A 72,089-nucleotide genomic window follows, 5' to 3' on the forward strand; every position below is an offset into this window, starting at 1 on the left:
TTACATCGAATGTCTCAGAAGAGAACTTATTACAATAAATATGGCTTAAGGCCATCTAATACGATAACAGCGGAAGGCTTGGAAGATAAAGTGAGTCCATCAACTCCAACAGCATAGCTGAGCTGCACGGCAACGACCTAACGAAACTTACTCCTCATCTGAAAAGTCTGCAACATAATACGTTGCAGCCCAAAAACGGGCCAGCACATGGAATATGCTGGCAATATAACACAGTAGAGCAAGAATAGAATAATGCTATCACTACATGCATATTTTGCTGGTGGAAAGCTCTATGGTTATGGTTTTGCGAAAGGCCAATTTTTCCCTACAACAAAGGAATAAGTTTTATTTTAACTATCATGGTAGTTGAAACATCATTGAGAAGGTTCCTCCAACTCAATCCCGATTAAAGTAATTATCAACCCAACAATATTAAATTAAAGTGATGAGATACTTAGGATAATCCAAGTACTAGATACTCAAGATGTCCATAACCGGGGACACGGCTAACCATGATTAGATTGTACACTCTGTAGAGGTTTGTGCACTTTTCCCCACAAGACTCGATCTCCTTCGTTGGATTTCTCGCACTACATGGTGTTTGAGAAACGGATGACCGAGACACAGTCTTTCAGAAACATGAACTCTTTACTCCGGGTAGACTATACCAACCTACATCCCTCTACATCTGCTAGTCCACCTCTTCAAGAGCTCACGCAACTTACTCAACTATGCTAGAGCCCATAATAGCTTGTGGCTGCACACGGAAGTTTCTAGCATGAAATATCTCAGTTCCCTTTGAGCCTGGGTGGCGGACCTTAGGATGATCACACGGGTACTCCGGGATATCCTAGGACAACACTGGATTCTCCAGGTGCCCGACAAGCAATCCACCCAGATGTGTATTTAAGTAGCCACCTTAAGTTGAACCATTAATTAACAATCTCACATCTGTCATGGATTCACTCACCCAAACCACATCTACGAGCATAGCATATCAATATAAGAAATACGTAGATGTAACTCCCAAGGGTTTGATTATAACAGGATAATATGTTCTACTTCAACAACTACTTCCCAATACCCACAAGTTAATCACATCCTAATCATGCGGTGTTTGAGGATTGGAGCTAATGCATAAAAACTAGGTATGAAAAGAGTATGATCAATGTGTTACTTGCCTTGCTGACGATCCGCAAAACCTAGGGACTCGTAGTAGCATGCTCCGCACTCTGGGAATTCTATCGCAAGCAAACAATAGCATACATAAGCAATCAATCACAGATGCACGGGCAAAACTCAAATAATAAGAATTGACCAGAAAGTTCAACTTAAGAACTCCGTTTTGCAAAAAGAATCAAATCAAACGGAGCAACGGATATTCAAACTGCGAAAGAAACAAGACCCGTTTACTAATCTGAACTGAAGTCAAATTTTATAGTACCAAAATCTTGTTCAAGTTGATTAAACAGAAAGAGGGTTTCAAGACAAAGATCTAGGCGCTTGAATCGCCTGATTCTGATAAACGAGCGAAAAGATAAACTAAAACGAAAATCGGATCAGAAATCGCGATCGAAAATAATCGCGAAAAACACGAGAAAAAGAAAAACTGACGAACAGGCTAACGAACGAAAGTTTGTTGTCTGTAACTAATGAGCGAAAACCGTTCGTTAAAACGAACGTACGGATGAACGCCCGCTAAATAAACTAAACAGAGAAAACCGGCGAACCGATCTAAAAAAAGAAACAAGGGTTTTATAAAAAATAAACCGACGGTTTTTACCTAAACCAAAAAAACGAATGGCGAGATCGGATCGGCGGCGGCTCCGGCAGCGGCGCGGCAGCAGCGGCGAGCGGCGGCGGCGGCAGCAACGGCGCAAGGTGGCGGGGCGGGCGGCTTGCGACGGCGGCGGCTCCGGCTTGGGGCTCCAGGGGGCCCGGGTCGGCTTTTAAAGGGGGGTGGTGGCTTGCGAGAGGGGCAGGGGGCGTGGACGACTCGGCCACGGCGAGCGGCGGCATGGCGGTCGCGGTGTCCGCGAGGGAGACGGCTGCGCGGGGTGGCTGGGCCAGCTAGGCCTCGGCCCAGTTCGGTCCGGCGGCCTCTATTTTTTAAACAGATTCCGCCGAAAATAAATCCTAGAAAAATACATAAAAATCTAAAAATGCCAAAACAAATTTTCATCGTCTAAATAAAATATTTAGAACAAGATGAACATTTTCTTGGCCCTAAAATGCAATTTTGAAAACATGCAATTTTTCTAATGCAAATAAAATAAAAAACCGAATAAAATCAAAAATTTGATTTTAATATTTTCCCTCCAATATTTCATTTTTTTGGAGAAGTCATATGATCTCCTCTCATTTATTTTAATATGAAATGTTCGGAGGGAAAAATAATTAAAAGAAATAATCCTCGTTTCAATATTTGATAAAATTCAAATATGAAAACAGTGAAATCCCCAACTCTCTCCGAGGGTCCTTGAGTTGCTTAGCATTTCGAGGACCGCGAAACGAAATGCAACAGAAATATGATATGGATGGAGACTCAATTAATTTGCCATGATATTATGTAGCAATTTAGTAGCTTCACCAAAAGTAATCTCCATAAAAGTACCACCCGCGGCGGAATCTAAAAGATCTCTAGAAACAAAATTCAATCCCACATAAATTTTTTGTATGATCATCCAAAGATTTAAACGATGAGTAGGACAATTTCGTAGCATCAATTTCATTCATTCACAAGATTGTGCAACATGTTCATGCTCAAGTTGATTAAAATTCATGATTTGATTTCTAAGGGAAATAATTTTCGTGGGTGGAAATACTTAGTAATAAAATCATCCTTGCACTTATCCCAAAAATCGATACTATGGCGAGGCAAAGAAGAAAACACAAATTTTGCACGATCCTGCAAAGAGAAAGGAAATAATTTCAACTTCACGATATCATTGCCCACATCTTTTTCCTTTTGCATATCACACAATTCTATGAATGTGTTTAGATGGGACGTTAGATCCTCATTAGGAGTACCGAAAATTGATCTTTCATAACAAGATTCAACAAAGCGCCATTAATATCACAAGATTCCGCACTAGTGGCGGGAGGAGCAATCAGAGTGCTAATAAAACCATTATTATTGGTATTCGTAAAATCACACAATTTGGTATTTTCTTGAGACATCGCAATTGCGCAAATAAGATTGCAAGCAAACAAGTGATCTGATGAGAAAAAGGTGAATAAAACGGCAAATTTTTGTGAAGTGGGGGAGATGAAAATGAGAGGCAAATGGCAAATAATGTAAATTGCAAGAGATGAGATTTGTGATTAGGAACCTGATAGATGTTGATAGTGTCCCCCAGCAACGGTGCCAGAAATTCCTTTGACATGGCTTAGACTGCATCGGTATTTCCCCAAAGAGGAAGGGACGACGCAACACACCTACGGTAAGTATTCCCCTCATTTATGAAACCAAGGTTATCAATCTAGTAGGAGAACCAAGCAACAATATGTAAACGGTGCCTCCACACAAAGAACAAATACTTACAACCCGACGCGTAAGAGGGGTTGTTAATCCCTCCTCGGTAAAAGGATAGATTAAAATGTATGCGATTGGATAAATAGATTTGAATAAAACATGAAATAAAATAAATAAATAAATAAATAAAAGTGCAGCAAGGTATTTTTAGTTTTTTGGAATAATAGACCTGAAAACAAATATGATGAAAGATAGATCCGAAAGCAATATGATAAAAGATAGACCCGGGGGCCGTAGATTTCACTAGTGGCTTCGCTCGAGAAAATAGCATACGGTGGGTAAACAAATTATTGTTGGGCAATTGATAGAAGAACAAATAATTATGATGATATCCAAGGCAATGATCATGAATATAGGCATCATGTCCAAGATTAGTAGATTGACTCCTGTCTGCATCTACTACTATTACTCCACACATCGACCGCTATGCAACATGCATCTAGTGTATTAAGTTCACGGGGAAACGGAGTAATGCAATAAAAACGATGACATGATGTAGAAAAGATCTATTCATATAGGAATAGACCCCATCTTTTTATCCTTAATAGCAACGGTACATGCGTGTCATGTCTCCTTCTATTACTGAGATTGAGCACCGCAAGATCGAACCCATCACAAAGCACCTCTTCCCATTGCAAGAAAAATCAATCTAGTTGGCCAAACCAAAGCAAAGTTTCGGAGAACAAATACGAGGCTATAAATAATCATGCATATAAGAGATCAAAGAAGACTCTAATAATATTCATGGATATAGATATGATAATAAACTCATCGGATCCCAACAAACACACCGCAAAAAGTTAAAACATCGAATAGATCTCCAAGAGACCATTGTATTGAGAATCAAAAAGAGAGAGGAAGCCATCTATCTACTGCCTATAGACTCGTAGGTATATGGTGAACTACTCACGCATCATCGGAGGAGCACCAATGAGGATGATGAACCCTCCGTGATCGTGTTCCCCTCCAGCAGAGTGCCGGAATAGGGCTCTAGATTGGATCTCGTGGTTCTGGAACTTGCGGCGGCTGGAATTGTGTTTCGTCGACTCCCTAGGGTTTCTGGAATATTTGGGTATTTATAGAGCTAAGAGGCGGTGGAGGATGCCCCCGTTGGCCCTACAACCCATCAGGGCGCGCCTGGGCCTCCTGGCGCACCCTAGTGTCTTGTGGGCCCCACGGGCCTTCCCTCTAGTGCTTCCTTGGCTCCCAAGTTGTCTTCTGGTCAAAAAAATGTCCAAAAAGTTTTGCTGCATTTGGACTTCGTTTGGTACTGAAATTTTGCGAAGTAAAAAACAAGCAAGAGACAACAACTGGCACTGGGCACTACGTCAATAGGTTAGTCGCAAAAATGATATAAAATATCTTTAAAATGATTGTAAAACATCCAAGAATTATAACATAACAACATGGAACAATAAAAAATTATAGATATGTTGGAGACGTATCAGACGACCATTGATAAGATTAATAATATATGACATTCATGTTATACAAAGTATATCATTAAATTTGTATATGAAAGGGGTTTCTAATAATGTAATTTTTATATCATACATCTCATATATTAATGATCTAAGCTCAAAAGCAATCTAACAAAAATATTAAGCCCTATATATTTGAGTGAAGGGTAGTTTTGGTCAAAGTTCAAGACATACACCCTCTTATGTATTTATATGTTGGTGTTGCCTATCTGCTAGAAAAATTGTCTTAGATTATAGAACTTTGAAGTTCCAAACTAGCTTGAGATCGACTCGAGATCATTACAAGCTTAGTATGGGGCATTTTGCAGCTTGATCTTGAGCTCCACTCACATTCAGCTTGCTTGAATTTTAGTACAAGCCGAGTCTAGGTCAACTCGCACGAACTTGACACATTTGCAACCCTAATTCCAGGCCTCAATCTATTTAACTATAACTTAAAGTGGCTTGGTTAATTAAAGAAAAACCCTCCGAAAACCTTCATGACACATTCAGATTCTTTTGGTAACACCAGTTGTCCTGGCCAACCCATACGGTCCACACACCATCGAGAGAAAACCATGGTCAATCTTGTTGAAAGCGTGAATTATCGACAAGAGGGGGTTGAACTTAAAGTTCTTTGAACTGAAAGAACATGCGGTGCCCCCATGTTTGGTTTTGGTAATTGATGTCAATCTCTATGGACTAATGGTTGCCTTGAGTTATATTTGAAGGATTTGTCCATAGGTATTTCTTGAAGCCATGTGTTGGTCTCAAGGAGTTTATGTGATGACCAAAGTGCTATTCAAGGAATTATCCAAAGATTGGTCATGTAGAAGACATGATACAAGGTTGATCAAGACCAAGTCAAAGAGTGAATCAAGTTGATTAACACACAAAGTGTACAAGATGTAACGAGAAGGATCAAGTGATCCCATGGTATGGTAAGCATTGTCCATTACGCTTTGTGTACTAACCCATGGTCTACGTGAGATTTCTATGTTGGGTTAGGTATGTTTCCATGGGCTTGAGTCAAGAGGAAGATCTCATACAACCCATGGAGGATGACATCAAGCGGTGATCATCATCAAGATTGCGGTGTGCAAGTTCAAGTAGAGCATCACAAAGAGATCTTGCTTGAAGCTTGTTGTCCATTTTGGTGACAATGGACTTGTGAAGATATGCCGAATAGTGGCTCACCCATAGTGGAGTATGAGGGAGCAATCTACTATCCTTCACCGAACCAGCGCAATCAAGAAAGGTGGTCCAACTTGAGGAAGTCAAGATCATCATCATCTAGCTCAAGTGGACTATGTGCAAGGCAAAGGTTTGCCCTTGATAGGTTTTCTGTTTTACCGATCTCATGATGAGTTGGGAGACCAGGTTATAGGATCGATTGTCATACTATCAAGTGGGGCTCTCCAGTGAGTAGCTTGATCGTATCATTTGTAGAGAGCTCAAACCATTGCATGACGAGGATATGTACCTAGGGTAGGGTCCTAGACTATACCTACATACCCAACCCAAGGACACTACATACAAGGACTTAAGGCCACAAGGTTAAGGGCAAACACCGACTAGAACGTCCACCACACGCAAGTCACTCGGATACAGATTCCATTCGGAAGGTCATTCACCACTCGACCGCTTCTATTCACTCGAATCATCAAATGTCACTCGACAAAAAAAGACATAGAGACACCATGGGAGGGTAACAGTCAGGCGACTAGTTCGCTACCATCAAGAGCATCTAATACTGGCATTACCTGTAACCCTCGCTATCTTTAAACTCGGCATCGAACCCTTGGGTAACAGGGCATTCATGAGGGGCTAGCGGACTCTATCTAAGCTGCCCCTCTACTCCTGTACAAGGGTTCGCACCCCCTATAACTCATCACACCAGATAACAAGCTCCCACAACACCAAGATGTAGGGTCGTTACCTCTTCCGAGAGGGGCCTGAACTCGTAAATCCGAGTGTACAACCTCGCTGTAGCTAGGCTCTACCCTCTCCTTCGTACCCCTAACCTCTACTGTAAGATCCGTTCCCTCGACAGTTGGCGCCCACCTTGGGGCAGGCGTCTGAGCGACTTCCGGCGTGGTTGCATTTTTTCATCATCTTCATCATGGTTTCCGGCGGCGGACTATTTCTGGGTCGCGAGATCCAGCTTAGCTCTCTCAGTTTCGTCGCCGATGATTCAGCGTGGCTCCAAGAAGCCCCATTGGACGTTGAGGCGCTCCCAATTCACGGGGCAGCGCACTTCCTGTGAGCTCCTGCGGCGTTCTCCTTCGGCAGCCATCAACTCCGTATCAGTCGGCTCTGGCGGCTTTCTCCCTCCCACTGTTTGCCTTCGCAAGTGATCTGGTCGCTCATGGCTCTAGTGGTGGGTGAGGCATGCGGTGACGCGCCAGTCGTCCACTCAGCAGATCGCAGCTATCGAGCCCGACGAATCCTTCAACGACCTATTCGACCCGTTGTCGGACCACTCGGATGTTCCTTCCGAGTGTGAGAGCAGGGACCCAACAGCAGAAGTGCTCATGGCCGGCTCTCAGTATAGCCTGCCAGGATACGATCATGGTGGGGAGGGGCAACGGTCCATCGCGCTCCAACGACGAGTATTATCCGCAACCCCTCACCGCTCAACAGAGAGAAGGACTGCAGCGCAGGAACAAGCAAGTCCTGCAGACTCCCGTTGTTGGCACGACCACCGAGGCCCAGGCTTTGGAAGCTGTACGCGTAGCCACCTTGGCAGAGCGCACACATCTCGAGGAGATCCAGAAGCCACTCCACAACCGTGCTCGCAGGCAGCACTCAATCTCCTGCCGACAGCAGCGGCAATTGTTCCCGACTGAATCCCAAGACGAGTACCAGGTATTCCGCACCCCGATCCAGAATGTAGCAGCAGCCGCGAGGATTGCAGATTTGATCCAGCCGTCCCAGTCCGAAGCCAGAAGGGGTCTTGAACAGATTCGAGCGCTACTCAGGGCGGTGGGAGAGCAGAATTCGGCCGTTTCGCAATCGCGCAATGATACGTTTCCAACGTTGAGGGAGTCCTGGATTACGGGTCCTCGGGCGTCTAGGCTATGCGATGTGGGCTGGATTGATGAGCCGTGAAGATACAAGACGGAAGACTTTCCCCGTGTCCGGATGGGACTCTCCTTGGCGTGGAAGGTGATAACCCACAAGTATAGGGGATCGCAACAGTTTTCGAGGGCAGAGTATTCAACCCAAATTTATTGATTCGACACAAGGGGAGCCAAAGAATATTATCAAGTATTAGCAGTTGAGTTGTCAATTCAACGACACCTGGATAACTTAATATCTACAGCAAAGTATTTAGTAGCAAAGTAGTATGGAAGTAACGGTAACGGTGGCAAAGGTAACAGTAGCAACTTTGTAGTAATTGTAACAGTGGCAACGATAAAGTAACTAAGAAAAGATCAATATGTGAAAAGCTCATAGGCATTGGATCGGTGATGGAGAATTATGTCGGATGCGATTCCTCATGCAAAAGTTATAACATAGGGTGACACAGAACTAGCTCCAGTTCATCAATGTAATGTAGGCATGTATTCCGAATATAGTCATACGTGCTTATGGTAAAGAACTTGCATGACATCTTTTGTCCTACCCTCCCATGGCAGTGGGGTCCTATTGGAAACTAAGGGATATTAAGGCCTCCTTTTAATAGAGTACCGGACCAAAGCATTAATACTTAGTGAATACATGAACTCCTCAAACTATGGTCATCACCGGTAAGTATCCCGATTATTGTCACTTCGGGGTTAATGGATCATAACACATAGTAGGTGACTATAGACTTGCAAGATAGGATCAAGAACTTACATATATTCATGAAAACATAATAGGTTCAGATCTGAAATCATGGCACTCAGGCCCTAGTGACAAGCATTAAGCATAGCAAAGTCATAGCAACATCAATCTCAGAACATAGTGGATACTAGGGATCAAACCCTAACAAAACTAACTCGATTACATGGTAAATCTCATCCAACCCATCACCGTCCAGCAAGCCTACGATGGAATTACTCACGCACGGCGGTGAGCATCATGAAATTGGTGATGGAGGAAGGTTGATGATGACGACGGCGACTGATTCCCCTCTCCGGAGCCCCGAACAGACTCCAGATCAGCCCTCCCGAGAGTGTTTAGGGCTTGGCGACGGCTCCGTATCGTAAAACGCGATGAATCCTTCTCTCTGATTTTTTCTCCCCGAACGTGAATATATAGAGTTGGAGTTGAGGTCGGTGGAGCACTAGGGGGCCCACGAGGCAGGGGGCGCGCCCAGGGGGGTAGGCGCGCCCCCACCCTCGTGGACAGGGTGTGGGCCCCCTGGCCTTGATTCTTTCACCAGTATTTTTTATTAATTCCAAAAATATTCTCCGTGAAGTTTCAGGTCATTCCGAGAACTTTTATTTCTGCACAAAAATAACACCATGGCAATTCTGCTAAAAACAGCGTCAGTCCGGGTTAGTTCCATTCAAATCATGCAAGTTAGAGTCCAAAACAAGGGCGAAAGTGTTTGGAAAAGTAGATACGATGGAACCGTATCAACTCCGCCAAGCTTAAACCTTTGCTTGTCCTCAAGCAATTCAGTTGACAAACTGAAAGTGATAAAGAAAAACTTTTAGAAACTCTGTTTGCTCTTATTATTGTAAATATGTAAAGTCAGCATTCAAGTTTTCAACAAAGATTATGAACTAACCATATTCACAATAACATTTAGGTCTCATATTTACTCATATCAATGACATAATCAACTAGCGAGCAATAATAATAAATCTCGGATGACAACACTTTCTCAAAACAATCATAATATGATATAACAAGATGGTATCTCGCTAGCCCTTTCTGAGACTGCAAAACATAAATGCAGAGCACCTCTGAAGATCAAGGACTGACTAAACATTGTAATTCATGGTAAAAGAGATCCAGTCATGGTCATACTCAATATAAATTAATAGTAATGGATGCAAATGACAGCGGTGCTCTCCAACTGGTGCTTTTTGATAAGAGGGTGATGACTCAACATAAAAGTAAATAGATAGGCCCTTCACAGAGGGAAGCATGGATTTGTAGAGGTGCCAGAGCTCGATTTTTGAAATAGAGATGAATAATATTTTGGGTGGCATACTTTCATTGTCAACATAACAACCGAGAGATCTCGATATCTTCCATGCTACACACATTATAGGCGGTTCCCAAACAGAATGGTAAAGTTTATACTCCCCCACCACCAACAAGCATCAATCCATGGCTGGCCCGAAACAACGGGTGCCTCCAACTAACAATAGTCCTGGGGGAGTTTTGTTTGCAATTATTTTGATTTGGTTTGAGCATGGGACTGGGCATCCTGGTGACCAGCCATTTTCTCGTGAGTGAGGAGCGGAGTCCACTCCTCTTGAGAATAACCCGCCTAGCATGGAAGATACAGACAACCCTAGTTGATACATGAGCTATTCGAGCATACAAAACAGAATTTCATTTGAAGGTTTAGAGTTTGGCACATATAAATTTACTTAGAACGGCAGGTAGATACCGCATATAGGAAGGTATGCTGGACTCATATGGAGTAACTTTGGGCTTTATGGAAGTGGATGCACAAGCAGTGTTCCCGCTTAGTACAAGTGAAGGCTAGAAAAAGACTGGGAAGCGACCAACTAGAGAGCGACAACAGTCATGAACATGCATTAAAATTAATAAACATTGAGTGCAAGCATGAGTAGGATATAATCCACCATGAACATAAATATCGTGGAGGCTTATGTTGATTTTGTTTCAACTACATGCGTGAACATGTGCCAAGTCAAGCCACTTGAATCATTCAAAGGAGGATACCACCCTATCATACCACATCACAACCATTTTAATGGCATGTTGGCACGCAAGGTAAACCATTATAAACTCCTAGCTAATTAAGCATGGCATAGGCAACTATAATCTCTAATTGTCATTGCAAACATGTTTCATTCATAATAGGTTGAATCAGGAACGATGAAACAATCATATTTACAAAAACAAGAGAGGTTGAGTTCATACCAGCTTCTCTCATCTCAACCAGTCCATCATATATCGTCATTATTGCCTTTCACTTGCACGACCGAACGGTGTGAATAATAATAATAGTGCACGTGCATTGGACTAAGCTGGAATCTGCAGGCATCTTAATACACAGGAGAAGACAAGGTAATATGGGCTCTTTGTTAAATCAACAATAATGCATATAAGAGCCACTTGAACATTTTCATTATGGTCTTCTCCTCTCGACCCCCAAAGAAAAGAAAAGAAATAAAACTATTTACAAGGGAAAGCTCCCAACAAGCAAAAGAAGAAAGAGAAATCACTTGGGTTCTCTTTTAATTATTAATACTACAAGCATGGAAAGTAAACTAGCTAGAAGCTACAACGAATTTTTTTGGTTTTTCTTAAGGTTTTTTCAAACACACAAGAAGAAGGCTAGAAAAGAAAATAAACTAGCATGGATAGTACAAGAAAAAGTATAAGCACCGACAACTGGAATGAGTGTGTGAACATGAATGTAATGTCGGTGAGAAATACGTACTCCCCCAAGCTTAGGATTTTGGCCTAAGTTGGTCTATGCCCAAGGATCAAAGTTGTAGCTGGGGTCGTACTGAGAAGCAGCAGCTATTGCCTCATGAGCTGCAGCTTGGAAGCGAGCTGCCTCTGTACTCCTCTCATACTCGTTCGCCTCCTCCCTGGTTATAACATATCTCCCTTTTGCCTGAAAGTCAAAGAAAGTAGGAGTAGGGAGAGCAACATGGACAGTTGATACGTCCATTTTGCATCATGCTTTTATATTGATATTTATTGCATTATGGGCTGTTATTACACATTATGTCACAATACTTATGCCTATTCTCTCTTATTTTACAAGGTTTACATAAGGAGGGAGAATGCCGGCAGCTGGAATTCTGGGCTGGAAAAGGAGCAAATATTAGAGACGTATTCTACACAACTCCAAAAGTCCTGAAACTCCACGGAAGTTATTTTTGGAAATAATAAAAAATACTGAGCGAAGAAAATACCAGAGGGGACCCACACCCTGGGCACGAGGGTGGGGGGCGCACCCCCTGCTTCGTGGGGCCCCTGGTGGCCCTCCGGTGGCCATCTTCTGCTATATGAAGTCTTTCGTCCGAAGAAAAATCATAATCAAGCTTTCGGGACGAGACTCCGCCGCCACGAGGCGGAACCTTGGCGGAACCAATATAGGGCTCTGGCGGAGCTGTTCTGCCGGGGACACTTCCCTCCGGGAGGGGGAAATCATCCCCATCGTCATCACCAACGCTCCTCTCATCGGGAGGGGGCCAATCTCCATCAACATCTTCACCAGCACCATCTCCTCTAAAACCCTAGTTCCTTTCTTGTATCCAATTCTTGTCTCTAAGTCTGGGATTGGTACCTGTAGGTTGCTAGTAGTGTTGATTACTCCTTGTAGTTGATGCTAGTTGGTTTATTTGGTGGAAGATCATATGTTCATATCCAATATGCATATTAATACTCCTCTGATTATGAACATGAATATGCTTTGTGAGTAGTTACGTTTGTTCCTGAGGACATGGGAGAAGTCTTGCTATTAGTAGTCATGTGAATTTGGTATTCGTTCGATATTTTGATGAGATGTATGTTGTCTCTCCTCTAGTGGTGTTATGTGAACGTCGAATACATGACACTTCACCATTATTTGGGCCTAGAGGAAGGAATTGGGAAGTAATAAGTAGATGATGGGTTGCTAGAGTGACAGAAGCTTAAACCCTAGTTTATGCGTTGCTTCGTAAGGGGCTGATTTGGATCCATATGTTTCATGCTATGGTTATGTTTACGTTAATACTTCTTTTGTAGTTGCGGATGCTTGCAATAGGGGTTAATCATAAGTGGGATGCTTGTCCAAGTAAGGACAGCACCCAAGCACCGGTCCACCCACATATCAAATTATCAAAGTACCGAACGCGAATCATATAAACGTGATGAAAACTAGCTTGACGATAATTCCCATGTGTCCTCGGGAGCGCTTTTCTCTATATAAGAAATTGTCCAGGCTTGTCCTTTTCTACAAAAAGGATTGGGCCACCTTGCTGCACTTTATTTACTTTTGTTACTTGTTGCTCGTTACAAATTATCTTATCACAAAACTATCTGTTACCTATAATTTCAGTGCTTGCAGAGAATACCTTGCTGAAAACCGCTTATCATTTCCTTCTGCTCCTAGTTGGGTTCGACACTCTTACTTATCGAAAGGACTATGGTAGATCCCCTATACTTGTGGGTCATCAAGACTCTTTTCTGGCACCGTTTCCGGGGAGTGAAGCGCCTTTGGTAGGTGGAATTTGGTAAGGAATTTTTTTTATAGTGTGCTGAAATTTACTGTCACTTGTTACTATGGAAAGTAATCCTCTGAGGGGCTTGTTCGGGGTATCTTCACCCCGACCAGTAGAGCAAAGAGTTACTCCTCAACCTACTGAACCTACTGAAAATGAAAATGTCTACTTTGAAATTCCTTCGGGTATGATAGAAAAACTGCTAGCTAATCCTTTTGCAGGAGATGGAACATTACATCCTGATGAGCACCTAATCTATGTGATGAAGTTTCTGGATTATTTAAGCTTGCAGGTATGCCCGATGATGTTATCAAGAAGAAGGTCTTCCCTTTATCTTTGAAGGAGATGCATTGACATGGTATAGGCTATGTGATGATATGGGATCATGGAACTACAAACGATTGAAATTGGAATTTCATCAGAAGTTTTATCCTATGCATCTTGTTCATCGTGATCGTAATTATATATATATAATTTTTGGCCTCGCGAAGGAGAAAGCATCGCTCAAGCTTGGGGGAGGCTTAAGTCAATGTTATATTCATGCCCCAATCATGAGCTCTCAAGAGAAATGATTATTCAAAATTTTTATGCTCGGCTTTCTGACAACAATCGCACCATGCTCGATACTTATTGTACTGGTTCTTTTATGATGAAGACTATTGAATTCAAATGGGATTTATTGGAAAGAATTAAACGCAACTCTGAAGATTGGGACCTCGACGAAGGTAAGGAGTCGGGTATAACACCTAAGTTTGATTGTGTTAAATCTTTTATGGATACCGATGTTTTCCATAAATTTAGCACTAAATATGGACTTGACTCTGAGATAGTAGCTTCTTACTGTGAATCTTTTGCTGCTCATGTTGATCTCCCTAAGGAGAAGTAGTTTAAATATCACCCTCCCATATAAGTAAAAGTAGTTGCACCTATTAAAGTTGAATAAAATACTATCACTTATAATGATCCTATTGTTCCTACTGCTTATGTTGAGAAACCACCTTTCCCAGTTAGAATAAAGGATCATGCTAAAGCTTCAACTGTGGTTCGTAAAAGCAATATTAGAACTTATACACCTCCTGAGCATGTTAAAGTTGAACCTAATATTGCTATTGTTAAAGATCTCTTGGCTGATAATATTGATGGGCATGTTATTTATTTCTGTAATGAGACTGCTAGAATTGCTAAACCTTGTGCTAAAGATAAACATAGACATGTGGTAGGCATGCCTGTTATTTCTGTTAAAATAGGAGATCATTGTTATCATGGCTTATGTGACATGGGTGCTAGTGCTAGTGCAATACCTATTGGCTTATACAAAGAAATTATGCATGATATTGCACCCGCTGAGTTAGAAGAAATTGATGTTACAATTAAGCTTGCCAATAGAGATACTATTTCACCAATGGGAATTGTTAGAGATGTTGAAGTCTTGTGTGGGAAAACTAAATATCCTGCTGATTTTCTTGTTCTTGGTTCCCCACAAGATAGCTTTTGTCCCATTATATTTGGTAGACCCTTCTTAAACACTGTTAATGCTAAGATAGACTGCGAAAAGGATGTTGTTACTATTGGTTTAGGTGATATGTCTCGTGAGTTTAACTTTTCTAAATTTCATAGAAAACACCGTGAAGAGGAATTGCCTAGTAAAGATGAAATTATTGGTCTTGCTTCTATTGTCGTACCTCCTAGTGATCCTTTAGAACAATATTTGCTAGACCATGAAAATGATATGTTTATGAATGAAAGAAGGGAAATAGATGAAGTATTCTTTAAACAGGGACCTATTCTGAAACACAACTTGCCTGTTGAAATCCTAGGGGATCCTCCTCCACCCAAGGGTGATCCCGTGTTTGAGCTTAAACTATTGCCTGATACTCTTAAATATGCTTATCTTGATGAAAAGAAGATATATCCTTTTATTATTAGTGCTAACCTTTCAGAGAAGGAGGAAGAAAAATTATTGAAAAATCTGAAGAAGCACCGTGCTGCTATTGGATATACTCTTGATGATCTTAAGGGCATTAGTCCCACTCTATGTCAACACAAAATAAATTTGGAGAAAGATGCCAAACCAATTATTGATCATCAACGACGGCTGAATCCTAAAATGAAAGAAGTGGTAAGAAAGGAAATACTAAAGCTCCTTGAGGCAGGTATAATTTATCCCGTTGTTGATAGTCAGTGGGTAAGTCCTGTCCATTGTGTTCCTAAGAAGGGAGGTATTACTATCGTTCCTAATGATAAAGATGAATTGATTCCGCAAAGAATTATTACAGGTTATAGGATGGTAATTGATTTCCGCAAATTAAATAAGGCTACTAAAAAAGATCATTACCCCTTACCTTTTATTGATCAAACGCTAGAAAGATTATCCAAACATACACATTTTTGCTTTCTAGATGGTTATTCTGGTTTCTCTCAAATACCTGTGTCAGCTGATGATCAAGCTAAGACCACTTTTACTTGCCCTTTCGGTACTTTTGCTTATAGACGTATGACTTTTGGTTTATGTAATGCACCTGCTACCTTTCAAAGATGCATGATGGCTATATTCTCTGACTTTTGTGAAAAGATTTGTGAGGTTTTCATGGACGATTTCTCCGTTTATGGATCCTCTTTTGATGATTGCTTGAGCAACCTTGATCGAGTTTTGCAGAGATGTGAAGAAACTAACCTTGTCTTGAATTGGGAGAAGTGCCACTTTATGGTTAATGAAGGTATTGTCTTGGGGCATAAAATGTCTGAAAGAGGTATCGAAGTTGATAAAGCTAAAGTTGATGCTATTGAAAAGATGCCATGTCCCAAGGACATCAAAGGTATAAGAAGTTTCCTTGGTCATGCCGGGTTTTATAGGAGGTTCATTAAGGACTTCTCAAAAATTTCTCGGCCTCTGACTAATTTATTACAAAAAGATATACCATTTGTCTTTGATGATGACTGTGTAGAAGCATTTGAAATACTTAAGAAAGCATTGATTTCTGCACCTATTGTTCAGCCACCTGATTGGAATTTACCCTTTGAAATTATGTGTGATGCTAGTGATTATGTTGTAGGTGCTGTCCTAGGGCAAAGAGTTGATAAGAAATTAAATGTTATTCAATATGCTAGTAAAACTCTAGACAATGCCCAGAGAAATTATGCCACTACTGAAAAATAATTTTTAGCAGTTGTATTTGCTTGTGATAAGTTCAGACCATATATTGTTGATTCTAAAGTAACTATTCACACTGATCATGCTGCTATTAAATATCTTATGGAAAAGAAAGATGCTAAACCTAGACTTATTAGATGGGTTCTCTTGCTACAAGAATTTACCTACATATTATGGATAGAAAAGGAGCTGAGAACCCTGTTGCAGACAACTTGTCTAGGTTAGAGAATGTTCTTGATGACCCACTACCTATTGACGATAGCTTTCCTGATGAACAATTAAATGTCATAAATGCTTCTCGTACTGCTCCATGGTATGTTGATTATGCTAATTACATTGTTGCTAAATTTATACCACCTAGTTTCACATACCAGCAAAAGAAAAAGTTTTTCTATGATTTGAGACATTACTTTTGGGATGTTCCACATCTTTATAAAGAAGGAGTAGATGGTGTTATTAGGCATTGTGTACCTGAGCATGAACAGGAACAGATCCTACGCAAGTGTCACTCTGAGGCTTATGGAGGACACCACGCTGGAGATAGAACTGCACATAAGGTATTGCAATCCGATTTTTATTGGCCTACTCTCTTCAAGGATGCCCGTAAGTTTGTCTTATCTTGTGATGAATGTCAAAGAATTGGTAATATTAGTAGACGTCAAGAAATGCCTATGAATTATTCACTTGTTATTGAACCATTTGATGTTTGGGGCTTTGATTATATGGGACCGTTTCCTGCCTCTAATGGGTATACTCATGTTTTAGTTGCTGTTGATTACGTTACTAAGTGGGTAGAAGCTATTCCAACTAGTAGTGCTGATCATAACACCTCTATTAAGATGCTTAAAGAAGTTATTTTTCCAAGGTTTGGAGTCCCTAGACATTTAATGACTGATGGTGGTTCACATTTTATTCATGGTGCTTTCCGTAAAATGCTTGCTAAGTATGATGTTAATCATAGAATTGCATCTCCATATCACCCACAGTCTAGTGGTCAAGTAGAATTGAGTAACAAAGAACTCAAATTAATTTTGCAAAAGACTGTTAATAGATCTAGAAAGAATTGGTCCAAGAAACTTTATGATGCATTATGGTCCTATAGAACTGCATATAAAAATCCTATGGGTATGTCTCCGTATAAAATGGTTTATGGAAAAGCATGTCACTTACCTCTCGAACTAGAACATAAGGCATATTGGGCCATTAAAGAGCTCAATTATGATTTCAAACTTGCTGGTGAGAAGAGGTTATTTGACATTATCTCACTTGATGAATGGAGAACCCAAGCCTATGAGAATGCCAAGTTGTTTAAAGAAAAAGTTAAAAGATGGCATGACAAAAGGATACAAAAGCGTGAGTTTAATGTAGGTGATTATGTATTGCTATACAACTCTCATTTAAGATTTTTTGCAGGAAAACTTCTCTCTAAATGGGAAGGTCCTTACGTAATCGAGGAGGTTTATTGTTCCAGTGCCATAAAAATCAACAACTTCGAAGGCACAAATCCGAAGGTGGTGAACGGTCAAAGAATCAAACATTATATCTCAGGTAATCCCATAAATGTTGAAACTAATGTTATTGAAACCGTAACACCGGAGGAATACATAAGAGACACTTTCCAGAACGTTCAGACTCCGAAAAGGAATAGGTATGTGGTACGGTAAGTAAACCGACTCCAAAACAGTTCCAATGGCAATTTTTCTCCGTTTTGGAATATTTAGAAAAATAGAAAAATAAGAAGCTGTCCGGGAAGGACACGAGGCCTCCACGAGGGTGGAGGGCGCGCCCTACCCCCTGGGCGCGCCCCCTGCCTCGTGGGCACCTCGTGCGCTCTCCAGACTTCGTTTTCTTGCACGATACGTATTTTGGTCGGTAAAAATCCATTATATAATCTCCCGAAGGTTTTGACTCCTGTATCACGCAATTGTCCTCTGTTATTGTTTCAAGCGGTTTTTCTGACAGATCTAGATCATCATGACGTCTCCAAGTGCCCCCAAGGACAAGTTCTTCGAGAAGGTCATCAACCCCTACCTCGCGGAGGTGTTGCAACACCCTCAAACCAGTGAGATGCATGAGGGGGTGTTGCACATGCGCGATGTTGAGGGACCAAGGAGGACCGGAAGCGTGGAGACAAGGCTCGAGGCAATGGAGCAACAAGTTTTCAAGTGCCAGGAGATGGTGGAGCGTGGACTTGACTCCAATCACATAATGATCACGGAGTTCACCAACAACCACAAGCTGGATGCCAAGGACATTGGGGAGGCCATCTTCAAGCTCCACGAGAAAATCGAGCACCTCCAAGCCCAAATCTATGACCCGCAAAACCAAAACTGTGAGTATAAATATAGATTCAAGAGGATGAGTTTGGCTGCAGATTTAAGGATCCCGGAGACTCGATCATACTTCTACGATGGTGAGCCTATGCCTTGGAAGATGAATGACAAGCCTACATCATCAACAACCCCTTCACCAGCAAAGGAGATATAATCACATGGGTATTGGCACTCCCCTTGGCACCTGCCAAGCTTGGGGGAGGTGCCCCAGTATCGTATCACCATCACATCTCTATCTTTATTGTTTTTCTTAGTTCGATCCTTTTAGTAATATCTTGATATAGTAGAATAAAGTTTTCTTGGTGTGATCTAGTTTTGAGTTTTGCTTTATAATCCCTTTATGTAATCGAGTCCGTGAGCTATATAATAAAGATTAGTGTTGAGTCAAGGGCTTGATTATTTTTCCATGATCTTGAGGGAATAAAAGAAAAGAGAAAAGAATAAAAAGAAATAAAGAGATCATATTGATCTTATGGAGAGTAATCACTTCACATAGAAAGAGTATGATGATTAAAAGTTGTTGAGAGTTGACAAACATAGCTTTGGTCATCGTTGCAATTAATAGGAAGTAATAAAGAAAGAGAGGTTTCACATATAGATATACTATCTTGGAAAGTAAACTTGCTAGAAGCTACAACTAATTTTTTTGGTTTTTCTTAAGGTTTTTTCAAACACACAAGAAGAAGGCTAGAAAAGAAAATAAACTAGCATGGATAGTACAAGAAAAAGTATGAGCACCGACAACTGGAATGAGTGTGTGAACATGAATGTAATGTCGGTGAGAAATACGTACTCCCCCAAGCTTAGGATTTTGGCCTAAGTTGGTCTATGCCCAAGGATCAAAGTTGTAGTTGGGGTCGTACTGAGAAGCAGCAGCTATTGCCTCATGCTGCAGCTTGGAGGCGAGCTGCCTCTGTACTCCTCTCATACTCGTTCGCCTCCTCCCTGGTTATAACATATCTCCCTTTTGCCTGAAAGTCAAAGAAAGTAGGAGCGGGGAGAGCAACATGGACAGTTGATACGTCCATTTTGCATCATGCTTTTATATTGATATTTATTGCATTATGGGCTATTATTACACATTATGTCACAATACTTATGCCTATTCTCTCTTATTTTACAAGGTTTACATAAGGAGGGAGAATGCCGTCAGATGGAATTCTGGGCTGGAAAAGGAGCAAATATTAGAGACCTATTCTGCACAACTCCAAGAGTCCTAAAACTCCACGGAAGTTATTTTTGGAAATAATAAAAAATATTGAGCGAAGAAAATACCAGAGGGGACCCACGCCCTGGGCACGAGGGTGGGGGGGCGCACCCTACCCCCATGGGCATGCCCTCCTGCCTCGTGGGCCCCCTGGTGGCCCTCCGGTGGCCATCTTCTGCTATATGAAGTCTTTCGTCCGAAGAAAAATCATAAGCAAGCTTTCGGGACAAGACTCCGCCGCCAGGAGGCAGAACCTTGGCGGAACCAATCTAGGGCTCTGGCGGAGCTGTTTTGCCGGGGACACTTCCCTCCGGGAGGGAGAAATCATCGCCATCGTCATCACCAACGCTCCTCTCATCAGGAGGGGCCCAATCTCCATCAACATCTTCACCAGCACCATCTCCTCTAAAACCCTAGTTCCTCTCTTGTATCCAATTCTTGTCTCTAAGTCTGGGATTGGTACCTGTAGGTTGCTAGTAGTGTTGATTACTCCTTGTAGTTGATGCTAGTTGGTTTATTTGGTGGAAGATCATATGTTCATATCCAATATGCATATTAATACTCCTCTGATTATGAACATGAATATGCTTTGTGAGTAGTTACGTTTGTTCCTGAGGACATGGGAGAAGTCTTGCTATTAGTATTCATGTGAATTTGGTATTCGTTCGATATTTTGATGAGATGTATGTTGTCTCTCCTCTAGTGGTGTTATGTGAACGTCGACTACATGACACTTCACCATTATTTGGGCCTAGAGTGACAGAAGCTTAAACCCTAGTTTATGCGTTGCTTCGTAAGGGGCTGATTTGGATCCATATGTTTCATGCTATGGTTAGGTTTACCTTAATACTTCTTTTGTAGTTGCGGATGCTTGCAATAGGGGTTAATCATAAGTGGGATGCTTGTCCAAGTAAGGACAGCACCCAAGCACCGGTCCACCCACATATCAAATTATCAAAGTACCGAACGCGAATCATATAAACGTGATGAAAACTAGCTTGACGATAATTCCCATGTGTCCTTGGGAGCGCTTTTCTCTATATAAGAAATTGTCCAGGCTTGTCCTTTGCTACAAAAAGGATTGGGCCACCTTGCTGCACTTTATTTACTTTTGTTACTTGTTGCTCGTTACAAATTATCTTATCACAAAACTATCTGTTACCTATAATTTCAGTGCTTGCAGAGAATACCTTGCTGAAAACTGCTTATCATTTCCTTCTGCTCCTAGTTGGGTTCGACACTCTTACTTATCGAAAGGACTACGATAGATCCCCTATACTTGTGGGTCATCAACAGTGCGCTGCCTGTCAAAGATTAGTCGGTACTGGAGAGGCTGTTCATTCCTCTCAATAAAATGATGACGAACCATAGCATTAAAATTTAAATAAGCAGGAGGCAGTTCCATATTATTTTCATGTATGGGTATCTCAAGAAAATTAGCTACACGGGTTTCATAAATCCCACCAAACAAGTCTCCACTTAAACCATTATTATGCAACATTCGTGCAACAATGGCCCCCCAAGTTATATTGTTTATCTCCTAATACGACACCCTTGAGAACACTAAGATCTGGAACACACATGTGACATGCCTCATCCTTACCGTTTATGCATCTACCTATAAAGAGAGCAAAATAATGTATAGTGGGAAAATGAATGCTCCCTATGGTAGCTTGTGTTATTTCTATAGATCCCCCCCACAGTGATACTAGCAAGAAAATATTTAAACTCAGATTTGCGAGGTTCATTAGCACTACCCCATCGCGGGAGTTTACAAGCAGTATTAAAATCTTCTAAGTTCATGGTATAAGATTTACCATAGAGATCAAATAGGACAGTGTGAGAATTGTGTGAAGATGTAAATTTGAACCGTCTCACAAAGGAATCAGTTAGGTGATAATACTGAGGGCACTTACCTAGCATGAAGCCCTCGAGTTCAGCATTACGCACATATGCGTCAAATTCCTCCTTAATTCCTGCTTGGACCATGAAATCTTCTGACGGCCATTCACACGGCCGCACTTGAGCTTCTCTTGGTAGTTCATGGTCCGGCTCACGTATTGCGGGCCTGGGTCCTTGCTTCCTTGAAGAACCACCTTGGTACATTTCCTAAACATATTTCTTCCTCTGAAAAATTTCTGAAAATCTTAGTAACTCAAAATAAAAGTGAGCCAAACTCAACAAAATTGATAGCCACTACTCCCACAAGTGCCTAGAGACTATATCATGCATTAGAACTACTTGGGACCAAATAAATTTGACATGCAAGCTCAAGAACAGGGTCACCTCAGCAGCAAAAAATTGCAATAAATAAAGCACTAGAACAAAAACTAATTGGACCATTGGAGGAGTCACATATCGAAGAACAATCTCCCAAAGCAGTTTTGTGAGTGGAGCTTTGAGCAAGGAGATCAAAAATGGCAGCAAGATGAGCTAGAACTCGTGCTTGAGCTGGTTGGTAATTTTTTTGGGAGGAAGAAGAAGTGTGTGGGTGCAGGAATAAGTGGACAGGGGCCACCAGGGGCCCACGAGGCAGGGGGCGCGCCCTGGACCCTCGTGGCCAGGTGTTGGCTCCCCCTGATGTGTTCTCAGTGCCAGATATTCTCAAATATTCTAGAAAAAAATCATATTTCATTTTTGGGACATTTGGAGAATCTTTTATTTTTGGGGTATTTTTATTGCAAGGATAATTCAGAAAACAGACATAAAATACTATTTTTTCTTTATTTAATCTAAATAATAGAAGGTAAAAGGAGGGTACAGAGAGTTGTGCTTTCTAACTTCATCCATCTCATGCTCATCAAAAGGAATCCACTAACAAGGTTGATCAAGTCTTGTAAACAAACTCATTCCGAATAACATGGAACCGGAGAAATTTCGAATAACACTATGTTACCTCAACGGGGATATGCACATCCCCAACAATAAGAATATCATATTTCTTCTTGACAGTAGGAAGAGGAAATTCAAAACCTCCAATAGTAATAGTTGAAAATTTTCCAATAGAATTGATACTGTGGACTTGAGGTTGTTTCCTCGGAAAGTGTACTGTATGCTCATTACCATTAACATGAAAAGTGACATTGCCTTTGTTGCAATCAATAACAGCCCCTGCAGTATTCAAAAAGGGTCTACCAAGGATAATCGACATACTATCATCCTCGGGAATATCAAGAATAACAAAGTCCGTTAAAATAGTAACATTTGCAACCACAACAGGCACATCCTCACAAATACCGACAGACATAGCTGTTGATTTATCGGCCATTTGTAGAGATCTTTCAGTAGGTGTCAACTTATTCAAATCAAGTCTACGATATAAAGAGAGAGGCATAACACTAACACCGGCTCCAAGATCACATAAAGCAGTTCTAACATAGTTTCTTTTAATGGGGCATGGTATAGTTGGTACTCCTGGATCTCCAAGTTTCTTTGGCATTCCACCCTTAAAAGTATAATTAGCAAGCATGGTGGAAATCTCAGCTTCCGGTATCTTTCTTTTATTTGTAACAATTTCTTTCATGTAACTTAGCATAAGGATTCATTTTAAGCATATCAGTCAAGCGCATACGCAAAAAGATAGGTCTATTCATTTCAGCAAAGCGCTCAAAATCCTCATCATCCTTTTTCTTGGATGGTTTGGGAGGAAAGGGCATGGGTTTCTGAACCCATGGCTCTCTTTCTTTACCGTGCTTCCTAGCAATGAAGTCTCTCTTATCATAACGTTGATTCTTTGATTGTGGGTTATCAAGATCAACAGCAGGTTCAATCTCTACATCATTATTATTGCTAGGTTGAGCATCAACATGAACATCATCATTAACATTATCAGTAGGTTCATGTTCATTACCAGATTGTGTTTCAGCATCAGAAATAGAAATATCATTGCGATTCTCAGGTGTGTCTACAACAGGTTCACTAGAAGCATGCAAAGTCCTATCAATTTTTCTTTTTCTTCTTCTTAGAAGGACTAGGTGCATCAACATTAATTCTCTGAGAATCTTGCTCAATTCTCTTGGGGTGGCCCTCAGGATACAAGGGTTCCCGAGTCATTTTACCCCCTCTAGTCACAACTCTAATAGCATTACCATTCTTCTTATTATTTAATTCATTGAGCAAATCATTTTGAGCTTTAAGCACTTGTTCTACTTGAGTGGTAATCATAGAAGCATGTTTACTAATGAGTTTAAGTTCACCTTTAACTCTAGACATATAATCACTCACGTGTTCAATCATATAAGCATTTCATTTCAATTGTCTATCAACATAAGCATTGAAGTTTTCTTGTTTAACAATAAAATTATCAAACTCATCTAAGTATTGGCTAGCAGACTTATAACGAGGAATATCACCTTCATCAAATCTAAAGAGAGAATTTACCTTTACTACCTATGTCGGGTTATCAAGACATTGTATTTCTTCAATAGGTGGTAACTGCTTAACATCTTCAGCTCTAATACCCTTTTCTTTCATAGATTTCTTTGCCTCTTGCATATCTTCAGGACTGAGAAATAGAATACCCCTTTTCTTCGGAGTTGGCTTAGGAGTTGGTTCAGGAAGTGTCCAATTATTTTCATTAGTCAACATATTATTCAATAGCAATTCAGCTTGATCAACTGTTCTTTCCCTAAAAACACAACCAGCACAACTATCCAGGTGGTCTCTGGAAGCATCGGTTAGTCCATTATAAAACATATCAAGTATTTCATTTTTCTTGAGAGGACGATCAGTCAAAGCATTAAGTAATTGGAGAAGCCTCCCCCAAGCTTGTGGGAGACTCTCTTCTTCAATTTGCACAAAATTATATATTTCCCTTAAAGCAGCTTGTTTCTTATGAGCGGGGAAATATTTAGCAGAGAAGTAATAAATCATATCCTGGGGACTACGCACACAACCAGGATCAAGAGAATTAAACCATGTTTAAGCATCACCCTTTAGTGAGAACGGAAATAATTTAAGGATATAGTAGTAACGAGTTTTCTCATCATTAGTGAATAGGGTGGCTATATCATTTAATTTAGTAAGATGTGCCACAACAGTTTCAGATTCATAGCCATAAAAAGGATCAGATTCAACCAAAGTAATTATATCACGATCAACAGAGAAATCATAATCCTTATCAGTAACACAGATAGGTGAAGTAGCAAAAGCAAGGTCATATTTCATTCTAGCATTCAAAGATTTTTCCTTCAGCTTAGCTAATAATTTCTTAAGATCATATCTATCATTGCAAGCAAGAAAGTCTCTAGCAATTTCTTCATCCACAACGTAAACCTCAGGCACAACAGGCAATTCATATCTAGGGGGAGAATCTTCATCATCACTTTCATCAATATTGTCAGTTTCAATAATTTCATTCTCTCTAGCCCTAGCAAGTTGTTCATCAAGAAATTCACCTAATGGCACAGTAGTATCAAGCATAGAACACTACAAAAAAATACACTTCCGTGATGATACGTGTTTGTCACAGTAGGTCGTGTTTTTTGTCATGCATGTACATCCATGACAATTTTATGACAGAATCAAGATAGGCATACCTGTGCTGTCGTAGAAGTGTTCCACGACATTACCAAAATTATCATCACGGAAGTGTCCACTTCCATGACGATAAATCGCGCGTCACAGAAGTGCTTTCGTCAAGGGTGACTGACACGTGGCATCCACCGTAACGGAACGTCGTTAAGCTATCGGGTCCGGTTTTGGATCCGATAACCCGTTAACAGCCGGGACCAATGGGAAATTTCCACGTGTAAAATTCTGATTTGCCGGAGGGAACACCTGTCAGCTCGTCAGTGGGCCAGATGTCGCCCGTCCATTGGAGGAAACATGCCTATGATACGTCGACACGTGGCTGGGCCCAACAGAGGCCCATATAGGTTAAAAAGGCCGGCCCAGTCAAAGGCCCATAGTACTTACTCAAGTACTAGTGGGCCAGCCCAATAACGCCCTGCTTAATAAAGGCCCATTTACGTCCCGAAGCCAGATCTGGCTCGTTAATTGTTCGCCGAATATTTGGGCCCAATTACAGCCCAGTGACTTTCGGCCTGTTAGAGGCCCAATGTAGACCTGGGCCCATTCAGCCCGGTGTGACTTTTGGCCTGGGAATGGCCCGTGCTGCCCAGGGGCCATATATGGTCCGACGGGACATCGGGCCCACTAACGACCCGTGATAAAGGTGGCAACAGTTAAGCGCAACGTGACTTTGGGCCTGTTAAAGGCTTGTCGCATAATTCGGCCCGTTGATGTCTGTACTAAGCCTTCGGCCTCTTAAAGGCCCATGATATCACTGGGCCAACTAAGGCCCGAGATATGTTTCGGCCTGGTAACTGCCCGTGATATAACTGGGCCCAAAAAGGCCCGGTCTACATTTCATCCTGCTGAAGGCCCGTCGACGACTAGTGAAAATTGAGGCCCAACATGCATTTCGGCCTGCTAAAGGCCCATGGATTCATCTGGGCCGTAATAGGCTAGTACAATATTTAGCCTGTTAATGGCCCAACGCTATCTGGGCCAAACTAAGCGCTGGGTCCACAAAAGGCCCAACTAAAATATAGGCCGGTGTAAGTTGTGGGCCTCGCGCAAAGTGTGAAGGCCCCAATCATTCGGGCCCAAGAAAGATGCAGGCCGGCCCAATTGTGGCCCGCTAAACACCAGGCCCGTTAGAGGCGAATGTTTCGGCCCGGTCGACTACATCTGATTTTTTCAGATAGCGAATGATGGCAGTAACTAGTAGGAATTAAGAACAAACCTACTCTATACAATAAAGAAATTATGGCATAGTAACTAAGAATAAACCTACACTATACAATAAAGGATTTATGGTATATTACATCCACTGGGCATCGAAGTTCGCCATCAGTGATCATAAAGCACAACGAAGAAGCAGATTACATAAACTGGGCACCATTGCAGCGTAACAAAATAATATTGAACCGAGACCACTTTGGGGTTGTCTCGCTATCTTCAAGATGTTTTGCCTTCTTTGCTGCAATATATGTTGGGTTTGTCTCACAACCTTCATCAGAGTTGTGCATGCCATCAGACATATCACCCTGAAACAAAGCAGAGAGATTACAGGTTTTGCACGTGTATAAACAAAGATGATAACTGTGCTGTCAATTCCATCCAATTTCAAATTAGAAAATAAAGAGTAAGTTCAAAATATCAATAGCATAATTTGGCATTGTTCATAATGCGGGGAGCTTCACCACACTACTAGATTACCATGTCAACATAACAAGCATAGATGAAGGGCAAAGAAAATCATTGTATCTATTTTGGTTAATGTGCATGGCATGTTGTTCATATCATCAGCCACATCAGTAAGATAAAGCAGGAGATGACAAGGTGCAAATGTGGGCTGCTTCACCACACACTGGATTATAGATCCACAAAACAAGCATACATATAGGGAGTATTGAGTAATGTGCATGGTATGAATAAGGAATTTGTTTTTACAAGTAAAACTTGGACCTTACAGTTCTTGCGAACATGCATTTTTGTAGAAACAACAACCTAACAGCAGTAAACGATAGGGAGTATGAGAAAATTAAATAGCAGTTGAGGATAAAGGCTTTAGAAGGACTGACTTACATTTCAGCACAGAATCTTCTCCATGTCAGGGGAAGTATAACTCAAGAATTTCAGCACAGAATCTTCTTCATAAGCATTGCCTGTACTCTACATTTTGTAGAGAGTAATTATAGATATGATAATACTGGAAGGGATAGAGGATAATGAAGATAAGATGCAGATTGATGCTACATAATCAACTACCAATCCCTAGAAGTACAAGCGTTACAGGACAAAATGTACTAACAAGAGCAATGGGCTACACTTCTGCACTGGCATTGTCTGTGTATTCTACCTTTTGGTAAGATTAAATATAGATCTGATCTTTTTTAGTAAATGGTGGGCGAGGGAGATAAGATGCAGAATGCTACACAATGAACCAATCCCTCTTCCCATAATACAAGAGTGTTTTGAACACTGGTGTACTGTACAAAACGTTCTTATATTATGGGACGGAGGGAGTAGCTGTTAATGTAAGTACAGTGATAGACGACGTTCAGTCCTTACAAGAGGACTGCAGAGCTAAACCTCTTCAAAAGCATTGGGTTGATTCTAAATTTATGTAAGAGTCCATACAGATCTTATAATGTCCACCAAATGGACGATAACGAGGCTAACATGTGCAGTGATGCTACATAATCAAACAACTATGAAAGTAAGTATGGTCATACAGGGCAAGAGGTACTCACAAGAGCAATGCAGTGTGCAGTATAGTTGCGAGATTCTGTGGTCCCTTGAGAATGAATGTTCTTCTGCTAACAGTTTTCGTACAAGTGAGACGTTAAGGCAAATGCAGAAATGTAGTTCAGATTGTGATGTGATATCATAGACAGTACCTTACGCTGCACCGTCACCGTCGGATAAATGTGTAACAAGATTATTCCAGTCACCGTCGGGTAAATGTAGCACCGGAGACTTTACAGAAATTTCGTTTAGAGGCTTGCGATCGAAGTGCGCTTGCCTCAGGTAGGAACGATACTTCATCAACGAGTGCTTGAAAAGCGCAACCAACCCTTGCTCGTCTTCACAATCCAGTTTGGTCCTCGCCTATTTGAAAGAATGAAATCGTGTGTCTTCTGTCAGCAGAAACATATGCAGTAATGACCATGAATAACATTAATACATTACTTACGCGTAAGTTGCGGAGGAAGACTGGAAATTGTTCTGTGTCTGCGGTATAATCTTTCCATGAAGGAAAGGTGCGCACAAAGTTCCTGACAACAATATAAGCTTTGTCTTCTAAACTGAGAAGAAATGGAACAGGGGTCCTATTTGCTGCAATTGGGGCTCTCTCTGGTTCGAAAAGGGATTTGGAGTACTCTTTGCTGGAATGGGGGTTTTGCGTCGTAGAGCTGGTACTATGTCAACTGGCATAATCATAATGTTTGCTGCAGTTGGGGTCTGCTGAGTTGGGGCATCGGAAATGACCAGTGTAGTGGGGCTAGAGTCTGCTAGAGTTGGGGTGTTTTGTGGGTCAGGTGATATTGCAACTACACCTAATGGCTATTTGATTTATCAGGTGCCACTACCTTTTCCAAATACTTTGCTTGGGCTCCTCCACGATCATGAATGGCCCTCTTCCTTTTGAATGTCTGATACACAAGAACAACATTTGAATGGATAAATATGGTATGATGATAGATGGAATATGTACTGATTATGGATAGGCAGGGCGTATTCACATACACGATGTGTAAACTAAGCTAATGGCAGTTCAACAAAGTAGAAGCAATGCAAAGCATCAGTTGCAAGATATGTGCGACCAATATAGCCTTGGAAAGTTAGAGCAAGCACCTTGATGGGTGAATAAGATAGGGCATCTTCCTCTGACTCGTCCACTAGGGAGCTACATTGACTTAGGTCTCCCTCTAGCTCAGAACCACTGTTAGGATCATATTCTGAGCATGAATCTGTAGGTGGAGAGCATTTGCATTGCATCCAGAGTTGATTTCAGTCCCTTAATGCCAAGTTTGACAGCCATGGCATTGTTCTGCTTTATTGTTTTCATGCGCGCAAGCTCATAATCATTATGATGCTGTTCAGAATCTGAGATCCATGAAAGCATAAAAAGTAGTCAGATTATCTATGGAATGCATTGCGGATTCAACTCAAAGAGTGTCTCCCTATAAACCCCTGCATATGCAAAGTTCACCCCCCAACCGTGCTGACCAGACCACACACAGAAATACAAACCCCTTATGTCTCTATAACAGGCAGACACACATTTCAAAACTGAAGTAGGAACATTAGAATCATATGAAATTTGTATTTGAACAAATAAACTAAGGAATTATGAGTGGCATAAGGTTTAGCTTCAAGGGTGGAGTGTTGGTAGTGGGACACAAAGCAAGTAGGCAGATTGTATTCCATGTAAAAGATCGAAGCCTATGTAAAAGCTGGAAATGACACTTTCTTTCTATACAATGCAGTGTTCGTTGCCCACACATGATGGAAGAGATCACATAGAGAAATACTATACACTCATGTCTACAGTTGCAGTATTTAGAAACAGGGTGGTCCACCCTAAAAGAATATTGACAACAAATATGACAAGGCAAGCATAGATGTAGTGAATCAATCATTTACTTGTGAGCTTACTAGGACAAGTATGCAGAATTGTAACTGCAGTAAGAGACCATCCAAAATCTGAATCAAGAAGTTTGTCTAGCACTTATTGTTTGCAACTAATCGACGTGAATAATTGGATATTATATCGAATGAGTAAGAAAGACAAGTAAAATTGTCAACAAACCTGGCTTGCAGTAGTAATCTGGGTCAATGTCACTACGACCAACAATCCAAAATGACTAGTGTCTGTTCCTAGGGCCGGAATTTTGAAAACCCTGTGAACTTTACACATACTAAAGATTACCGAAATACATCCGAACCATTAAGTGTAGGTAGCACTGAGCACACAACAAACCCTAATGACAGTCCTGCCTAATGAGTAATGAATCAATTAAAAAATGGGTGATGAGGAGTGGCTGCTGAGTGTTGAGGACGTATCTCAGGATAAATCGGGTTGTCTTAGTGGGTGTTGCACGCCTGAGCCCTGAACGGACTGGGAAGGTGGGCACGGCGGCACGCCCGGGCAGCGGTGACGCTGTTGGGCGAGCGGCTCCTGACCTCCTGTTAGTCCGGCGGCTCCTCCTAGAGTCATGCCGTCCGGGGACGGCAAGTCGCCGGTGAGGCAGGCGGCTGGGGGCGAGTAGAGATCGGAAGCGCGCAGCAGAACAGAGGGGAATCGGGGCCTGGGACGACCCAAAATCCCAGGGTGGGCCGGCCCACCGTGGGCACCATGTAGAGATACACACCCGAGCGGCGAACATGAATTTTCGAAACTAATTAGGAACATTTAGCTGACCAATTAAATGACTCTGTTTTAATAATATCAGATTCATATTTGAACAACTAAGCTTGTTTAGCTTGATGGGTGGAGCAGTGCTATTATGACACGAAGCACGTATTCTGATCGTATAGTGATCATAAAAGGGGGGAACCGGAGAAATGATATTTAGCAGCCATTGTTTGCTTCGAACTAAGAACTAAATTCTAAGAGCTGAAAAGAAAGTAGAGTAACCAAGTTAAGATCTATTTTCTGGTTGAGATCAAAAAGTTGAGGAGATATGAAGTACCACCTCTCTTGCGGGCACCGTGTAGGCATCGGGGGTGCGATGGCTGTCGGTGGCATTGAAGCAGATCTGTGATGGTAGACGGGTGCATCGGGGGATAAGTCCCGTTGCGGTGGAAGAGAAGGTCGTGTGAGCGGCCCCGACAAAGAGGACGACGACGCCGATGAAGCAAGAGGACGTGATGCAAGGCTCTTGGCCCGTCGTCGTGGATGAGAAACGTCCATCTCTAGCAGTTTACGATGCGGTCTTGGATGGCGCTCCGGCATGGTGGAGGAAGGTGGCGATGGATGTGGTGGAGGACGGCGGCGATGGATGGGGTGGAGGACGGCGGCGATGGATGGGGTGGCGGACGGAGGCTGGTGTGGGGATGGTGTTCTAGCGCAGACGGTGTATGAACGGGAAAATGGAGGGAGAGGTATGGGGAACCATGTTTTTGGGACGCGCCTGTCTGAAATATGGGAATGTTACAAACTTAGCCCCCGTATAAAATTTGGAACTCGTCGGTTGGGGATACGACGGTAATCTCGCATCTCGCCAATATTTTCCCAGAGCGATTTCGGGCGAGGAGAGGGTGGTTGGCACCCACGGTGTATGAACGGGGCTGACATGTAGGGCGGTTGTGTCATGTCTGAGTGAAGTTACAAACCCCGTGTATGAATGGGGAAATGGAGGGAGAAACAGAGGTCTTTTGGACGAGCTTGAATCAAATGTGTTTTGCCGCCCATGTTTGGCTCCCACCGTGTCAGAATGGGCTCAGAGGCGGTCGTGTCACATCTAATTGAAGTTACTATCCTACCCCTATTTAGAGCAGTGGAAATCGGGCCGATGGATTGTCCGTGTAATGGGTAGGCAGTAATTTCCATCTCCCAAACACTTGGCTTCGGGCAGCCGACGTGGGAGTGGACATTTTGCCGCTTCTTTCGAATTTTGGGACAATAAGCATCCACGTTTACCCTAGCAACGAATTTCGAATCCATTTTGTATTCCTATACGAATCTTTATAAATCATTCTATGTGCTTTTATATATCTTCAAAAGGACGACAAAGATGTATTCCACTGTCATATATGAATATCGTTTACAAATGCCGATACTCAAATTCAGAAGCTAGAATCCAGTTTAAGGTGAATTCGAATATTTGGAACACTTCATGTCCAACTCAAATGTCATACGCAGCATAATGTGTACTCCCATTTAGATATGTACACAAGCGATGTATCAAGATTCAAATACCGAGTCAATCAACCAAGAATGTACAGAACTAACAGACATATAAACACTTATAGAGTATATGGATCAATAATATCAACTAACATACATAAGCCAGGCCGCTGTACTTTTTTGCTACAACAACATCCTTTTTTTAGCCAAGCTACTACAACATCTTGGCCCTTTCCGATGCGTGCCACTTATGGTCCATCTATACTACTATTATTGTTGAATGCACATTCAGCCCGATTGGCATATTTGTAGGTCTGGCACAGCAATCAAAATGAAATGTCTCCGAGTCTTATCAATTAATACAGACTTGTGCTCAAATAAAATTACAAACCAAAAAACAAAAAACAAAAAACAATTATTACATGATCTCTAAAACAAATGGTTTGATTGATTACATGAACAAACAACACAAAGGTTATTCAATGATGGAAAGAACATTTCACCTATGATTTACCAAGTGGGAATTTAATTTCCTTTTTTCCTTCAGGACCTTAACAATGTGGTCAGTCTCAGCTTGCTTTGTTTTGAAATCCACCAAATATTTAATGGTTGTCTTGAGTACTGCTACCGATTGTGCTGTTTGCTTCCTCAACTTGTCAACTTTATCTCTAAGTGCAGAAGCAGAATCTCTTTCTGCTACTAGTTTAGCCTCTAGAGCATCAGCATTTGGCAATTCATAATGCACGATTGGGCCGTGCCACTACTGTAGGATGATACAAGGTCCATGGGGACCTCACTCTTTGATCTTGGGCTAACCTGTTTTGCCATTAAAGTTCCGATTGGATTCAGAAAAGTTGAAGTTAGCAAAACATCTCAACTGAGAGTTATAACAGCAAACCAGTTAAACAAACAAGGAATTAAAGAGTTACAATTTGATGCTGAAAAGTAGTTATTAACATCATTGTAACCCGTTGTTGCAGCAGCAAAGCAGTTAAACAAACAAGTAGCTATTTAAGTTCAGGCAGACAGGTAATTCTTAACAGTAAGTATCAAACACATAGATATGCGCAGTCTATAATAGGATTAATAGGCTGTGGCATTATGTAATCAGTAGCAAACTAAATTAAGCCAAGCAACGTAATTGAACAATTTTGCAATAAGTGGCTAACTAAAATTCTGAGAAGCAGGTAACTGAACTTACGCTAGTTCTTTGTACAGGCACACTGCAACTTCTTTTTCGCTTACAAGGTTGTACGAAGGAGTCCATGGCATCAATTGCTTGGATACGCAGTCCCAATACTTCTTTCTTCCCACACTGCATTGGTAAGTCGAGTGGTTAATCTGGTAAGATGGTGCGTCCTTGATATGTTATATGAGGACCAGTAGTCAGACTAGTTGTAGCCACACACATCACACTGGCTTTTACTTTATATTTCATGCGATTACTTTTGGCATATCGAGATCTAAGCAATCTACAATAGGATGAAAAGACTGGCATCCTTCACATTATTGGCGAACTCAGTACATAGAAACAAGAAATTCAACTATTCTGTGGTAAATAAAAAGCGCCACTGGAATATTTTTCACTACCCCAATCATACACGCAAAAAGGGGCGACGCCACCATAGGGGCTGGTATGGGCGGCCGCCTCGGGTGGCTCGAAAGTGTGCACCTAGTTTGAGTCGTCCAGGTTGGCCCAGGCTAGTTTTGTTCATCCCAACACATGAGCAGGCAATGTAAAAAATGAAGAAAATGTTTCAATTTGGATAGGCCAATAACATAAGTGCAAGGTAGGCCCTATAGCAGGCTCGCGACCCAAACGAGCGCCTCCCATATCGATCGACAGCAGGAAAAATCCCAATTCATCCGCTCCAGCCTCCAGTCTGGTTCGCTCCTAACCTAGCCGCCGCTGGATAGACCGACACATCACTTCCTCGCGCCCTCGTTGGAGGGCGGTCGCCGGGCTTCAAGCGAACGGAAGGACAAGAAGATGAAGATCCAACCCTAGGTGTAGCCTGCATGGGAGGCAGCAGCGGGAGCACGTGCATGGCATCGAGCTTGCGCAAATGGACAGTCATAGCTTGCAAGAGTAGCATGCGCAACGAGCAGGTACATCACATCCCTGATTATATCTAATTCAACTCTTCAATTTCTGGCCAATAGTTAAACCTGACGGTGTTGTAAAACTGCTTGTATGTAGGGAATCTATGAGAAAATGAAACCAATTTCTACTTATTTTATAACTCCCCCAATCAATACTGAACTGACTGAATCTGATGTATCTAATCAAGTTTCCGGTGCAAACATCCAAGCTCATGTTGTTCTTGAGCCTGAAGTGTCTAATGAACAGACTGCTAATGAAGGATTTGATGCAAACATTTTACATGCTCCTGGTGATGAACATATAGTGTCTAATGAGGCATCTAATGCAAGCATTGTGCAAGCTCCCATTGATGGATTTAGTGTCTAATGATGATCTGCTATGTTGAGAGAGACATAGAGATTTGCAAGCATTGATGACAATCAAATTATAGTGCATTTTCATGGCTTGAGGAAATGTCGACGCCATCTACCAGAAAGTCCCCGTATCATGACAACGTAGCATAAATACTTTTCTAATCTGTTGTTTGAAACTATTGGCATACTTGTGCTGGATAGATATATTGATATGCAGTTTGCGCACTGGTTATAGGTGCAATTACACTTCAATATTTTCGGCCAGAGAACGAATAATTCAAGCAGGTATAGACCATGTTTGTAGTCCTTGTACACCATGTTGCATTTTGTGTTTTTGGTGCTTGCATCATTTAGTGTTTATAATCTGAACTACTTTGGATCATTAGATGGTTTTCAAAGTGCATGTAGCTTCACATTTCTCAAGTTATGTTGATTTCTGGAGTGCAAGTGCCTTTGTATTTTTTAAGTTAAATGTTCGCCCCTGGTAACTTGAATTCGTGGATCCGCCACGGCACACAAATCATACACGAATGCCAATACGAATTAAATGAAATGCAGGGACTTACGCTAGCTCGTTGTACAGGCTCACTACAGCTCTGCTTGCACTTGGGATGTTCCATGTACAAGTCCATGTTACCACTTGCTTGGATGTGCAGGCCTTGTGCTCCTTGCATCCCCCTCTGCATTTTTGACACGACGAATGGTTGATCAAATAAGAGGAATCGACCTTGATGTTGTACCAGAGGACAGATACTTTCAAGGTTATATGGGTGTGCAGGATGTGTACCAGATCCCGTAGCGCCGTCATGCTTCGCTGAAAAATGGATTTGCTTGTTTCAGATGATATCTCCAGAAGAAATAAGAGTTAAAGTTAGAGTTCGATAGGCGTGTAAGCTAAGAGAGCAGTGAAAGGATATCCAAACATCGTCGGAACAGTGCACAAGGGAGTGATGTGTGGATACCTAGTTCAGGCCGGCGTTTGGGCATGCTCGCCTAGCTAGAGTGCGGGTCACTTCAGAGCCGCTGAGGGTGATGCGCGTTGGCTGGCCGCGCACGGATGCCGATCTTGAGTGGCAGCGGAGCGCTATGATGCGGTGGACGAGACCCTCGGTGAAGCCCCAGCGGCCTTGGGGGGCGGAGGCGCGAGGATGTGCTCGGTGAAGTAGCCCCGGTGAGCTGGGAGACGGTGTCGGTGAAGCGTACCTGATGCGGTGGAAGTCGGTGTCTGTGAGGCACGTCGGTTGCGGCGGCCGACGTTGTCGGTGGACCACTCGGTGCGGTGGACGAGGGCGTAGATGAGGTAGCTCCGGTGCGGTGGTGAAGCGCGACCGTCGTCTTCATCATCATTGTCCGACACAGAGGTAGGGAAAGAGACGAGACGAGGGGTGATTCGAACTTTGCTTGGGTTGGTGGCGAATTAGGGATTTGAGCAATCTGGGCGCGGAAGGGGACGGTGGAGAAGGGAGATTTTGCATGGCTAGAATTGGGGCCGCCAGATATTTCAATCCGAAACGTGGAAGCGCGAACTTATTTTGTCGTCGTCCTTTTGGGGGGGGGCGAGGTGGAGGGAGGGAGGGGGGTGGGTGGCTGGGTGCTAAGCGTCCGTCCGACACATGCGACCACCATGACATGACCCTGGTCTGCCTGGTGCGCCTACATTTGAGAATGCAAACGAATCTTCTTTCATTTGCAAACGAATCTGTATGTATTACCATGCCCGTGTTTTCCTTGCAATAATTGGTCACTCGAAACGAGATACTATAAATTAAATAATGAGGAGTTATTTGAAAAAAAATCGAAACGGTATCCACGCTATCGTGGATTAGAGTGTGTGTCACATAATTAGCTATTTGAATTAGAGTGTGTGTCACATAGCGATCTCCAATTCTAACGTGGATTTCGCATTTCACTGTATCCACGCTACTTTTTTAATACAAATTCATATGTATATGATGAACACCATGGTAGTGAGAAAACTTTTGGATGGATTCAAACATATGACCTGCAAAATAGCACAACAAATTGAGTCAATGTCAAGTTTTCGAAACCTAGTATGGCACGAATTTGTAATAATTACCAATATGCATGGTCCTCAGTTCAAATCTTACAATGTACACCGAATTGAAATATCGATATTAAGTCTCGTACTATCTACATTCAAATGTTGTTTTTAGCCCCCCCCCCCCACACACGCTACATACTTCCTGTATCGGTCAATCTTCCTCTCCGAACCACCTTAGGAAGCTATCAGTTTCCAACACACATCCATTCTTTCTCTCCATGTTTCGATCTCTAACTCTCTCAACTACACAACCCCCTTTTTCCACTCTGTTACCAAATGTATTTACCTCACACACCCGCCATTGCACCCCGTCCGAGCTCTCTCTCTCCCTCTCCCTCTCACCCTCTCATGCTAAATACATGCATTGGCTATCTAGCCCCCCAACCTCTCGTGCGCACGCACGCACGTTGTCTATCTAGGTCACTCCCTCAAGACTGTCTCACTCTTTCTTCCGCACGGCGGGCCACACTCGCTCAATCTCGCTCTCTTTATCTGAGTCTCGTTTAATCTCGTTTTCTTTCACACACAAATGATATCTCCCTGTTCGGGCCTCGATCGACACACTCTATACTCTCTCACGCAGATTGTCTATCTAGGTCAGTCCATCGAAGCCGCCCCCAGTCTTTCGACCTCATGGCGGGCCACGCTTGCTCTCTCTCTCTCTCCCCCTCTCTCTCTCCCTCTCTCTCACTCTCTTTGTATGTCTCGATTGACATCGCTCTTTCTTGGACAAAAACGATATATCACCATGTTTGAGCCCAATTCGACTTATTCACATTGTATACTCTCTCACGCACATTGTCTATCTAGGTCACTCTCTCCAACCCGTCTCACTCTTTCGATCGCACGACGACCCTATGTGATCGATTGACCTTGCTTCCTCCCACGCACAAAATATATCTACACTTCTGTGACTGGATCATCTCTCAAGCTCCATCTTACAGCCCTCACCCTTGCCAAAAGCTCAATCGGACAATATCTCTCCAGAGCATATATATCTGTTCAATGAATGTCGGACCACACTCACTTTGTCTCTCTATCTATATGTCTCTCGATTGACCTCGCTTTCTCACGTCGTATCTTCCACATATTGAAGCTACCTCTCCATCCCTCGCAAAGCCAGAGCTATTTACATTGCGAGGGGCACTCCAACCTTGGATTAATTTGTGTGGGCATTTATTCCGGTCGGTTTAGATTATATTTTCGTAGCATTCGGCCCACAACTACTCCAAACACCGTTGCAACCCCCGCAACTCCCCTAGTTGATTTCCCTCTGGCTCTGTCATCGCTCTCTCGCACGTCCTTTCTCGCCTTCAATGTCGCACCATGATATTATTGCAAAAAACTCTGTTGTTCTCTTTAATTATTATAAATAAGCTACAAAACTACACACCGATAGTCCACTCGGAATGGAACAAATTTCGACCCGCAAATTAAAGTGCAAACTACACACCGAGGGGCCCACATCATGAAACAAATTTGGACCCATATACAAATTAAAAAAAGGACGAGGATCGAACATGCGACCAGGGCCTTCAAGTCGCACGTCAATAGGCAACATACGTAGAACAACAATGTTTGTTGTACCTCCCTTTGTTCACATAATGTTTTTATATTACCACAGCCTATTTAATGGATAACATGTAATATTATTTTAGTACTATTCGCCTTCACTTACTGGTGGGTTCCATGTGTGCTCTCTCTCTCCCCTCTCCTTCTGCATTTAGACGCATGGGCAAACACGAAGAACTCGCGGGCGATGCTGCCGTTGACCATATCTGGACGCGTGCACAAGTTACGGCACCAGTTTCACGTGCTAGCAGCACTAGTCAGTGTGTACGTGCAATGCACGTTAATTTGGAAGTATATTAAGTGCATGCGGATATTAAGTAGGATATTATTTGCGTGTTATTATGTGATTAGCACTATTTTTGGCATGAAATTAACTGCACGCCAAACGTGTTGAGCGCTCGACATTTAAGCAGTCTAGGTCGTTGGATGACAAGGAATACATGTGGCTTGATGACGTTTTGTATTTAATTTGATACGGCTCTAGTAGAACATTCAATCGATCAAACCATAGATTTCGTTCAGTCTGACTCCGACTTTAAATTATACGACGATCGATCTAAAATAAACGGAAATGATAAACGTTCAGATTTTAAGCATGGCAATCTGAACGTTTTTCATGGCAAATTTCGATTACGCGGCGGCGACGGGGGCGTCTTGCAGTGTGAAGAGGCTACTCTGCCGTGCTCTGTGTGTCGTCGGGCCACTGACCGACGGCAACGGCGGCGCCTTGCGCCATTGTTGGCGTACTCCTGGACGTTGGCCTAGCTTCAAGGAAGGCCAAAATGTTCTGGACTTCGGAGCGACTCAACTGACGGGAGGAGGCGACTGGCGTTGGTGCAAGGAAGCGGTCGACGGCGGCCATCCATGCCACTGAGGGGGGCACTGGCACCCGCGCGGGGACAGGCGCTGTCAACGGCGCGACGGAGACATTCGGGTGCACGGGCACAGGCACGAGCGCACACGTCAGTGCACGCGCAGACGCATGCGCTGGCAGGTGCACGGGCATCGGCACTGGCGTGGGCGTCAGTGCACGCGCAGGCGCATGCGCTGGCAGGTGCACGGGCGCGTGAAAGTCGGCGGGGACCTCGTGGAACCCCGTGGCATCAAGCTCGGCGACAATGTGCGGCTCCCAGCCCATCAATGCCACGGGGATGGGCGCTGGCGCAGTCGGGGCGACGGGAGCCGGAACGGGAGCGGGGACAGGCGTGGCGTCTTCCCGCAAGGCCAATTCAAGCTCGTCCCAAAGCGCCTTATGTTCTTGAGACTCCGGCTGGGTGTCTTCCTCAGGAAACTAGAAGACTAAGGGCAGACCATCGTGATGCGGCATGGCGTACATTTAAGTCAGGCTGGTTGGAGGTAGACGATAGGAGAATCGAAGAGGAAGAGAGAAGATTGTAGCGATACAGGGTAGTGCGGGGTTGATTTTAAACTGCGGCACCGGCTACATTTGGGAGTAGTTGGGACGAAGGTGGGCGGCGGAGCCTGGTCAAAGGGCTCGCCTCCCGGTGAGTCTGCACAGCGGTCTGCTTGCACGCCGCCCTATCAGCCGGCGCAGCGGTCTGCTCGCACGCCTCCCATCGACTCACACGCTTGCTCGGACGGCACCTGCCGATGAGAAGCGGGACTCGTGGCGGCACGTAAACGCCCAAGGTTTCAATAGTGAAAGCATTCGCCTTAACGTGACAGGTCTTTGTTCCAAAATACCTTGGCTCTTCATTTGTGCAACTTGTCATAAGCAGCTTGTCTCAAATTGAAGAAAAAAATTACGAAGTAATATTTGTGCCATATCACGTGACCATGCTCAGTTTCAAGAATTTATGGTCACTTTTGGATTTTCTGAAATTTAAGATCCAGGATTCGAAACAATATCATAACCTGCATCATGCAATAAATTTTCAAGCCATACATCTGTCCTGTTGTATTTCTTAAGAAAGGATTTGGTCAAACATTTTGCTTAGTTAGACTTCAGACAAGTTATATATGCAGAGCAAAAGGATAATCCCTCTGTACCAGTGCATTGCCTGATATATTAACTCAAGTACTAGGCACGAACAAATGGGCTCAATTCTGTGCTCATCCTGGTGTAGTAGTAGTAGTACTAGGCAATGTAGTTGACGGGTGACCTTGGCGAGCGGCGACCGAGGGAATTGAACCGTGCTCGACACGGTAGGTAACGTTGTCTAGTTACTAAAGCATCCCTCCGTTGTTCATCGGTAGTCATTATGGACCGGGGACATGAGGGGAATTTCCTAGGGCTGGAATTCTGGCCGACAGATATTTTGACTCGAAACACGGAGGCTCGATTGGTTGGGGTTGCCTAATGTGCGTACCACGCACGCCACCAGAAGGACACGAGCCCGGTTTTTTTATTTTTTTATTTTTTTAGGATCAACACGAGCCATGGTCTGGCTGGTACGCCTTTGGGTCCTACCATTCGAGAATACGAAAGGAACCTTTTAAATTGCCGAACGAATCTATCTGTATTACAATGCCCGTATTTTTCTTGCAAATACTAATCTCAACGTGGTAATTGATTTATGACGAGTTGTTGAATTAGAGTGAGTTTGTGATATAGTGATCTCAACGTGGATTTCACATTTCATGGTATCCCTAGTAAGTTTTTCAATGCAAATTCAAATTTAAAAGATGAACAATATGGAGTAGAAAAAACTTTGTATGTATCAAGCATATAACCACACACACACACACACACATACCCACACACGAACACAACAACAATCCAATAAGTATAGTGCATCTATTTTTCCAAACCATGCATGTATGACACGAATTAAAAAATACTCCTTCTATTCCTAAATATTAGTCTTTTAGAGATTTCAACAAGCGACTACATACGGAGCAAAATGAGTGAATATACACTCTAAAATATGTCTATATACATCCGTATGTGCGAGTCCATTTGAAATCTCTAAAAAGACTAATATTTAGGAACGAAGGGAGTAAAATGTAAGACATGCATGGTCCTCAATTCAATATTTAAAACGAACATAAAACTGAAACATGAATATAAAGTCTAGTACTACAGTACATGCAAATGTTGTGTTTAATTAGGCGGAGCTATGATTGTCGGGGGTCAACCCCCCGACCTTAGATAAAATTGTGAAGCTCTGTTTAGGGTTGTTTAGATTATATTTGTCCCCACCCTCCCAACCGCCGATTGGTTGTGCACCCCCACCCCTCCTCCCCGGGAGAATATCATGTGCCCCCATACCTTAGATGCTATATGCCGATACGAGTTGCTTGGAGCTTGTAGATCTGAGATATAGCAGCTCACATGATGTCTTAATATTTTTACAGGAAACCTTGATGAGTTTGAGAATTGCACACAATTTTTACAAAAACTACTCAGATGCCCTTGGATCCCATATCCAACGACCTCGAAGCTCGTATCACCATAGCATCTAAGATGAAGGAGGACATCATATTCTCCTGTATGTAAGAATATCATGTGCTACCACACCTTAGATGCTTTCGTGATACAAGCTCTTCGGAGCCGTTGGATTTGTGACCCAACACCTCCTCGGTGGTTCGAATGGTTTTTTGCAGAAAAGCCCCCAAAGAGTTCGGCCACTGCTTACAAGCACAAAGACTGCTCAGATGCCATTAGATCTCAGATCAAACGACCTCGAAGCTCGTATCACCGTAGCATCCAAGCTGTGAGAGCACCTTATGTTTTCTCGCACGGGAGAATATGAGGTGCTCCCGAACCGTAGATTCTATGGTGATACGAGTTCACGGAGATCTAACGGCCCACAGTAGGAGGTTTGAATGTTTTTGCAATATACGGCTGAGAGAGTTTGGGAATTGCGTAGAAAGTACAAGTACTACGCATGTGCCATCTGATCACTGATCATACGACCTAGATGCTCATATCACCGTAGCGGGTAATTAAGCTACGGGGAGCACCTAATATGAGCAACAAGGAGCCATTGGATCCAAGATGCAGCGGCATGCACGAGGCCTGAATGTTTTATTTGCAAAAAAACCTTTGGAGAGTTTTGAAATTGCGCATAATTACAATGACTACTCCCAAGCCATTGGATCTCACTTCCAACGGTGAAAAAACCCGTATCACTATACCATCTAAGCTGCGGGGTGGATGTGATATTCTATGCCGCTGTCATTTTTGTTCGTAAACTTGCAAAATACGTGTAACTCGTGCCGTTACTTGTCTAACCGCGCAAAGTGTTTGTTCAAAAAAACCATCCTACACTGAAATATTAAAACAACACACGGGGGTCCCACTTGTCATTTATCAAATTTGGACCTAAAACTAACAAATCTGAAAGACGAGATTCGAATTGGCAACCTGGACTACAAAGCGTAAGTCGATAGCCTGAAACAACAACGGTTGTTGGCTTTGTCCCATAACTTGATTTTATACAGTATTATGTTGAGTAGAGTAGAGGGAGTGCCTCATCAACACGTGCATGACCGTTGACTCACTTACTTGTGGGTCCCAGGTCTACGATCTCTCTCTTCTCTCCATCGTCTAACCTTTGCACGGGCACACACGAAGAGAGGCGCTAGCTCGCCTGGTGTTATTACAACTAAAAAAAAGCTTGGAAAATAGAAGAATCGCCTAGAACAAGAGATGTTGTGGCTGGTCAAGACGGAGCTAACCACACCTATCCTCCGTGCCATGTTAGCATGATGAAGCTGTGTGGCTAGTGGGGTGTTTTCAACCGACTGGCTGGGTCCCGAGGTCGAACCATAGGTACTACGTCTGATACAGTAAATTTTTACACGCACATTTTTCCTCCGTGCCGAGACATGGCACACCCTACCGCGCGGTTTCAGGGTCCTCCCGGGTGGTGCACGCATATATTCTTCCTGCGTGGGACGCCCTACCGCGCGTTTTCGCCGAAGCAAGTAAATGAGTCGTCAAATTACGAAAGACCACCTTTCCCGCCGAGTACTGTACATCAGTGAAGCACGGTGGCTAGCTAGTTGGGCTAGTTCGACCGATTAGCTAGGCCGCCGCTACATTTGTTTTTTCACCCCTTTTTTATCTACTTGCTGGCAGGTAAATTTAAATATCCACCGCAGGATTTTTAATTTTTTGATTGACGGGAGCAGGCGCGGCAGCAATTAGTCACGATGACTCCGCCTGTAAAACCCACTGCTCCCTGATGTGAGAAGTCGTCGACTGGTGTTTTACCATGGTGAAAACCAAAAGATTCCCTGCTCCTCGGCTGGCTCCCTCCGCCTTCCCGTAGATTGAATTGCCTTTCAGCCGTTTCGCCCCCTGCATCACCAACGTCGTGTGCCTCGAAAAGCAGAGGGACTTCGGTGGTGTTTAGGCGCCCTCTGCATGGGCATGTCCATGTCTCGGCGTAACATGACCGTTGGATCAAACTCGGACGGTGCAGATCAGTCACTGTAGCACAAAGCGTGTTGGTGTGTTTGGTTGCGTTCTCATCTCAATATAGTTGTTTCCTCTTCGTGTATTTGTGTTAACCTACTAGTGTGGACTCATGCACCCTTCATACACCCTGCCTAACACTATTCGTGCTTCATATGGTTCATGTTTCGTGGAGTACTGTAGAACCGTACTCTCCGTGCGCTGTAGACCTAGTTCTGTTAACATTGATGTCACCGTTCATTCTCGACCTGACAGTCAAAAAAATGGTACTATGTTACTACATTACTGTTCATATAGTTGACATGCGCACAACATCATTTGTTGTCGTCATATCTTACTACACTAGCAACAAGATTATGTAGTACTGATGTATGAACCACTTCACATGCCTAGTACTAGGAGCACTGTGTATGTTCAAGTGGTTGCCGTGTTTCGCACTCCTCCGTCGTAAGAGTGGAAACGCCTGCTGTAATCATTTTCTTCTTCAGAAAAACAGTGGACACGCTCTACCGTGCGGATCCTCCTCCAGCCATGCACTAAATTACTCACTTTCGCCGACGTGTGGGACAGCCAGCATCGGGGTCCACCAGCCATGCACTAAATTACCCCGAAGTAGAATGACGGTAGACTACCCCGATCAAAGCGCCGCAGTAATGCCCAATGAGCCGTCAAATCACAAAACCCCCTCCTTTCCAGCAGTGAGTTGGACGGACGAAACAACCATCATTTCACTCTTCTCTCTCAGCTTCCTCTCTACCCAACTCGCTTCTCCCTCATCTTGTTCCTCATTTCTTCAAGAAAACCCCGACCTGCTTCTGCCATTGTTCTTCTCTCCAAAGAAGGAAAGGTGAGCGCATCAATGTTGTTGATTCTGGCCAAGGCCCGGTCTTGCAACCCCGAGACTGATCCTATAACTCCCTCTCTTTTCTTCTTTGCGTTTGTGATTATGGTTTCTTTTCTTTTATTTCTATTTGACAATTTCTTGATGGATGCTGGAGCACCGGCCAAAGTGATGTCTATGGCTCTGGCCAAAACCGTCGAGGCTCATGGTATAAAGAAGCGCAAGCACCCCGCCGAGACTACCGCAGACAAGCTCAAAGCCATCACCCTGTCCAAGCCCCCCTCTCCGGGATCCCTCATTAAGCAAGTCCAGGTAATATCTCTTCTTGACGATCTTTTTCTCGATCTTGATCGTGTTTTTTCATCTAACACGCAGTACTACTACTAGTAGTACAACTTTCTGGGTGATCTTGCATGTGATTTTTGTGTGCCAAATGACGGTTCTAAATTCCTCTTTTCAAAACATGCGAGAGGTTGACACAGATTTCTTATAGATTACTTTCAACTACTCCCGCTGTCCCAAATTTCTTGTCTTAGATTTGTCTAGATACGGATGTATCTAATACTAAAATGTGACTTGATACATCCGTATCTAGACAAATCTAAGACAAGAATTTTGGGACGGAGGGAGTACTTTATGAACATCAATGCTACCTTTGAAGAGGGTATATTTGCCTCAGTAACTTGTGTTATGGATATTGCAAGTAATCCCTCTGCTCTCATGCCTTTGAAGACATGTTCTAGTGTCTTTGTTCACTCATTTCTGTGCGCATATGTAGTCATATATGGAGTATAATATCAAAAATCATCTGATATTTCTGAACGGAGGTAGTAATAAAATATGGTTTCTGTTTGAATTAGAACCAGGTCCGCGGTGGAGATGAAGTTCTCAAAGTCATGCCGTGTGAACTGGAAGACCTGAGGATGAGTTCTACTGCTAAACTATCCAGCTGATGTGTCCTTGTCGCCACGTGTCCTGAGCTAGTGTTTTCCTGTAGCATTGTTGCCAGGCGTGTTCTCGAGGCTGTACTTGACCACAACAATTTCCTGGCCGTGCCTTCGATTACGAAGGGTGTGGTTCTTGTAAAGCTTCCCAACAAATCTGATGCGGTCTGTCTTCATCATCATGTTTATGAGTGGAAAGACCACTCTGTTAGGTTCTCCAAGGTTGACGAGATGGTGATGGTGCATGTAGACATCTCTCACGAAGTCCATGGCCTAGTCAGTTATGCGGGATTCATCCCGTAGGTCGGTGGCAAGAAATAGTCTGCAGAGTTTAATTAGTGCAACTTTGCTTATCTGTAGTAAGTACTATTGTTCAGTACTTGATTTGTGTTTGTGAACCCTGCATTTTTTATTAGTACTACCGCTTTTGGTGTGTGGTCAGTCCTGAGAATGGTCTATGTTAATGTTTGTCTACTCAATTCAGTCTGTATATTTTGAAGTATCCAGATCATCTTTTTTGTGATTACGGTTTATCAATTATGGTTACACTCCAATATTTGTATGCATTGCAGGGTTTATCGCACCCACCAGGATTTCCAGTCCCATGGATGTTCGGTCCATACGATTTGTCACGACCTTTGGACTGTCCTGCTTGTGGGAGTAGGCGGGGCCCCTACATGCCACCCGTAGTTGGACGATCAATCTTCTATTTAGTACTTCAACATAGTGATTTACTGGTAAGGATTCACTCGTGTCACATCAAGTAAATCTTATTGATTTACTGTCTAAATCTTATTGATTTAATGTCATGTTTTCTTTCTTTTCCTGCAATTTTACGATGCAGGTTTTGCCATGTGATATTCATCACAGAATAAACCATTTGGTTTGCTCTACGATGGCTATTTTTGCAGGTTTCACTTCTTATGTCGTGTCAGTAACGAAGGCAGTGTCCATCACTTATATTACTGGAAAAAATTGGATCAGTCTGTTTTCTGAGTACAAGCTGAATCCCTATGATGAACTGCAGTTTGGTTTAACAAAAACGCCACAATTAGTCCTTCTCGCGTTTAAAAGAAATGAAGAAAAAAACTGGATCACGGTCACGAAGCCTAGTCAATTTAGAAAGCTGATCATAGCAGACCAGACACGATCGCCACTGTCTCCTACATCGGTACCACCTTCATCAACGGATCGAGCACCGACAGTTGCTCTAGCACTAACAGCGGCAGCCGCTCAGTCTGATCCAGCTGAGGATTGGGCACCGACCACGTCAGTGGATCAGGTTGATCTACCGGAGAATCGGGCATCGACACCAGCACCTGCTCCGACACCGGCACCAGCTCTACAAGGAGCACCATCTCCGGCAGCAGCAGCGGCTTCGGCACCTGCACCAACACTTGCACTTGCATCTGCTCCGGCCCGTGCAGCGGCAACCGAACGAGCAGTTGCACCGGCAACAGACTGGGCTGCAGTTCGCACATATACCAAAGTCCTTACAAAAACCGACATGTCCACCTTCTTGGTAAGCATTGGCCGCCCAAGTGTTTCGTTCTTTTTTCTTTCCATGTTGTTTCGCATAATTCACTGTGTTGATCTAACTGTTTGGGTATGTCTTCTTGTTTGCAAACAGAGAATTCCTAGAGCAACGAGGGAGTCGTTCAACAATCCGGGCGACAACGGCCAAGTTTCTCTTACCATGCGCAGCCCTGGTGTGAATGAACCTGCTCAATATACCGTAAGTACAAAGGATGGTCACATGATGATTGATGCTAAAGGATGGTCAAGGTTCAAATCTAAATCATATCTTGCGGTAGGGGATGATCTCAAAATCGAACTTTCTCGGCAAGGAGAGATGGTCCAAATCAACTTTGAAATTCTTCAGTAGCAGCACGCAACTGCCGAACTCATCTATCCTCCGAGAGATTTTGATGTAATAATCTGGCATGGTGAAACAAGTGTCCTGTGTGTATAAGTAATATGACAGTATTATTTATCACATGGTATATCATTGATAGAATTGCAACTCTCATTACTGGTTAGGAACTGTCGTTCGATTTCATTCCAACAGCTGCCGTGCTTTATTCAATTTTGTGTATTCGCCTTGCGACAGCATCTAAAACCAGCGCCGTACCGATCGCTTGCAATATGAAAAGTGTTGAGGTAGAACACATGGGCCCCCAAACATGCAGGGTGGGCCTGTGGCCCAAAGTCTAGAACCATGAGCCTGTCTGAGTATTATATTCTCAGTTGAACCCCCATAATGCCCGTGCGTTGCACGTAACATCAAGATGCATTTGTATGAGTATTTTATCTTGTGAGAGAAAAGGATGAACCAGGGAAGGCCTTATTTGCAAATGTGGAGAGGTGTGTGGGTACCTTTTTGCAAAATTGCCATAGTTTCCTTCCTATCCATCAGATATAAATCGGACGGCCTATATTGCAGGATGGCAGGCACACCATCATCACCAACTTGTCTATACTGTGTTAAAAACAACTCTGTTTTTTATAATTATATATGTTATATATATATTCCCCTTGATTTTTCTTATGTATAAAGTTATGATATAAAAGATTTGTATATTTCTTTACAAAGGGAGTATCTCTCTGTCAAAAATATATTTTTGTGTAACTAGTTACTCCTGTCTTTCTACTTCCTTTCGCTGATATGTGGGACATCCGGCAACGGGGTCCACGTGCCATATGCACAAACTAGAGTGCACAACTGCATGGTAGACACACCCCGGTTGTAGCGCCGCAGTAATGCCCAATGAGCCGTCAAATCACAAACCCCCCTTTCCAGCTTTAGAAGTAAGCTGGACGGACGAAGCGACAATATTTCACTGGGCCTGAATCCCCTTCTCCCTTGTCTGCTTGTTTAGAGAAAACCCCCTCTCGGCGATTGCATAGGGTTTTCTCATGGAGAACCAAGTACAAATTCTTCATCCATCCCTGATAAATCCAAGTCCCTTGGTCGCGGGTAATCCTAGGATGGCAGCCGCCGCCGTTGATGCATTTTTCTTCCTACTGAATCTAGTGTGTTTCATTTGCAGTGCCCAAAGTGCGAGGACCCTAGAGGTTTCTACGCCCTCGGCGAGACGCCACACTTGTTCCTTCTCATCCTAACACAGGATTTTAAAACGCGCACAGTATGTTCCTAGAATCCTCTTTTCTATCCGGGAGGGTGTTTTTTTGAACATGCTATCGACTAATTTGGAAATTTGGATTGCTATATTTGGATAAAAGGTACTACCAGTACGATGGTCAACACTGACGTGAAGGAGGAAGTTATTTCTAGATTTGGATAGGGCATACATTGTGTTCTCATATTATTTTTCCTGCAGTGCATTATTTGCTCTGCCAGAACACATGTACTCAAGATGCTCGGCCTTGCCATAACTGAATACACCAATTTAATGGTCACAGTGAGGACAAGCCACGTGGGATATGTGTGCCACTGCTGCACTCGTTGAACAGGTCCAACTGTGTCGAGAAACTTATGGTACGAGCTGTTTTCTGTTATATATGTTGTTCATAAACTATTGGTTATACACAGTTTTACAGCTGTGATCTTCTTGAAACAGAAACAGCCCAGTTCTATTGTTCCTAGACAGATGCCTGACCATGGTCGGCTCAGACTTGCGCTTGGTCACAACATGATGTTTATGTCGACCTACTCCATTCCCCTTGGAGGTGAAAAGATACTTATTCATGGGTGATCTCAAATAATGAAGGCCCATCCATCTTGGAGAATAGGACAGAAGATTGTGTTCCTGCGTTTCCATGGCTCTAAAGCGAATATCCTGTTTATTGACCACATTGCGAGATGAAGCCGCTGTCATAAGGTTGTGGATGCGCGGGGTGGCGCCTGGGCCTTTTCCTGGGGCTTGGCGGCCTCACCCTTGGTTAACTGTAGGCAAAGTAGCACTTTTCGAGGCGTGCTTTGTACGGTTGAACCTGTATAAGTCCTCATACTGCTTTCAGCTATGGTTGTTAAGTGCCCCTGCTGGTTTCAGTTAAGGTTGTTAAGTACTCCTACTGCTTTTACAGTCTGTCGTGTTTCTTCAGTCCTGTCTCCCTCCAGCCGCCAAAACCAAACCAGCGCTGCCGCCTGCTTCCGCCTCCCACGGCTAGTTGCGCCTCAGCGCACGCATCGCCGCCCCACCGTCTCCTAAATCGTTAACGCCGACGTCCGAGGCCTCGCCGTCGTCCTCCGCGCGCTTTGGTGCGCTCGCCGCGGCACCGCCCTCTCGCATTGTCAACATGGTCAACAAACAACAGGAATCGGTAGAAGTACGTGGAGAGGATGACAGTAGGGGCCCACCATGTCAGCGTATGGAAAAATAAAATGCTTCCTCCTAGTGTTTTCCTGACATCTGGGACCCACGACATTGTGAGCGTACATTGTGGCCGGCTGTGCTGCCGCGGAGGCCTCACCGCCCCCTACTATTCCCACCGCTGGCCAGGCCCTGCGGCGACGGCAGCCTCACACCGCAGCCGAACCAGTGAACCCTCCTACTCCTCTCCGCTCGGGCTTCCACTGCCGTGTCTTCCCCGGCTCCGTGTCGTCCCCTTCCTAGGTCTCGCCGTCGTCCACCGCCCTGGTGCTCTCGGTGCGGCGTGGTCAACGTGGTCAAGGAACGGCTTCCATTGGAAGAGTACTGTACCTGGAGAGGCTGATAGCTGGGTCCACGGCGGCCGCAAGGAAGTGCCTCCTTATTACGCGCAAAATAATTATTCCTCCACCTGACAGCAGGGACCCACCGGACGGGCAATTGTATTTCACGAAAAAAATGTTTCCCCCCTGACTGCTGGGACCTACCAGCTACATCGTCGCACGCAAGGAAGTGCGTCCGGGCAAAAAAAATGATTCGCCCCCTGACTGCTGGGACCCACCAGCTACATCTTCGCACGTAAGGAAGTGCCTGACAGTCGGGACCCACCTGGTCGAAGCGTACGTAGCGTTGTCATTTTGGTCGCGAACGTGTATGTACATACTGGTCGATGTAGAGGCGCGCACGTGTTGTAGTAGAGGCGCGCACGTTACACGTACGTACAGCGGCCAGGGTGCAAGAAAGTAAATACGGCCACGTACGTACATACGGGCGAGGTCTCGAACGCCTACTCGCGCGTACGTACGGCCAGGGCTCGTGTACATGGCTGGGTCGGAACAGAGAAACAGCGTCGTCGTGTTCATGGGGAGCCAACCGGCTGGGTCGGAACGGAATGCGTCGTCGTGTTCATCGGGAGGGCTTGGACGGAACAGCCGATGAAAACGAGGCCTGGCGTACCGCAGAACGGAGGAAACGGCCTTGTGTTCGACCTGCCACGTTCGAAACGGGATCCTGTTCATCGGGAGGGGTCTGGCGTACCGCAAAACAGAGGAAATGGACCTCCTACAGTCGAAATGGGGGTCCTGTTGATCGGGAGGGGTGTGGCGTACCGCAAAACGGAGGAAACGGACTTGTCTTCGAGCGCTACGGTCGAAACGGGGGTCCTGTTGATCAGGAGGGGTGTGGCGTACCGCAAAATGGGACTCCACGGGATACTGTTCATCTCCACCATCGACCCCCTCCACCCCCCACGGGCTACTGTTCATCTACCGTCGACGTCCTCCAGCCTCCACCTGCGACTGTTCATCCACGGGCTCCTATTCATCCAGCCTCCACCGCGCGCTACTCCACCGGCTAGTGTTCAACCAGCCCTCTCCACGGGCTCCTGTTCAACCACCCCTCCACCATCTACTGTTCATCCAGCCCTCCACGGGGTGGTCCTGTTCATCAAGCCCTCCACGGGGTCCTGTTCATCTAGCCCCAACCAGCTCGATCGATCGGGGTCCTGTTCATCCAGAGGCAACACCATGGGGTCCTGTTCATCCACCCCCACCGGGAACTGTTCATCCAAACCCCCCAGCAATGCTCACTGTTCATCCAGAGGCAGCATCGACCGGCTTCAGTTAGCAGCAGTAGCGAAGGAATCACTCGATCGGGTTCAGTTAACAGCCATCGCTCGAGCACTCGGGTTCAGTAATGCGTAGCCTGCAGTGCAATCGCTCGGGTTCAGTTAGCGCCGAACGCGTCGCACCCACGCGCATGCGTGTACGAGAGAAACGCGCATCGCTCGGCCCCGACCACCCACCATAACCGGGAACACCCCGATATTTTCCTCGCCCTCGCTTCTACCACGGTTTTTCCGTCATGGACGGCCCAAAGAATGTCATGCAGCTACGTCTCCGGCCCGCCCAGGACGAAAAACCCATTTTATGTCATGATTTTTTGTCATAGAAGTAGGAGCCCACCACATCTATGATGATACCGGGTTTTGTCACAATTATCGTCATAGAAGTGTCATAAGTATGACAGAAAAAAAATTCGTTCAGCCCAAAATGTCACGGATGTCTCTTTTTTTGTAGTGGAAGTAGTTTCATCATAAGCATCATGCATAGCAGAAGTGGCATCATCAATAACATGCGACATATCAGAATTAATAGCAGAAGCAGGTTTAGGTGTCGCAAGCTTACTCAAAACAGAAGGTGAATCAAGTGCAGAGCTAGATGGCAGTTCCTTACCTCCCCTCGTAGTTGAGGGATACATCTTAGTTCTTTCGTCTCTCAAGTTCCTCATAGTGATCAGCAGATATAAATCCCAAGTGACTCAAAGAATAGAGCTATGCTCCCCGGCAACGGCGCCAGAAAATAGTCTTGATAACCCACAAGTATAGGGGATCGCAACAGTTTTCGAGGGTAGAGTATTCAACCGAAATTTATTGATTTGACACAAGGGGAGCCAAAGAATATTCTCAAGTATTAGCAGTTGAGTTGTCAATTCAACCACACCTGGATAACTTAATATCTGCAACAAAGTATTTAGTAGCGAAGTAGTATGGAAGTAACGGTAATGGTGGCAAAGGTAACAGTAGCAACTTTGTAGTAATTGTAACAATGGCAACAGTAAAGTAACTAAGCAAAGATCAATATGTGAAAAGCTTGTAGGCATTGGATCGGTGATGGAGAATTATGCCGGATGCGATTCCTCATGCAAAAGTTATAACATAGGGTGACACAGAACTAGCTCCAGTTCATCAATGTAATGTAGGCATGTATTCCGAATATAGTCATACGTGCTTATGGTAAAGAACTTGCATGACATCTTTTGTCCTACCCTCCTGTGGCAGCGGGGTCCTATTGGAAACTAAGGGATATTAAGGCCTCCTTTTAATAGAGTACCAGACCAAAGCATTAACTCTTAGTGAATACATGAACTCCTCAAACTACGGTCATCACCGGTAAGTATCCCGATTATTGTCACTTCGGGGTTAACGGATCATAACACATAGTAGGTGACTATAGACTTGCAAGATAGGATCAAGAACTCACATATATTCATGAAAACATAATAGGTTCAGATCTGAAATCATGGCACTCGGGCCCTAGTGACAAGCATTAAGCATAGCAAAGTTATAGCAACATCAATCTCAGAACATAGTGGATACTAGGGATCAAACCCTAACAAAACTAACTCGATTACATGGTAAATCTCATCCAACCCATCACCGTCCAGCAAGCCTACGATGGAATTACTCACGCACGGCGGTGAGCATCATGAAATTGGTGATGGAGGAAGGTTGATGATGATGACGGGGACGGATTCCCCTCTCCGGAGCCACGAACGGACTCCAGATCAGCCCTTCCGAGAGAGTTTAGGGCTTGGCGGCAGCTCCGTATCGTAAAACGTGATGAATCCTTCTCTCTGAATTTTCTCTCCCCGAACGTGAATATATAGAGTTGGAGTTGAGGTCGGTGGAGCACCAGGGGGCCCACGAGGCAGGGGGGGTGCGCCCAGGGGGGCAGGCGCGCCCCCAGCCTCGTGGACAGGGTGTGGGCCCCTTGGCCTTGATTCTTTCGCCAGCATTTTTTGTTAATTCCAAAAATATTCTCCGTGAAGTTTCAGGTCATTCCGAGAACTTTTATTTCTGCACAAAAATAACACCATGGCAATTCTGCTAAAAACATCATCAGTCCGGGTTAGTTCCATTCAAATCATGCAAGTTAGAGTCCAAAACAAGGGCAAAAGTGTTTGGAAAAGTAGATACGATGGAGACGTATCAGAAGGCAAGCTTGGCGTGCGGATATGAAGATTCCTTTCTCTGTAAACCGATTCTGTACAACCCTAGCCCCCTCTGGTGTCTATATAAACCGGAGGGTTTAGTCCGTAGAGGGAATTATAATCATACAGGCTAGACATCTAGGGTTCAGCCGTTGCGATCTCGAGGTAGATCAACTCTTGTAACCCCTATACTCATCAAATTCAATCAAGCAGGAAGTAGGGTATTACCTCCTTTAAGAGGGCCCGAACCTGGGTAAACATTATGTCCCCCGCCTCCTGTTACCCTCGATCCTTAAACGCACAGTTCGGGGCCCCCTACCCGAGATCTGCCGGTTTTGACACCGACATTGGTGCTTTCATTGAGAGTTCCACTGTGCTGTCGTCGAAAGGCTCGATGGCTCCATCGATCATCTACCACAATGCTGCCGGGAAGGAGATTTTTCCCCCCAGCCAGATCTTCGTATTCGACGGCTTCGCGCTGCGCGCCAACTCGCTTGGCCACCTTGAGCAGATCGATAGCTATGCCCCTGGTCGCCAGATCAGTTTTGGAAATCTGAACTATGTCGCCGATATCCGGGGAGACTTGATCTTCCAAGGGTTCGCGGCTCCAACCACCGCTCCGGCCTTAGATCCGGAGCACATCACCAGGTCCGAAGACGGGAGTTTAGAGCCCGCCAGACTCTCTGCAGCTATAGAGCTCAAGACTGGAGAACCGGAGAGAATAGTGCCACCGGCAACCATCACAAAGTCGAGCTCTTCTCCCGACACTAGCTCCGAACCCTCGAAGTCCGCGTCAGGCGAGTTCGGCCAGGGAACTTCTATCCCCATCCAAACCTCGCTCTTAAACGAGGCTCTGGACTTAATGCGATCCCTCACCATCACAGAGGAACCGCTTCTGAATTGTGCCCAGCCCAGACTAGGGGCTGAAAATAGGGAATTTTACTTCCCACCCACCACCCACTTTATAGCCAGTGTCGAGGATCTAACCGACATGCTCGACTACGCCTCCGAAGACATCGACGGTATGGACGACGATGCCGGAGAGGAGCAGGCCCAAAACCCGCCGGTCACCGGACGTTGGACGGCCACTTCCTCATACGACGTATACATGGTGGATACACCTAAAGACGGCGACGACGATGATGAGAAAAACCAAGTCGGGGACGAACCTCCTGAGATACCACCGAAGCGTCGACGTCAGCGGCGCTGCTCTAAATCGCGTCGCGGAAAAGACAGCAATACTGGCACCAGAGACAATGATACTCGGAGAACGCCGAAGACCAAGAAGACCCCATCGAGCCAACATCCTAACAGGATGATCGGGAGGACGGGCAAGTTAACCCTAACGAGCAAGCAGGGAACAAAGACTCGGAGGACAACAACTATCTGCCACTCTTCGAGGACGACGTGAGCCTCATCAACGAAGATTTTATCATGCCAGAGGAACCCCTCGAACAAGAGCGCTTCAAGCGCCGGCTAATAGCCATGGCAAGAAGCCTAAAAAAGAAGCAGCAACAGCATCAAGCTGACCAAGATCTGCTCAATGACAAATGGACTAATGTCCTTGCAGCCGAAGAATACGGCCTCGAACGCCCAACAAAGAGTTACCCGAAGCGTAAGCTTCTACCCCAATTCGACGACGAGGCGCTGGAGCCCATACCACCCGCACGTAACGCCACTGACGGACCCGACCGACAACACGTGGCCCGGACAGAATGGCAACTCAAGCCGAACACCAGCCCGCACCACCTCGCCGTAAAAGTAGAGAAACAACAGCTCGGGGATACACATATGACCTACGACAGGACCTGGAAAATAGAGTAGGTCAGACCAGATCAATCTATAGATCGCGGGGGCGTTCCCCGGCGTGAGAGGACGGTTATCAATCCCGGCGCGGCAAGTACAACCACGCCCGGGCCGAAAACGGCATACGGACTTCATCCGAACTGCGTTGTGACATGGCCCAATATAGAGGCGCCGCACACCCCTTGTGCTTCACCGATGAGGTAATGGAGCACCAGTTCCTAGAAGGGTTCAAACCCGTGAACATTGAATCATACGACGGCACAACAGATCCCACAGTATGGATTGAATATTTTCTTCTCCACATTCACATGGCTCGCGGTGACGATCTACACGCCATCAAATACCTTCTCCTCAAACTTAAGGGACCAGCACGACACTGGCTGAACAGCCTACCAGAAAACTATATTGGTAGCTGGGAAGACCTGGAGGACGCATTCAGAGACAACTTCCAAGGTACCTATGTTCGCCCCCCAGATGCCGATGACCTTAGTCACATAATCCAGCAACCCGGGGAATTGGCCCGACAGCTCTGGACAAGGTTCCTAATAAAAAAGAACCAGATTGTGGATTGTCCGGACGCCGAAGCCCTCGCAGCCTTCAAACATAGCGTCCGAGATGAGTGGCTCGCCCGACACCTCGGGCAAGAAAAGCCGAAGTCCATGGCAGCCCTCACCGCACTTATGACCCGTTTTTGCGCGGGACAGGATAGCTGGCTTGCTCGTAGAAGCAATAGCACCAGCGACCCTGGCACCTCCGAAACCAGGGACGGCAATGGCAAGCCACAACGGGACAAGCACAAGCGTCGAAACAATAATGAATGAACCCAAGACACGGTGGTCAACGCCAGATTCAGCGGCTCCAAACCCGGTCAACGGAAAAAGCCATTCTAGGCAAACAGATATGACCCGTCCAGTTTAGACAGAATACTTGATCGGCCTTGCCAGATTCATGGCACCCTCGATAAACCCGCCAATCATACCAACAGAAATTGTTGGGTTTTTAAACAGGCCAAAACAGGCCGGCAAACTCAATGCCGAACACAAGGGGAAAGGGTCGCCAAGCGACGATGATGACGAAGAGCCTCGTCAACCGAACACAGGGGGACAGAAGAAATTTCCCCCCGAGGTAAAAACTGTGAATATGATATATACCACACATATCCCTAAGAGGGAACGCAAGCGCGCACTATGGGACGTCTACGCCATAGAGCCGGTCGCCCCAAAATTCAACCCATGGTTGGCTTGTTCGATCACCTTCGATCGAAAGGACCACCCAACCAGTATCCGTCATGGAGGTTCGGCAACTCTGGTCCTCGATCCAATCATCGACGGATTCCACCTCATGCGAGTCCTCATGGACGGCGGCAGCAGTCTCAATCTGCTTTATCAAGACACCGCCCGCAAAATGGGCCTCGATCCGTCAAGAATCAAGCCCACTAAAACTACCTTGAAGGAGTAATACCTGGTGTAGAGGCTCGCTCCTCGGGCTCAATCACATTGGAAGTTGTCTTCGGTTCGCCGAACAACTTCCGAAGCGAAGGCTTGATCTTCGACATCGTCCCCTTCCGCAGCGGCTATCATGCACTACTTGGACGAACCGCTTTCACCCTCTTTAATGCGGTTCCGCACTACGCCTATCTAAAGCTCAAGATGCCCGGTCCATGTGGTGTCATTACAATCAACGGGAACATGGAGCGCTCCCTCCGTACTGAGGAGCATACTGCGGCCATCGCGGCCGAAGTACAAAGCGGCCCTGTCAAGCCGCACACCTCATCAGCTATTAAGCCGCCGGACTTCATTGCACAAGGCCGGTCAGTTCTGCATGCCGGCAGCCCGGCAATTCCAGGGATGGATTAGCAGTTTTGCCTCCGTCGATCGCCACATACATCAGCGAAATTCGTACCGCGCATGCACAACTATGCACTCAAAATACCTTGGGCATCTGCGGAGGCAATATACGGACAGGCCTATAGCACTGTTCAACCTTATACGGCCTTCCCCTTTCTGTAATCATATTTTCTTTTTTACCACAGGTGAATCAAAACCTACTCATCTTTCAGACTCACGAGGACTCTCTCCGAGCCCGGTTCCGTATACATAGTTGAAGACCATTCCTCTAAAGGAATCTTTCTTACTTGGGCAAAAGCGGCGCAGACGTGCGGTAGGAAGGTCCAAAGGATTTTGCAGACCACAACTTCACTCAAGAACCTGTATAGAGCTTTTTCTCCTAGCCCTAGACCCCCGGCATGTAAAATGGCCTTGGTTATTATGATAAATTCTGTAAGATTACGTTTTGACGTATCAATCAGATCCCAGTGAACCAAATCCTTATTTGGTATCGTCTTTACTTATAGAATTCATTCCGTCTCGTCAGTTGTCTCACTCACACACCTCGGCACAAAATTGCCAGGGGCTCTATAGGGCAACATATGTGTTGCCAAACAAAAGTCCGAATAGCTTTATAGCACAATTCGGCGTCCCGAGCTCGACACTATATGCATCGGCTCCGAATCATGTCTTTGGTCAATAGTTGGGTTCCCAGGCTCCTGTGTTTGCTACCTTACATTCCGTCTAATCGGCTAGGGTAGTAAAGGGAGAACTACTGCGATTGTGTTTCTGGTTCGCCCGGTTAAGCACCTCAGTAGAGAAAGCCGAAAACTGACTGACATGATGTGGCGAGAGCTGGTCAGCCACTCGGCGATTTATTACAATCTTTAGCGATTTTTCCGTACTACACGAAGGACTGTTTCCCGGTCACATATGTAACGCATCCGCATTAGGGTAGCCGCGCACATACCAGGGGCTACTTTATAGACCCATTGTCAAACTCCTATAGCTAAGTGAGTGCAATAAAACGAAATAGTCTGAGTGCCTGGTTCGCCGCACTGACACCTCCTTCAGGGACCAAGACATTGGGTTAAGTGTAGTCATGTGCAATTCCGAACACCCCAGTAGTATCTACATGGCAGTTGAATACGACGACTGGGAACTCTCAGATACAATAAACGGCCATACAGGAGGATAAAACTCTTCATCAAGTAATGAATATATTACGAAAGACTTAGTTCATAATACAAGACCCCCTGGACAGTCCGGACTCGTTTATTCGAACACTACATCCTTCGAGCACTGGCCCTCTACAAGGCGGGCGCCTTTTAGCACGTCCTCAAAATAGTGCTTCGGTGTGTGGTGGTCCTTGCTTTCGGGTGGACATTCAGCTGCCACCTTTTCGGCCTTCATTTTCGCCTAGTGCATCTTGACACAGGCGAAAGCCATACGCGCTCCTTCTATATAGGACCACCTCTTGACGGCGTCAATTCGGGGAAGCGCATCGATGAGACGCCACACAAGGCCAAATTAGCTGTCCGGAAGGGCTTCGGTCGCCCACAACCGGACTATGACTTCCTTCATGGCCGCGCTGGACATCTTATGCAGCTCCACCCATTGTGCCATCTGGTCATTTAGCAGTACGGGACACTCCTGCCCCGCAAATTGCAACCAGAAGAGCTTCTCTGTCGCGTACCCCTCCTCGGCCTGGAAGAATTGGGCAGCGTCCGTAGCACTCTTCGACAGATCCGCATATGCGTCTGGAGAACTCCATAGTCGATTAAGCAAGGCATACTTCTGGTCCCCAAATTTAGCTTGTAAAAGAAAGGCTTACCAGCCGCTATCTGTCCGGCTTGACGGATTTCCTCTCATGCTACACGGATTTGGACTGCACCTCCGAAGCGTCTTGAAGGGCCTTGGAGAGTTCGGTCCCCTTCGCCTTATTTTCCTTTTCTAAGGACTCGCACTTGGCGGCGGTGTCCTTGAGCTTTTGCTCCATCTCGGTCACCCGTTCCTCAAAATGGCGCTGAGCGGCCTATTCGGCCGTTAAGCCCGCAGCCGCCTTATCAGCAGCTGCCTTGCTTACCCTTGCTTGCTCCTTGGCTTGAGCATGCGCACCCCTGAGGGTCTCCACCGCTGCGGCACCATCTGTACAAATATGCAAATTGCAGCTCCCCGACTTCCACAACACACGGATATAAAAAGGCATACAATAAGATGTATCTTATACCTTGCCCCTGGTCGAGCCGCGTGTTAACAAGGACTAAGTCCTTGGCTCGCTCCAGTTTCCGTTTGAGTTCGGAAACTTCCGCTGACTTGGCAGTCGCCGCTAACAGAGAAGCCTGTTTTCATCCAAATAAAATAGTGTGTTACCACCTGATAATTGATTATTGATCCTCTGCTCAGTTTTCTTTCAAAGAACCGAATAGAGTCTCAGGGGCTACTGTCTATATACGGGCATATTTCTCATAAAAATGATCAAAAACATTACATTGCGTACCTTGAAGCCTGCTAGCCGGCTGGAGAAGGCTTCGTTCAGCCTGCTCTTGGCGGACTGATTCTTCTCAGACACCGCACCCACACTACAAAAAAAGACACTTCCGTGATGATACGTGTTTGTCACAGTAAGTCACGTTTTCTGTCATGCATGTACATCCATGACGATTTTATGACAGAATCAAGAGAGTCATACCTGTGCTGTCGTAGAAGTGTTCCATGACATTACCAAAATTATCATCACGAAGTGTCCACTTCCATGACGATAAATGGCGCGTCATGGAAGTGTTTTCGTCAACGGTGACCAACACGTGGCATCCACCGTAACGGGTCTTAAGCTATCGGGTCCGGTTTTGGATCCGATAACCCATTAACAGCCCGAACCAATGGGGATTTTCCACGTGTAAAATTCTCATTGGCCAGAGAAAAATGTGTTGGCTCACTGTTGGGACAGATGTCATCCACTCATTGGACAGGAGGCGCCTATGATACGTCGACAGGTGGCATGGCCCAACAGAGGCCCATTCCATTGAAAAGGTCGGCCCGTTTGACTTGGTCAAAAGGTAACGGGCCGGCCCACGGAAAGCCTGTTAATGGCCTATTCATATATAGCCCATTTACAGCCCGCTAAATCCCGGCCCGTTATGGCCTATCGAAATTAAGCCCAGTAGCTTCATCTGGGCCGTCCAATATGATTCCAGCCTGTTGTAACTTCCAGCCCATGTATGGCCCATGATGTCTTTAGGCCCATATGAGGCCCTTTGTAACTCTGGACCCATTAAAGGCCCAAGATGAAACTGGCCCATAATGAACAGTGTATCGCTTTATACCCATTAACGGCCCATTATTCCGTCGGCCGTTGCCAGTTCGTGTTAACTTTCGGCCTTCTAAGGGCCCATTTATTCTTGGGCTCATTTCTAGAATTCGATTAGTTATGGTCCGTTACTGGCCTGTTCTGTTTGTGGGCCAAATTCAGCCCGTGGTTATATTCGGCCCGTTTATGGCCCGTTAACACGTTGGGCTGTTTTCATAGCGTTATCAAATACGGCCTATTAAAGGCCCGTTATGGTCCACGAATAGTAAGGCCCATGTTTGGCGAAATGATTATACGCCCCATAGATGGCCCATGGATCCTACGGCCCATAGAAGGTCCATCAATCATATGGCCTGTACAAGGCCGATGGATCATACGGCTCGTACAGGGCCCATGGATCATATGACCCTAGAAGGCCCATGGATCCTACGTCCCGCAGGAGGCCCATGGTTACAACAGTCCGTGTGTTGCCATGATTATTGTGGCCACTAGAAAAACGCGGAAAAAGAATTGTAGTGACTGCAAGCAAACAACTAAACAAGACAATAAGGAAATAAATAAACAAGGAACTAATGCTAGCCTATTACAGCTATTACACATATTACATCCACTGGGCATCAAAGTTCGCCACCAGTGCAAATATAGGGAACAAAGCAGCATATTACACATGTTACATACATTGGCCGTCAAAATTGGCCACCAGTGCAAATAAACGCTGCAGCAAAACAAGTCCATAACTGAAACAACTTCAGAAGAGCTCAAGAAACGTTATCCTGGGTATCCACCATGCTGGCAATAAGCTTAGCAAGCTTATTAACTTTGTCATGTTTGGCGCTAAAATCCTCCAACGCTTGCTGTTGCACCAGAAAGTTTGCATCTGAATGCTCCAGGGACTTCCGCAGTCCTTCCGCTTCTTGTCGCAGCACAGCTGATCAATATCTTTCAGCTTGTAGTTGAGACTCAAGAAACCGAATTGATTTAGACAGTGAGTTTGAATAGCTTGTGCGAGCGGTAGTGGCCAGTAACTCGAACACTAAGCCAGGACAGGACTTTGGGTTGTCTCACTGTCTTCAAGATAGTTTTCCTTAGCTGTTTTATCAGCTTTGTTGGAGACCAACAAGGATGTCTCACTATCCTGAACCTTATCTGCATTACTTCCTTTACCGTTGGTTAATAAGGCACTGTTCCCCAATATTCTGTCAGCATTCTAAAAGAAGAAACAAGCAGACACATAACATGTTTAGCATGTACTAGTATATAAAAACTCATTTCGGTGAACCAGTTCATTAGTAAGGTGGACAAGATTAAACTACCAAGTCTTCTATTGCCAAGTAGTACATTATAAAAGCATCAAACAAACATAAATCTATGTCCTATGGTCACTGCATTGTCTTGCCAAATCAAAATAGAGACATGGTTCAAATCATATCAGTTAAAGACAAAGCAGCACTGAAAGAATACAAAGCGTGGGAAACTACATGGCACAACAAGATTTCAGATGGGTACCACGGGTCTACATGTACCACAACACTATTGGCCCTATTGTGATGCTAGCAATGTGCATGATATGAGAAGTCAACTGTATACACAATTGAAATTGAAATCAACAGAGCTATTTATAAGAGCAAACCTGTTAAAGAAACATGCGTAAACATACCTGTTGTGCCATTGGAGTTTCCATTGGATCGTTCAATTTAAAAATAAGTTTGTATGAGTAAATACAGTGATACAAGAGCAAAGTAGTATGCACGATAGCAATGGAATCTTAAATGAGAACAGTTGTTCTTTAGGTTTAAGCACTTGTTCTACATGAACAGAATACAGTAAGACACAAGCATATAGTACTTAAAATAAAATGAGCTCATAGACCTTACCACATTCTTGGTTCGGGACCAGTACAGAACAAGGCGTTCCTAAATGTGTCTGAGGAGAACGTAAGGGAATTTGATGAGTTTCTTTGCTAGTGAAGTATGTTTTCTTCAGGTAATTCCGATACTGCCGCCAAGCATTCTTGAAGTTAGCAGAGGTATTAGCACATGTTACCTCATCCTGAGTTTCCAAATCGGTCCTTCTCTATAGAGAAAAATGGGAAAATTTGCTGTATTATAACCATCATGGAGGTAGAATGTATGGCACAAAGCAAAGTAATTGCCATGAATAACATTACTTACACATAACTCCTGGACAAACACCTGCAACTGGCATTTTCCTTCATCTTCAGTATAATATTTCCATGATGGGAAGATACGCAAATAGGATTTAAGAACATCAAATGCGATAGATGCTAAACTATGAATGGCTGGTTGTGCTTCCTCCACAGGAATATGTGTACTAACTGGTGGAGTTGGGGTTCGCCGTGGTAGTACTGGCGCTTTGGGCACTGCAGCTGCCTTACTAACTGCTCTTGTTTGGGAGCTCTGTGGTGGAGATGGTGCTGTGTCAACAGGAACTGGGTTATTATCTGCTGGGGTTGGGGTTAGATTTGGTGAAGCTGGTTCTCTGTCCATCGTAGTAGGGGTAAAATCTGCGAGAGTCTGGGTTATGTGGTAGGGCTGGTTCTCGTGCATGTACAACCGGGGTGCTATCTCCACCAAGAGGTAGCACTGTTTTATTTGAAGACCGTGTTTTTACTCCGCTAGATACTGCCATCACCCGCTCCAATTCAAATCGCTGATAAACAGGAAACATAGTTGAATGTACAGACATTGTATGAGAGACAGATGCAATAGATAGTGTGGAAAAAAGAGGGCATGAAATAGTTGACATGTATATTGTTTAACTAAAATAGATAGCATGACATAATTTCACATATATGATGTCTATCTAAACTGGATAGCATAGCATAACATAATTCAAAGATATGATGACTAACTAAATAGGATCGCATGACATAATTCACATACATGTTATCTAAGTAATCAGGATCGCACGATTTAATTCACATATGTGATTTATATGCTAAGTAGAGGGCATTCGCATATATGATGTCTGAACTAAGAACATGGTGTTGAATATTGTGTATATGATGTCTAAACTACACAATGCAAGACACCATATGTGTGGCGCCCCCGATTCGACCCTACACTAATCATGCAGGCAAATGTGTACGACCAAGATCAGGGACTCACGGGAAGATATCACAACACAACTCTAGACACAAATTAAAATAAAACAAGCTTTATATTACAAGCCAGGCGCCTCGAGGGCTCGAATACATAGCTCGATACACAAGCGTCAGGGGAAGCAACAATATCTGAGTACAGACATAAGTTAATCAAGGATGCCTTAAGAAGGCTAGGACAAAAGCAACACGATCGAAGAGGCAAGGCCTCCAGCCTGGGACCTCCTAACTACTCCTGGTCGTCGGCGGTCTCCAAGTAGCAGTATCCGTCGGTGGTGGCATCTGGCTCCAGGGATCCACCATCTGGTTGCAACATCCGGAAAGAAGGGAGAAGAGGGAAAAGGGGTAGCAACACAACTGTGAGTACTCATCCAAAGTACTCGCAAGCCTCAGATCTATACTAAGTATGCATTGGTATCAAATGGAAGGGCTGTATCTGTGGACTGAACTGCAGAATGCCAGAATAGAGGGGAAAGCCTAGGCTATCAAAGACTAGCATCTTCAAGCAGCTCCAAGCATCTTCTAGCATGTAGAAGAGTAAAGAGTAGCAGTTTATAATTAACAAGCATGTTGTAACAATAATGCCCAGAGATCCTTCCTCGTCTCCCTGCGAGAAAGCAATCTCGGAGCCACATATCCATCACATGTCTCAAGTAACCAGTTCTAGTTGTAATAGATCAGGATACAAGTCTGAACGTCCATTACCGTGGACACGGTATTCGAATATATAACTTCCCTGTAGGGGTGCACCATGTTACCCAACACGCTCGATCACTCTGGCCGGACACACCTTTCTGGGGTCAATGCCCGACCTCGGAAGATCAACACGTCGCAGCCCTACCTAGGCTCAGCAGAGAGGTCCCCGGCGGTCTACATCCTAAGCACTCTGGGGTCTGGGCCCATCGCCCATTGCACTCCGGGTCGTTGTGCACAAGGGGATACAAGCACCACCCATGAAGTGGATGGGACGATCCGGTCCGGCCACAATGCTGAACTGGACGTCTGCCAAAGCTTCGGCTGATACTGCGACGTCGAGGCCCATAACTATTCTCACGTGGTGGTTATTGCGTAAAGGCCAAAGGCCAACTCAGAACAAATACCCAAAGTTGTTAGTGCATTGGGGGCTCGCGGAGACGAGCAGAGACTCACGATAATCTGACACCGTCGCCCCGTCTCATGGACTTACGGCAAGGGCCCAGACTGCCCGGCCCTGCCATGTAGAAAACTCGCGGGTGCTCCACGGGCCCGCCCGACTTTCACATCAACTCGCGGGTACCCCTCAGGGCCGACCCGACTTCAACAATGGTCTCAAGTAAAGTACGGGTAACCGTGTGTCCAAACATCAAGGGGAAAACCCAAGGAATCACCCCCGATGAATTCCACTCAATGTAATCATCAAGGTGAACATAAGAGGAAACACCCTCGAGGTTCACACTTGAGGGGTTGCACGACAGAGCCGTATCGGGAGTGGTGAAGGAGGAACCACCCTCATTGACCACGACCAAATAGCTACACTAGAGAGTTGTCATCGGGAGTGCGTTGTGAGGTCTCACCCTCGGCACTCGATAGTAGCTCTGCAGAGTCGAGCAACAAAAGGGGCGTGATGTGATGTGAGGTGTCAGGCTCTGGTCGTCAATCACGTTGGTCGAGTCGTCGATGATGAAGCAGGGGCAACAAGGACAATGTGGGGGTCACTGATGGGTCACTAACCAACCTATACTAATTAGTTTAGGATAAGCATGTAGGTAACAATGAGCAGGTTACAAAAGCAGGCTATGCATCAGAGTAGGAGCAATCAATTATAGAAGCATAATCTAATGCAATCATGAGAGAATGGAATGGGCGATATCGGGATGATCAAAGGGGGGGCTTGCCTGGAAGCTCCGCCGGAAGGGAAGAAGGGTCGTCGTCGACGTAGTCGATCACAGGGACATCAACAGCGGTCTCGGGGTCTACTAGAGAGAAGAGGGGGAAGAAACAATAAATACAGAGCAAACAAGTGCAATACTAAGCATGAAAAGGCAACAAGTAGCGCTAGGGGTGTTCTAACGCGGTGCTACACGATACCGGCGAAGGGGGATAATATCCGGGAATGCTTTCCCGAAGTTTGGCATTTCTGGACAGATGAAACAGAGGGGAAAGGTTACAGGTTCGCTATGCTAGGGGAACGCGACAGATTAACGGAGAGCGTATTCGGATTCGCCTCATCGTTCTGAGCAACTTTCATGTACAAAGTATTTTCATTCGAGCTACGGATAATTTCCTAAGATTTCCGAAAGATTTAAACAATATTATGAAATTACTCTTAATTCGAAAATAATTTTTAAAATGCTAGGGGCACCCAGCACATGGTACACAAAAGAGCACCCAGTGGCTGACAGGTGGGCCAGGGGGTCCCAGTTGACCAGTCAATGTTTGACTGGTCAACAGGGGGTGGGGCCCGCTGTCATATGCTGTTTAACTAACTAACAGATAATTAGACTAATTAGGTTTCAGTTAACTAATTGACCTATTAATTAATTAATTTAATTATTATTTTTATTCATTTCTTTAATCTATCTTTTTTTACAGGAAAGGGGGCTGGCCCCATGTGTAAGTGGCCCATAGGCCTTTAGCTAGCGCGGGCGTTATCGGGTGTGGGCGTCCACGCACCCGCACAAAGGCGACGGAGGGCGCAACCGGGGCCGTAGCCAGGCACGGCCAGGGGAATGCGCCGGCCGCGGCGAGGAGGCCGGCCAGCGAGTAGAGGGGAGAGAGTGTCGCAGCCGGAGCCGAGCGAGGGCGGCCGCCGGCGTGTGGAGGCGGGAGGACGGGGCGGCGTGCAATAGCTGCGGGCGGCAGGGGAGCACGCGTGCGCGTCGCGACAGCAAGCGAGGCGAGGCGTGTGCGGGCAGAGGCGGCCGACCAGGGGGTGGCGGCCGGTAAGCAGCAATCAGAGCAGTGCGGCAGTGGCAGAAGCATCGCAAGAAGCAGCAAGTGCGGCAGCAGAGAGGAGCAGCAGCTGGCCGGAGCTCGGACGACTTTGGAGACAGCGTGGTCGGAGCGTGGCATCTACGTCTTCTACTCGAGCTATCCAAGCGGTTTGGCGCATGCAAGTGACCACTGGGTCACCGGAGCATCGCCGGAAATGTGCTCGAGCGGCGATGAGCTTCGGCTCGCATGGCAATGGCGGCTAAGAAGAGCTATCGACGTAGGGAGCAGGGGGAAACATGAAGGAACTCACAGTGGTGCTGTAGGGGGGTGGTAGCAGGCTCGGGGAGGCTTGCAGGCGCCGGGTTCATCGTAGACGGCGACGGGGTCCGAGGAAGAAGAAGTCGGCCTCGTCGTCGTTGCTTGGGCGTTGGGCTCGAACCGATGGTCGAGGTCGATGAGGCGAATGGCACAGGGGCTCCTGCACTCGGCAGGAGGGCGTGGGGGTGCCGATCGCCGTGGTGGTGCACGCCGGCGACCACAAGGGCGCTCGGGTGAAAGGGGATCTGAGGTGGGTGCGCGGGCGAGAGAGAGAGCGAGGTGGAGATATTTCGGGCGAGAGGGGGAGGAAGCTGACGAGGCCGAGGGGGATCGACCTTATCCCCTCAGGGCATCACCGGCGAGGTGATCCGGCGGGGACTTACCCCTGTAGCAACGGGGTCGGAGGTATAGTGAGGGGAGGGGATCGATCGCGGGTGTGGGGGTTGGGCTGGGCCGGCTCTAGTAGGCCAGGGAACAAAGGGGGCTCTCTCCTTTACCTTTTATTTCCCTTTTATTTATTTTTTAGCTTTATGTTTTATTTAGATTAGGGCATCAAACCACTTTGCAAAATGTTGGTTCACCATCAATATTAAGAAGTGAATATTTGTCACATGATCAACATTTTAGTTTTCAAGTTTGTAAACTTTTGGATTTCACTTAGTCTTTGAATTTGAATTTGAACCAGATTGAATCTAAGCGGGATTTAGCAACAGTAAAAGCGATGACATGGCTTAATTAGCAGGGGATTACTGTAGCATAATTATCCAGGCGTCACAATTCTCCTCCACTACAAGAAATCTCGTCCCGAGATTTAAGGCGTGGAGTAAGGGGGAAATACTCGGTAAGGACGGAGCTCAACACAAGATAGGTACCTCAGGGGCTATCTCAGTGAACATGGCATAGATGCATCTCTCAGGTTGAAATTCAAGAAAGTCATCGAGAGCAAGGGAAGTAGGTGCAATAAGAAGCTTCAAGCGGGTAGGCAACCGTCCATTGCATGAAACAGAGTGTGAAAGGGGCTCAGAGCATCGAGAATAAATATTGCATCTGATACCAGAACAGATCACAAGGAAGATGGCTCGCGTATTACATACGAAGCCAAGCGCGAGGGATAACTTAGAAAATAGGGATGTATAGGAGAGTCAGGTTTCGAGCCTGTGGAACTGTGGGTTAAAAGTTGGAAGGGTGTTGATAGCAAGGCATGTCAGAGCATAGACTGTTAGTTATGTCGGCAACAACGTTGGTACCAAGGGCGGGGACGAAGAGAACTATTTTCCTGATCGTTAAACAAGGCGGACCAATAGGGAAAGTTCTCGTCCATCGGTGGTTACCGGAATATCACCCACAATAGTAACAGAGTCTTACTGTCCGAGTTGTACACCGAGGCGTTTACATAAGCAGGGAATTATCACTCCTCAGATATGTTAGGCTACAAGAAAGGTAAAACAAAACAATGGAAAGGCAAGTGTAGATTCGAATCAGTTATCGGTGTTCTCGAGTGGCTAACAACTCAGAACCCGCGGAGAATTGGAATCGGCGAGAAATAATAGTAAATGAAGAACTCATAAGAAGTTATGTAGTTCCGTGATATTCTGGAGATACCAGAGGGTAATACTCGAAGGTAGAATATGATAGAGGTTGGACAGGTGAAAAGATCTGCAGAAGACAAGTACTTAACTTGTCCGAGAAATGGGATCAAAGAAGAACAATATGGTCGAAACCACGATTGCAAAGGACCAATTCACAGATACCGGATGATATTATATCAAGGAAATAGTTTTTATTACAAGAAGCTTCCATGATAGGATCTACATCGTGTCCATGGGCATGAACACAAAGTACAAGGTCGACTCCCACTTCATCAACGCATAACCTTCCATTTACTTCTCGTCTTCGACGACGTTGAAGAGGTCAAAATTTATCCGAGAAACGTCAGTAGATATAACTCGCATAATCTTCGGCTTCACACAGATTAGGGAAGGCATAGGTTCAACCCACTAGGGCATCTTATGAACATAGACCACAAACTTCACGAGTGAATAACTCAAGCTCGAAAGTAGAGCATGATTGAGGAAGCAGAGGATACAATTTACCAAAGGCATTATGTATCTGAGGAAAAGCTCACAAGGTGATTGAGTATGAAGGACGTTGTCGGATAAAATCTAACAAAGGACCTTGTGGTCCACAAGGGATCTGATGTGAGTATCGGTACTCACCCATAAGAAGAAAGAATGCAAGGATATCAGATTATAGAAACAACTGACTAATTCAAAGCTCAAATGCAAAGGAATTATGATTTCCAAAACGGTGGATCAGAAGCAGAGACTCTGATCGAATACAAGTAAGTTGAATAGAGATAGATCGACAATCAATCAAGGTTTGATTTGTCGAACACCAGCTCATGTCCGGGGTGACATCTGAGCCGAAAGTAAGAATTCTAATTCGGACTGATGATCACGAGCATTCACAAACAAAACGAATCAAATGCTCGAAATTACGATGACAAATGATGCTAATGAACTTTGGTAGACATATGGAAGTAACCATAATGTAAGCAGGTCAGGATGAACAAGAGTAATAGGCTACTGAGGATTTTCGGAAGATCGAATAGCCTTGCAAAGAAATATGTGAAACACATGAACAACTGTGGATAAACGGATACTCGGCAAGCGTGAGTAATTATCTGTAGGGGTATTCATGTGGCAAAGAACTGCAAGGCAGTAGGCTCAACGGATTCTCGGGACAGCAGAGAGTAATTCGGGGCATCTTGCAATAATAAGAGCAACTGGGGATGAATGTATGAACGACAAGGTAGGTAGTTACTCATAAGGATTTATCGGTCGTAGGGATCGCAACAGCGAAGGGTACAAGGGTCTCGGTAAAACATCGAAGAGTATCTTCAGAATTTGTTGGTGCACCAAGCAATCATCAGGGGTGAGGGGCTCTCCGGGAGAAAGTAATTACGAGAACTTAGAGTTAGAGTTAACAAAATCATTTATCCCGGATAGAAGAGAGATCAGAATCCCAGAGTATAGACAAGGAGTAAAAGATTCTAATACCACCCAATGGCGACATCGGCCCGTAAGCCACACAGCCATGTTAGTAAAATAGTTTTTCAAGAACTAGACTCAACTTTGGCCAAGGAGTTGGAAAGGGGATTCCTACAGGCAGTCGGCTCTGATACCAACTTGTGACGCCCCCGATTCGACTGTACACTAATCATGCACGCAAATGTGTACGACCAAGATCAGGGACTCACGGGAAGATATCACAACACAACTCTAGACACAAATTAAAATAAAACAAGCTTTATATTACAAGCCAGGGGCCTTGAGGGCTCGAATACATAGCTCGATAAACAAGCGTCACTGGAAGCAACAATATCTGAGTACAGACATAAGTTAATCAAGGATGCCTTAAGAAGGCTAGGACAAAAGCAACAAAATCGAAGAGGCAAGGCCTCCTGCCTGGGGCCTCCTAACTACTCCTGGTCGTCGGCGGTCTCCAAGTAGCAGTATTCGTCGGCGGTGGCATCTGGCTCCAGGGATCCGCCATCTGGTTGCAACAACCGGAAAGAAGGAAGAAGAGGGAAAAGAGGTAGCAAAGCAACAGTGAGTACTCATCCAAAGTACTCGCAAGCCTCAGATCTATACTAATTATGCATTGGTATCAAATGGAAGGGCCGTATCTGTGGACTGAACTGCAGAATGCCAGAATAGAGGGGAAAGCCTAGCCTATCAAAGACTAGCATCTTCAAGCAGCTCCAAGCATCTTGCAACATGTAGAAGAGTAAAGAGTAGCAGTTTATAATTAACAAGCATGTTGTAACAATAACGCCCAGAGATCCTTCCTCGTCTCCCTGCGAGAAAGCAATCTCGGAGCCACATGTCCATCACATGTCTCAAGTAACCAGTTCTAGTTGTAATAGATCAGGATACAAGTATGAACGTCCATTACCGTGGACACGGTATTCGAATATATAAATTCCCTGCAGGGGTGCACCACCTTACCCAACACGCTCGATCACTCTGGCCGGACACACCTTTCTGGGATCAATGCCCGGCCTCGGAAGATCAACACGTCACAGCCCTACCTAGGCTCAGCAGAGAGGTCCCCGTTGGTCTACATCCTAAGCACTCCGAGGTCAGGGCCCATCGCCCGTTGCACTCTGTGTCATTGTGCACAAGGGGATACCAGCACCACCCGTGAAGTGGATGGCACGATCCGGCCCGGCCACAATGCTGAACTGGACGTCTGACAAAGCTTTGGCTGATACTGCGACGTCGAGGCCCATAACTATTCTCACGTGGTGGTTAGTGCGTAAAGGCCAGAGGCCAACTCAGAACAAATACCCAAAGCTGTTAGTGCATTGGGGGCTCGCGGAGACGAGCAGAGACTCACGATAATGTGACCCCGTCGCCCCGTCTCATGGACTTACGGCAAGGGCCCAAACTGCCCGACCGTGCCATGTAGAAAACTCGCGGGGTGCTCCACGGGCCCGCCCGACTTTCACATCAACTCGCGGGTACCCCTTAGGGCCGACCCGTCTTCAACAATGGTCTCAAGTAAAGTATGGGTAACCGTGTGTCCAAACATCAAGGAGAAAACCCAAGGAATCACCCCCGGTGAATTCCACTCAATGTAATCATCAAGGAGAACGTAAGAGGAACCACCCTCGAGGTTCACACTTGAGGGGTTGCATGACGGAGCCGTATCGGGAGTGGTGAAGGAGGAACCACCCTCATTGACCACGACCAAATAGCTACACTACATAGTTGTCATCGGGAGTGCGTTGCGAGGTCTCACCCTCGGCACTCGATAGTAGCTCTGCAGAGTCGAGCAACAAAAGGGGCGTGATGTGATGTGAGGTGTCGGGCTCTGGTCGTCGATCACGTTGATCGAGTTGTCGATGATGAAGCAGGGGCAACAAGGACAAGGTGGGGGTCACTGATGGGTCACTAACCAACCTATACTAAGCAGTTTAGGATAAGCAGGTAGGTAACAATGATCAGGTTACAAAAGCAGGC

This window comes from Aegilops tauschii, chromosome 7, assembly GCF_002575655.3.
Source record: "Aegilops tauschii subsp. strangulata cultivar AL8/78 chromosome 7, Aet v6.0, whole genome shotgun sequence".
Lineage (NCBI taxonomy): Eukaryota > Viridiplantae > Streptophyta > Magnoliopsida > Poales > Poaceae > Aegilops > Aegilops tauschii.